We start from the raw sequence: 72,089 nt of genomic DNA, 5'->3' as shown, positions 1-72,089 counted from the left end.
TTTAGGAGTAGCTTTTGTGTGTAGCCTGCGTTGTACTCGCCCAGGTTAAGGAAGCTGACCTCTGTAAAATGCGTCATGCACAAGCACATGTTTGAGTTGTACTGCTCAGGAACAGCTTTATAAAAGCAACAGTAACCACTGATTCCTAATTTCATCCGTTTTTGGAAGGCTAAACAAAGGGTTTTGCTTTCGCATTGAAACATACAGCATCTCCATGACATGCCTCGCCTTCTTTCTTTGTGCCTACCTTTAGGCGGCATTATGCCTCCGTGACATAGTTGGTTGAGGAAGTAAATTCTGAACTTCAAACAAGGCGTTTTGGACAGGTCTGGAACAGTGTTCTCTGATCGATAGAATAAATCCCTTTGGAGGAAAATATGAACTTTGGGTCTTTGCAGATCTTATACATGCACAGACAGATACCTTACACACCCAAACAGAAGGAAAGCTTTAAAAATCATGTTATGACCCCTTTAAGTGATTCTGCAGTAATGCACATTATTAAACAGTTATCCAAACTCTGTATCTTGTGCAATTTTCCAAATATGTTAAGTAAAATCATTTGCCCCTTACTTATGAAGTTACCAGTAATGAAGCTCATTTACACTAAATGCTTTAAGAAAAAGCTTAAATGATTATGTGCACTAAATAGGTGCCATATTTATCTTCAAACATACCTTGAAGAATCCAGAAGATCAGGGCTCCTGACATGGAAACACGGTATTCGTGACAATATCGCATTGTTGTGTTAGTTAACCCCTGTTTTGAGCTGCTGCAGCTCGACTGAGACTGTTGACTCAACACTAGATGAAGGCTGAGACACAAAAAACATTTCCTCACTCACTGTGTGTCTGTGTCTTAAAAAAGGTGCATGAAATGTGGTTTAGAGCTCTCTCACTTCTCAAGAACTGCGTCACTGATACCCGCTGTGGTCCTGCTAAAACACACACAGCTAATAAAATGGATAAACGATCCTCGTCCAGCCGACCCGCGGTGGAGTTCGCTCGCCGGCTACCTTGCTGCTTTCCTCCTCTAAGGAAGCGCCGCAGGAAGAGAGGGAATCGTGCAGGTGTTCGGGTCAGAATCAGACGGACAATCGCTTCCTCCAGACAATCGGTAGAGTTTCCCTTAAGCTTGGAAGGGCTCCACTCGACACGACGGTCATGGGATTACAGATATGCTTTTCATCTGCCTATTTTCCCGGACTTCCTACTTTCGTCTAATTGTTCTGCTCCTCCACGATTACGGATTCGTCAGAGAAGAGTGAACTGTTTAAATCTCCGACAACTGGAATTCGTTTCACCGGATCGGACCTCACTACCTCAGGCTCCTATGAAAATGGCCCTGGTTGTGCAACAAAACTTTCATTTTAAATGACTTTTCTACCAGACATAACCTGGATATTTGATTCCTGACGGAGACCTGGGTTAGTCCTGGTGAGTCAACCGTCTTCGAGGAACTCTGTCCACCGAACTGATGTTTTATTAGTACTCCAAGGCTTTCTGGTAAGGGCGGTGGGGTTGCTATGGTTTTTAAACAGTCACTGAACATTCAGAGAGTTTCTGTTGGGAGTTACTCGTCGTTTGAGGTGCAGTGTGTTGTGTTAGAGTCGACCTCTTCCACGCTATTCTGTGCCTTGATCTATAGGCCACCTAACCCTATTGTTGGGTAATTTCTGCTCTTCTTCTAGTCCTATTATTAGTGGTGTTCCTCAAGGTTCCATTTTGGGCCCACTTCTTTTTAATTTATATATGCAGCCATTGGGGAATATTATTAGGGCTCACAATGTCTCTTTTTATTTATATGCTGATGATACCCAGTTGTACATTCCTTTGAAAGCTGGTGACTCCATTCAGCCATTGTTGGACTGTCTGGATGACATTAAAAAATGGTTGACAAATAATTTCCTCCGACTTAATGAAGACAAAACTGAAATAATTGTTTTTGGCCCCCTGAGATTGAGAGATGGTCTCATTAACGAGCTCCATAAACACTTTTCCTCAATTTCTTCCCAGGTTCGGAACCTTGGCTTCATTCTGGACTCATTCTGGAATTATGCTTAACCAAGCAGATAAATTTGGTCGTTAAGACTAGTTTTTATCAACTACGGATTATTTCAAAACTCAAAACATTTTTGTCTTTCCAGGATTTGGAGAAGGTTATTCATGCTTTTATTACTTCTGGCTTAGATTACTGTAATTCATTATACTTGGGTCTTCCTCAGTCATCTCTGGCTCGTCTTCAGATGGTTCAGAATGCAGCTGCAAGGCTGTTGACCAGGGCACAGATGTTTGATCGTGTCACCCAAATTTTAGCATCGCTTCGGTCAGCGTTGCTGAGTGAAACGTGCTATACAAATAAATTTTACTTACTTACTTACTATAAACATGCACTGCCCCCCCCCCAAAAAAAACAAAAAAACAAAAACAAAAACAAAAACAAAAAAAAAAAACTTACTGTGCCTTGCAAAAGTATTCTACCCCCTTAAAAGTCATTAGATTCGTCGGGATTGCAAATGACATTTACTGTACAAAGAATCCACTGGCAAGTATTTTTTTATTGCAAACCATTATGCTCTTAAAGTAAAATTTCAAAGCTAAAATATTATTTATCAGCAGATCTGGTAGAAGGAGAACATGGAGACACAGCTGGGCAGTTTTGGGGTAAGGAGATTGTGTTAAGGGCCCACGTGTGGTCCTCTACTGTGTGCAGTGTAGCTGTTCAGGATCAGACACTACATTGCATATCTCAATACTAAAACTGAAAAAAAAAAGAGGATTCAAAAATTACTAAATATACATCCCCTTACAGAAAACATAACCACATCAACAATTGCACACATTTTTAAAAATTAGTTTGCATGGAGTGTGTGGCTTTCAAGTCTCTGTGTAAGTGGTTATTATATATAAAACCAATAATGTATTATAATAAGTACTTTAATATAAACCTGTGATTTGAATTACAGCTGGCACGATTCATTTTAAGTACATTGAGATTGTGTATTCCAGAACAAATACATTTCAGTAGATGTTTAATTATTTCATAAGCTGATTCATTTCAGAAATACTAACCAGCAAATACTGCTTCCCTTACATATTTATAAACATAAACAAAATTAAACTTTTAATGCAAACTGGTATCTGCTAAATGTAATGATTCGTAAGACTCAGGAAATGTGTGAGGATCCATGTCCTGGAGCTTTATTAATAAATACAAGAGTCCAGTATACAAAATTAGAGTCAGAAACTGTCCAGAGGTCATTCACAACAGTCCAGAAACAGATATCAAGGCCAAATCCAGAGAATAGTTAGAGAATAAACATTTTACTTTAAAAGTACAAATGCTTCCCCTCTCCCTCCTGCTTTCTCTTTTTCTAAAATAAAATGTTCTCTCAGTCAGAGTGATATCCAAAAAATGTAATGAAGCATATTATATAAATATAAAGATACTCTGACATTAAAATACTCCTCTGTTCACAACACCTTGATCAGATTACACAAACCAGATTACATTTAGTCTATTACAACACATTATGATTTTAACTGCAGTAAACATAGTGGGGATTGTGTACAGGGACAGATAAACATGAATATGGTTTGGACAGTACTATCTCCTGATGAGAGGAATCACAGGGAGCAGAACATAACAGCATAACAGCTGTTATGGTAACTATTCATACATATATACATATGTACATACAAACATACATGTACACACACAAACGCACAAAAACAAATAAGTAACTGTAACCACACACTCACAATGCGTTTATTATTTTACTAGTTTACAAGGCTCAGAAAAAACTATTTTTCATTTTACAGTTTGTATCTTCCATGATACATTGCCCATTTAGGGTATATATTTTAATGAGATGAATGCTTTTTGGCATTGCTTTTTAAAAGTGTACAAACTGCTTTAAAACATTTTTTTAAACATTGGGCCTCTATCAGTCATTTAGTGAAGTTGGGTGTAAATGCATAAGCCAAACTGAACTAAACATTTCCACCGGATTTACAAAAGCTTCAGAAAACACTGATTTTCTTCATACTCGCACTCATACTGTATGTTGATGAATGCAATCACTCAAAAATTCCCAGGTGCATACACGGCATAGCTGATTTTGCATTTGGTGATGCTCACAAAACTCACTAAAAGGCAAAGCTCACAGAGCTACTATGATGAGAAAACAACAAGAAAAACTTTCTCAGAGGTAGAAGTGGAAGTTATTTTGAGTCATATATTTGCCAATAAAAATATATATTTATGAACAGAGTAACAGTAACTGAACAGCCAAAATCTGGAGCCAAATTACAGAAAAGGTAAATTCAGGTGAATGGTTTAACATGACATATATGGGCAGACGGCTCACTCAATCATTATGGCAAACAGAAGCCAGTTATGCTATGAGCTATAAAGTCTCTCTTCCTTTTATATGGCAGCATTTCCTCTTAATTGAATGACCAGGATTATTTGTCTTTATTTGTGGATTTATCTCACTTTGCTTTATAGTGATTAATATAAAAAACAACTATGTTTATAAAATATTCATTAAACTTGGGAGTGCAATTGAAATACATAAGCTATTTAAAATGTGACAGTGTAATATGTTTAATAAAAGTGCAGTAATTTATTGAAATTATATGATTTGAAGCTGATTTGAAGCTTTTGAAGCCGAGGTTTACATTAGTTAGGTTTTTAACTCGTGAATTAACACACACTCAGCAGCATGAGTAGATCATGAACATTTTTTTAATTTACAGCATTTTAATTAATACCAAATTTTATGTGTAAATGCTCCTTTGAACAATTTTCAATATAAATCTGTTTGTATCCAGCTTGACAAATGAGGTCCAATGTCGTGATCAAATCACTTTGTCAAACGTCAGACAACATTGATATTTGTAATGAAATTAATTAAATGCCAGTTTTGGAGTTTGCTTTCCCCCCCTTTCGGCCGCTCCTGTTAGGGGTCACACAGCAGATCACCCGTATGTTTTATACAGGATGCCCTTCCTGAATTTTCCAGGCTTGGGACTGGCACTGAGAGTGCACTGGCTCGTACAACACTCCAGTGACCGGCATTGGTTCCCCGAATCAAACCCAGGGTGCGGCAGTGAGAGCGCCACATGCTAGCCACTAGAACACCAGGGAACCTAAATGTTTGTATGGTACAAGACTCAAAGAACCTGAGACCTCATGACCTTGAGCCAGCCCACTCTTCAGTGTTTTCCACCGAAATTAAACCCACCCAATCATTGCACCTCCAAACAAATGTTTGTATCTCCCAGGATACATTACCCATTTAAGGGTTAAGGTCTGACTAAACACTGTTATATAAGAGAGAGTTGAGGGTTTAAATTGAATATATGTACGTATGCAATTAATGTTTAAATTTAGAATTAATTTTGTATAAAAAGTCATACTCACTTTGAATATAAACTGTAAACATCTGTGTTGGATACTGTCTTTCAGTTCCATCTACAACTACTGAGAATGTCCCAGAGTCTTGGGGTTGAAGATCTTGTATAGTTATTCCAACTTTATCATTATCCTCCTTTAACCGTCCAGTGAACTGGGAATTCTGGTGTGAGTACTGCCTCTGAGAATACCCAGCAAACTGTTTCTCATTGAACTTCCACCTAACTGATGACACTGATTGTTTTGAATAGTTCAGTGTTAGATCCAGGGAGCTTTCAGTAGCTCTGTACACCTTCACTGTGTTTGTATCAGCTAAAACAACAAGCACACCTGCAGCAGGGGAAAACATAACACATCAGCAATTAGTATGTCAGAAAGCTTTCTGTCTGCTTGTGTTAAACAAAAACAATTTGTCCGTATTCTACTAGCAGACACCAAACTGAAACTGCCATCCAAACAACTACAATAACAATGACTACTACAACACCAACCAATTACCTTAACCTTTGTATCTTTTAAATTTGCCTTAACCTGTTGGATGAGTCTTACTCATTTCCAAGTGTAAGTAACCATGTTATAATAAATGCACAGTGTTTTACTGGGCTTTTCCACTTTCTCAAGAAAATGTCTTCTTTATAGTTATGCTTCCTGTAACAGTCTTGGTGTTAATTCCACATTTCGAGACATGGTTTTGCTGCCTTTGTGTAGTTTGAATTATGATTGGCTGGTATGTGTGTACGCTTTATCAGTACGCCACTGTGTTTTGAGCTCCATTTAATGAGCACCACATCAACAGTAGGTTGCATGTTGTAGCGAAGGAAAATATGCAATTATTCCTTTCTGAAATCTATTAATTGGGTACTTTGTGCCAATATTTTATTTCTAAGTAAGAACTGACAATTATGAGTGGTCATGCTGCATACAAGGTAGCCAATTTAGAGTGGCAGCGAATATTTCCCCTTCCTTCCATACAGTAGCATGCCCACAAACGACTCCTCACACACTGATTATCCACATGTATTTGGTTTTTCATCAGGTATATGTTCTTATTCCTATTTTAAAATAATTTGCACTTGTTAATAAGTTGAACAGCCACATTTGATGAATGCCACACCAGGGTGGGTCTGTAACGGACTCCCCCACACTTTAAGTTTGAGTGTGTTTAGGGTTGTCCAAAATGTTTGCCATCTGTTTCTCTAGCTTCCGTTAAAAACAGTGAGGACCTGACTGCTCATTGGTTACAAATTCACACTTCATCTCAAGTATTCAGTATCTTTCCTCTTTCTCATTTGCATCAACACATTCACATAAAGATATATGGTAAGTACACATAAACATCAACTACAGACATAATCTCTGTGTTTTGTCAGTGTGAAAATCAGACTTTATGTCAATATGCACGCATTCAGGGAAGCACACAGTGATGAACGATGAGACATTCCTCAGCCATTCACAGGTCTTTTTCCAGATAAAAAAGTTTAGAGCTGACAGTTACACAAGAAATATTTTAAACAGCAGTGGTGTCTTTAAGCAGTTACTCAAGCTGTGTATCTTGTGCAATTTAGAAAAAAAAACGTCCAAATATGTTATGTAAAATCATTTGACCCTTATTTATGAAGTTACCAGTAATGAAGCTCATTTACTGCAAATTCTTAAAAAGAAAGCTTAATTGATAATGGCGACTAAGAATCTACCATATTTATCTCAATACAGACCTTGAAGAATCACCAACATCAGAGCTCCAGAGATGGAAACATGGTATCCATGACAGTCTTGCATTGTTGTATCAACAGTAGATGAAGGCTGAGACACCAAAAACACTTCCTGACTCACTGTGTGTCTGAGGTCTGTGCCTTAATCTATAAATGTTTGCTGTGGGCGGCTGTAAAGGCAAAAAAGTGCATCAATACAAATTCCTTCTCGTGTATAGAGTATTCTCTGAATGTGGTTTAGAGCTTTCTCACTTCTGAAGAACTGCGTCACTGATACCCACTGTGGTTCTGCTAAAACATGCACAGCTATTAAAATAGATAAACGTGCACTGTACCAAAAGTTACTTGTTTACTCTGTGCCTTGCAAAAGTATTCTACCCCCTTAAAAGTCATCAGATTCACCTGGATTACAAATTACATTCATAACGCCTGTAACGCCTCTTCCGTTCAAAGAATTCCATGTCTATCTTTTTTTTCTTATCACTCTCTTATAGCATGTCCCTTTACAGTCAGCCAGTAAACCCTTTCACCTGTACCTGTCTAATTGGACTCCTGATGCTCAGAGGGTTCTCCTTCACTCTCTGAGCCTGCCTCTGCCTCATCTAGAATGGAAGTACTAGAAATTTCATTTACTGTTATACAGCATATATCCATATTATCCTGAGACCCAGCTCATTTAGAATATTTATAGAAGGTTATTAGTTTGTTTTTATTCTGTATACTATTATTAATATGGTCATAAAATAGTTTAAATAAGTCTTTATTGGTCACATATACATTAAAGCACAGTGGAATTATTTTCTTTGCATACACAGCATGTTAGCAAGTTGGGGTCAGAGTGCAGGGTCAGCCATGATACCACGCCCCTGGAGCAGAGAGGGTTAAGAGCTGTACTCAAGGGCCCAATAGTGGCAGCTTGGCAGTGCTGGAGCTTGAACTTCCGACATTCTGATCAGTAACCCAAAGGTGTGTGAGTGTGTATGTGATTGTGCCCTGCGATGGATTGGCACCCTGTCCAGGGTGTACCCCACCTCGCCCGATGCTCCCTGGGATAGTCTCCAGGTCCCCCGTGACCCTGAAACGGATAAAGCGGTATAGAAGATGGATAGATGGATATACTTTACAGGAGTTACAGTGTGACAAACTGTTTGTTAAATATTCGATAATAATTATTTATCTGCTGGAGCTTTGATTCCAGCTCTGTAATGTTGCTCTGCCTTTAGCAGCCTCTCTTCAGGGGTGTAACCCCTTCTTTATCCACGAATAATTCTCCACTTGGAGCAGTTTGTCACTGTGTAACTGAACCTCAGTAAAAGAAGACGGCAGTGTTGTAATTTTGTATCTTCAGCGAATGGAGGCGAGACCAAGCAGACGGGGTTTACAGGAAATCATGTAGAAGTACTCATGTTTCACTGTCAGTTCTGCAAACGCCAGCTCACAGTCAGAGTGAGGGGGGAAAACGGATATACGCAGATATTTATTTTAACCAACTGGGCTGATACTGAAACACTAACATCCTCTGAAGCTGAGCAGGAAAACAAGGTGTGTAGATGTCTATATGAGTTCCGGTTTACCTGAACATGATATGAGCAGAGCATAAGGAAAGATAATGTACTTTGCATGGCACTTTAGCAGATAAACAATACAACAATAGATTAGTTGTTCCTACAAAGAGTGATAACGCCAATATTTTGTCAGATTTTCACATTTATTAATCATCCAACTCTTACATGCAATACAAAAAACTGCATGGAAACAGTGTGTTTAGAAGTACAGTTTAAACGTTTTTTTTTTTTTTTGATGGAGAAGAATCTGGGCTCAGCCCCATAATAATAATAATAATACAGCTAACGCCCCAGCATGTCTCTCTCTCTCTCTCTCTCTCTCTCTCTCTCTCTCTCCTTTTACGTGTGAAGGCATTGTCTACAAACTCCACCAAGAACAGCGAATTTGGTGTTATTTATATTAGATCAGATCAGCTCCATTAGTTGGATTAGACTTCCAAGAAAGCCGCTATTTCGTACAACTGTAAGCACTATTAGAAAAACGGGAGCAAAAACAAAACACCAGCAATACAAAAACAAACTACCAAATTACTACTTCAGCGGATCAAGCACTGACAGTAATGTGGATTGTAATGCAAAACTAAATCTCTGTAGTCGAGAGAGGGGGGTTGGAGACCACGGAGCGGATCTTTAATGGAGTGATAACAGAATGCTTTTAACAGGGATGGGAAATCCTCTCCTCTCCTCTCCATTCACACAGCGCTGTTCTGCATGCCAGAGGGGTACCTCAGCCTGAGAGGGAAACTGGGCAGTGGCTCAGGTCACGCAGCACATTCCTGCATCTCTGTCTGACAAACAGGGAAGTTAGTAGGTGTGTTCGACTTCAGCAGCGGCTGTGTGCTGCACAAGTCATGAAAAGTGAAGCCAAATCGCCCCCAGGTGGCTGGATGCAGTATAGGTCATAAACCCCGCCCTCTCCATGTAATCTAACGGGACGTGAGACAAACTAAACAATCGAATTACACTTCAAATAATTTTTTTCCAAAGAGGGTTTCTGTCATTTTAGGTAGGACTAGATTTTATCACGTTGATGTAAGTTGAAGTGTTCGTTTTTTAAAAAAAATAAGTTTGATTTTAGTTGATGCTATAATTTTTGATATAGTTTGATATAGTTGATGCTATAAAAACTGGGGGTGTGATGTCATGATTGACAGCTGTGATTGACAGCTTCTCTGAGTGAAGTAGTCACTGAGGCACCAACAGACTTTTTTCCCGGATCTTCAAGAGGAGATTGGCGCTTTAAGTTTCATTTCTACATTTCCATAACTGTTTATTTCACACAGACATGAGTTGAAAAAGTTCAGGGGCATGTGCTTGCGATTGATTCTGCGATGAGTTCAGGGGCATGCACTGCTTCAAGTCAGATACCGATTGGTCTGCGCAGCAACATGAAGTCAAACACACCTATAAAAGAACGTTTTTAGACATTTGACCTTGCTGTGACCTTGACCCTGTTTTTCGATCAGACTTTATAAATAAAAGTGTATTGCTGTTTTTAATGTTTTTTTGTTTAGTTTTTTTTTTTACAGAAAGATGTAAATTTTTTGGTGGAAATGCAGTTTTATTTTAAAGCTCCATAAATCAGTGTTTAGGTCAGGCTACAGGAGCAAACCATTAATGAAAAAAAAGTGCATACATAATGCCTATTCATATCATGCTAATGAACATGGTCTTTGTCCTGCAAGCAGACTTGCCAGTGTTGTGCTTTTTACATTACATATTGTCTTTTATGTCTTGCAGCCTTTATGCTTCAAGTATTATACTCATTTTGGGGCTCTGTCACATCTCGTTCGTGTGTGGTATTTCTGATCACGTCACATTCACTTCGTGTAAGCCGAGGGCAGTTTCCAGTTGATCTGAGGATCCTAAACTGGAGCATTGTGACCGGTTGCATTTTGAAACTTTACTCTTCATCCTACTGAAAAACGATGTTTGAGAGTGTGTCCATTCGAGTAATGTGTTTGATGGTGTTTTTCCATCAAGGTAGGTGCAACTTTATAAATAATATTCTTTTAAATGAATCTTTATGTAGCTACTAACTGAGTAGTTTAATTAAAAAAATTTTACTTTCACATATTCTAGTTTCATTACACATGAAGTGAAGTATTTCAAGCCTTTTTTGTTTTTAGTTTTAATCTTGATGATTACGGCGTATAGCTCATGGAAATCATAAATCCAGTATCTCAAAATATTAGAATAAAGAACTTATTGAATGAATGAAATTTACTGAATGAAAATAACTTCTGCTTCAGTGAAATGCTTTTTTGCCTCATCTCGTGCTTTCAGCTTTGCCTTTTATGATTTTTTTAATACAATAACTGTTGCTTATTTTATTATTAATTGCGGTTAACTATTTCTGTGTGTGTGTGTGTTATGAATAGAGGCGTATTTCCTTATTGTTTCGCATATTAATCCTACGTATGGGAACTTTTTTTATTTTATTTTTTTGGTTATTTCATTTGCTATGAACGAAAGAGATCTGTATTTTATTACATTTACACCTTTGGCTTCCATGTTGTGTATATATGTTGCTCCCGCTAATGCACCAGTGTGACCCCTTTTTGGAGGCCTGGTCCATGCAAAAAGCACTCTTGTAGCCATTCTCATGTTAGGGAATAGATATCTCCACAAATTATTTTTGGGGTCATTTGACCTTAATATCTCCTCTATATTTTTCTTTACAGTAAATAGGTTTATATGAGAGATTTTATGATTGATTAAAGTTTACAGTTTTGGACATGAGTCGTATTCAGCTGGTGCCTTACATTACCTATATAGGCTTAGGTTACAAACGGTAGCTCAGTCAGTCATGGCTCAAAGCTCTGAAATATTTTCCTGACCTGGGTAACTTGTGAAAATCATATGAATACAATTGAACATTTTTTATATTAATTAATAATGCTGTACTTTCCACTTTGAAAGTAAACTGCCATTTCTGATGACATGTTGTATACTGAAGTGAATTAGGCTTAAAAACGGTCAGAAGAACAGTCATTTAAATTCTTCTGAGGGACTACTAGCATTTGAGTTTTCTTTTGGGTTAGCCTGGGTTTTATCCAGATCCACACACTGCCCAATTTCTGGCCTCACCACTGGTCTGGAGTGTTCATGCTTTCCAATAGTCACAGGGCTTTTTAAAATTTCCCAGCACAGGAAATCTTTCAGAACAGAGGAGTTTACGCTTTCCAGTTTCTCTAAATTGACAGGCTGTGTTTTGTTTGTTTGTTTGTTTGTCCTTACAGAGAGAGAAAACCACAATGTTAAATCTAGCTATATACTGTTAAAATGCTTGATATTTCTTCATTAATAAATTAAACACTGTAATCATTGACCAATCACTGTGATCTAAAACACTCCAGTGTATTATTCCTTATGTGATCTGGAGTGAATAACAGCACGGAATCTCTTAATGCCTAATATTGCTTTAGGCATTAAGACACTTTAGACACTTGTAGAGATCTTGGTCCACTACTCCCAGAAAAAAAAAAAAAATATATAGCTTAATAATTGAAAAGTCCCTTTTCAATTCACGCCACAGGTTTAAATATGGAGACTGAGATGATCATTGCAAAACACTGGGCCTTATCATGCTGGATACGAACAAATTTATTCACAAATTGTTCATAGGAGTGTATCCTGTTAGTTTAGAAAAAATGTTTGTATCTTATCAGAGCTCCTGAATTTGTGTAAATTTACATATAAGGAAACTGACTGGCTTCAAATTGAATAGTTTGCAGGATTTACTGGTGTTTTTAAATATACTGATTTATTTTGCCAATTTTAAATAGCTTATTTATTTCAATTAGACACATGAATTTAAAAACATGTGAAACCTAGTTATTTAATGTAATTAAAGAAATATTAAATATGCAAAATATACAGAATGCAATCAACATAACTCCATAAATTAAGACAAATAAGACCAGTCATTCAGTTAAGTGAAAAAAAGTAGAAAGTGAGGGCAGGCTGGTAGCAGTAAGCCAATGCATTTAGCACACACCATGTTTAGGAGGGACTGGATATAAAACGTATTTATTTTTTTGACGATGAAAGCTGGCTTATTTATCACTGACCAAATGATCTTTGTATGTGTCTGTGCTTGGATTTCTTGTTACTGACACATTTTAAACATGTTACCAGAGAGGATGCATGGGTGAGTGAGATATTCTCATTGACTACGGCAGAGGCACATAAAACAATGAGCCTAAATACAGTTTCCCTGTGTGATGTGCTCCGTAGTGTACGGTGTAGATCTCTATTTTCTGCTCTTTTCATGTCAAACCATTTTATTTTCAATTCAGTTAATTCACACCTAATTAACTTTTTCTTTAATTTGTCTCCAGATATTTATTTTTAAGTGCTGTTATGCTGCTACATAATATATTTAACTTTAAATATACTTTTATTGCCATAACCTTCAGTGAAAAACTTCTGCTTCAGTGAAATGCTTTGTTGCCTCATCTCATTCTTTCATATGGCAGTAAACTTTGCTTTTTATGTTTTTTTTTGTTTTTTTTTTAATACAATAATTGCTGCTCAGTTTTATGAGGGATGACAATAATTCTGGAGCGCTCTGTACACTTGAATAAGTCATTTTATAATTTGTAATTGGTCAGGATAACTTATTGGATCAGTTGTTGAGGTTTTTTTTTTTTCCCCTTCCAGGAATTGGAGGTGAGGACACGAGGCATGTCACGGGTTACATTGGCGAGTCTGTTGTCTTGCCATCAGATGCTGATCCCTCATGGTCTCTTAGTACAATTCGTTGGTCTATCTATGGAAACGTCACATTTATTGCAGGCTTTCAGAGCAAAAAATTGAATGTTGACCGTTTTCCCTTATTTCGTGGACGCCTTGAGCTGAATACGTCTTCAGGCCATTTAACAATTAAAAATGTATTATCCAGAGATGCTTTAAAATACAGAGTGGACCTGGTAGGCGGAATACCCACTCAAAGGAAGAACAGTTTTGTTCAGCTTTCTGTTCAGGGTGAGTAATTCATTGTTATGTAATGATGGGAACTTCATATATTTACAAAAAAAAATAAAAATCACATGGACCGATATTTCATTAACTGTTAAATTGATGATAGATTATTGGTTTTGGAAACCTATAATTCTATTTTTCTCAGTAACAAAGATTTAATATTGGTTATTGAGATTTCATTATAAATAGTGTTTTTTTTAAATTTCAGAACGACTTGATAAACCAAGCATACGTCTGCTGCACAGTTCCCTGGATTCAGGGTATTGTGTGATCTCTCTTGGCTGTTTATCAATGAACAGTAAAGTTTCTCTTTCTTGGAAGCCTGAGCATGGCTTCAGTGAACCCTTCTGGAGCAGCGATCAGGGAGACTCTGGTGAATCAGTGCTGTGGACATCTTTCACACCCAACCGGGTAGTAACCTTCTCCTGTACTGCTGATGATGACCGTCGTCAAGAATCATCCAGCAAGAGTGTGACATGTACAGGTATGTTTACCATGTTTATCAAAGGTTTATAAACGCATTTAGCGATAATCCATTCATACTATTATGAATAACTTAAAAATAACTGAGTAGGATAAATGGGTTGTGTTTACTATTGTTGTTGATTGTTAATATATGACTTATTTATAACACATCAAACATTCCCTGTGAAACAACAACTAAAATCTTAATTTTATCAAAGTTATTATTGGACTGATTCAGGGGAATGCCTGGTCTGGGCATTCAGGGCTGTAGCCTCGAAGATTTTTTCTTTAGCCCCGGATAAGTCTCCACTGGGGAATGGTTTTTCCTCAACTGCATATGTGTTACTTTTTTAGAGCCAGAACCAAGAAGAAACAACACTCAGCCTGGAAGTACTCAAGATGTACTCCATGGTAGAATCACTGTAGGATTGATAGGAGCAATGTTTGGAGGAATTCTTGGATGTTTGGGGACAATCATCTACCAGAAACGCAAAGGTGAGAGATTTACAGCATCATACTTTGAAGTGGTTTAAAAACTGATGTGTATAGCAGGACCAGAATGACCATCAGGAGATTCTTCTTGTTTTTGCCTGCAGTGAATCCAAGGGGCTAAAATCCTGCAGTTCCTAGAAATTAAGTTTGGTTCCACTGGTCTTGCAACAGTATTAGTAATCATTTGCCTAAACTGAAAAAATGAAAGTAAAAAGAATTTGTACAGAATAATGGACAAGAAGGAGACCAGTTTTGCAGAGAGGGAAAGGGCACAAAAAAGAAACCCTCAGAGAGGATGCTGTATAATGCAGCAAAATTAGTTTTTAAAAGTACAGGTCAGTCTAATATGCAAAGACATGATGAATATTATCTAATTAGGCTGTATTAACCGCAATATTAACAACTAGTAAGTAAAACTGTAACTAGCTGCATACTTGACATTATGCATACAGTTCATTTTGGAAAATCAGGAGAGAATTTTTAGATTGTCTGTAAGAAACCTCACTATAAAAATGAAGCCCTTTCATAAACAGTAAGCAGTGTCATATCAGCCTAGGACTATCTAGCTAGCAGCTCTAACTTAATGTAAACTGAAGGTAGTAGCTAACATTGGTAGTCTGTGACTAGTTAACTAGTTACTATTTAGCTAGCTGCGACAGAAGGTAGGCTTACATTTCACAATCATCCAAGAGCAGTGAGTAAAATTAGTGAGTGAGGGCAGACCAAAAGGGAACAAAGTTTTAATTTGATGTCTAGCATTTGTCACAATCTCAATATGCATTTGTTAAGATGGTGATCTTGCACTAATTAAATCATTTAGGTTAGTATTGTAGCTACATCTTTGTGGGTCATTTAGAAAATCACTCTTAATATACCCAACCATTTTAATATACCCACTCAGCCCAGTGGTAGTTCTGGTTCAGAGATCTCCCACGAGTGTCCTCCAGGGAGTGAAAACACGGGTATAGGGGGAAAATAAGTTTTATACTGTATATGCTTTAGGCATGCTTTCATAAGGTGAAACCTCATCTTTCATTTAAGGTTTATATCCTCTAAATAAAAAAGCTGTAAGGAAATGTGCCTGTATGAAACTTAGAATTTCAAATGTATAATCCCACAAATTGCAGTAAGGTTAAAATGTTGTCCTTTTCCAATAAGGTGGAGACAATCAACCTGTTGGCGACAATCCTTCTGATGCAAAAACACTCAAAGGGCAGTAGAGAAAATTAAATGACATGTATAAAAATGGCAAGAGTTTGTTTGTGGGTTACAGTTGTTGTCAGTGTAATCATTTCTACAGCAAGCCATGTTGAGCTTAAATGTCTTTATGCAGTAAATGACTCTAAGAATCCTAGAGAAAGGGACAGAAAGAGAGACAATAAGGAAAGTAAAACTCAAGAACAAGGTAAGAGAGGGACCACGCCAATAGTCCCTTCAGACCAAGCATGCCAATAGAGTCTTTTTAATTATCTTGCTTGAATGTAGCCTAATATTTGTAATTACAAATTCATATATAACTACATGAATGATCAGACGAACAGGGGCTCCTAATAACTTGTTAGGTGACTGTAAATTACAGTAAGGGTCAACATTTGTTCTCAATGTGTTAGGAGGGTATGGGCTGGTCTTGGTTGGTGTCAGACCTCTGGCCTGAACTTTTCTTCCATTCCAGCCCTGGTGTACAGCCTTATTTACTGTATGAGGGATTAATAAAAGAGTCTTATCTTAAAAATGGTAGCCTATACGAAATAGAAATATATTGTTTCGTTGATAACTTGGATATTTCAGATTATTACTATTTATAGTTGTATGTATTTTTGTATGTACTTCTGGCAAAAAATTATGGAATCACCACACTTGGAAGATGTTCACTTAGCTTATTATTATTATTATTATTATTATTATTATTATTATTATTATTATTATTATTATTATTATTATTATTTTTACTTCGTAGCAAATAAAAATCAGATTTGAGGCAACAAAATTTTTGTTTAATAGCTGGAAATTTTGGCTTCGTAAAACATTTTAATTAATGGCATATTGTTTCCCAGATCAAGTAGAGGAAAAAATTAGGGAATCACTGTGTTGACGACACATTTATGTAATCATCTTGTAATTTGCATTTCTAAAACAAATACTAGCACAAGTCTAAAAATGCTAATAAGTTTTCAGTTTAGAGTCCTTAAAGACCTTTAACCTTTTGACTTTTTGAAAGGAAACATGACCCAACAAGAGAATTGTCAATGGAAACAATGGAAAGGATTATGAAACTCCTTCATGAAGGAAATCCAACACGGAGTATGGTAAAAGATGTTGGTTGTTCCCAGTCAGCTAACAAAAAAGTGTGTAAAAATTTGCTGCAAGTATAACCAAAATATGAAGGTTATAAAAGGAAAACTTGCAGGTAGATCAAGGAAGACGGGAAATGTCAGGATCGAAAACTCAAAGCAATATGCCAAAATTCACTACAAAACAAATGGGCAGAAACAGGAGTAAACGTTTGACAGAACTGTAAGAAATCAGCTGAATATGAAATGGGGAATTATGTATAGAAAAACCAAACTAAAACCAGCACTAACACCTAAACAGAAGAAACCAAGGTTACAGTGGGCTAAAGAGAAGCAATCATGGAGTGTGGATGATTGGATGAAATTGATTTTCATTGATGAATCACGAATCTGCGTTGGCCAAGGACATGATGCTGGAACTTCTGTCTGGTGGCATTCTCTTGAAACATATAAAGATGTCTGCCTGAAGAAAATTAATTTCCCCACTCGTTTATGATATGGGGTTACATGTCCGGTAAAGGACCGGCGGGACCTCAAGTTAGTGCACAGGTGTATATAAAGATTTTGGACACTTTTTTTTTTTTTTTTTCCTCATTCCATTGATAGAATCTAGGTTTGGGGAAGTAATTTTTCAGGATGATAAAATGATGGAGAGTTAAAGCTTTTCTTCAGGAAAGGCAGAGCAACTCAATGTAATGGCCAGCAGACAGTCCGGATCTCAGTCCGATTGAAAATTAGTGGTGGACATTTAAAAACTGGTCCGTGACCTGGCTCCATCCTGCAACTCTGATCTGTGAACCACTATTCGAGATAGTTGGAACCAGCTTTATGGAGAATATTGTTTTTATTAGTGTAGTCCATGCTTCAAAGAATTCAGGAGCAACAAAGTACTAATTGTGATGTGTTTGTTGATTCCATAATTTTTTACTCTATTTTATATGGAAAAAAATATGCCATTAATTAAATAAAAAGTTGTTTTGTGTGATTTGTTTATATGCTAAGAAGTTAAAAAAAATATCTAGGTGAGCATCCTCTGAGTGTGGTTCCACAGTGTGATGAATTTTTGCCAGGGGCTGTAAATATAAAAAATAATAACTAACTACTTTTTTCCCTCCCTGCTCCTGGTAGTCTGTAACAAAGGATTTAAATGAAAAGATATTGGTCAGTACAGAAAAATTCAGGGTGCTGGTATTAAGACTTTACATCATTCAACAGAAATTGTCAAGCAGCTATAGTTAGTGCAGGGAAGGGGCATATTGCAGTGCAAAATCAAGAGAGCAAGGGCTATACCCATCCTGAAGAAATCCACACTGGATCCCTCAGACATCAGCAACTACCGAACAGTGTCACCTCTCTTTTCTTTCCAAAATCCTCTAACACTGTCTGTAGTCAATATTCTCTCTCTCTCTCTCTCTCTCTCTCTCTCTCTCTCTCTCTCTCTCTCTCTCTCTCTCTCAGAACAACTTTCAAGATCCTGAACCAGGTTCTTCAGTTTTACCAACTGATTTACTGAAACTTCATCCCAGAAAATCTGAACTGCTTTTCATCCCCGCATCAGTATCTTGCAATCTCCCTGGACAACTCTCTGATCTCACAACATCAGAAGGATTCAACCGTTATATCCACACAGGCCACTCAAGTGCTTGTTCAGTCTCCTGTCATTTCGATACTGGACTACTATTGCAATTCGCTGGTGGCAGATCTGCTTGTAAGCTCCACTGAACCTCTGCAACTGATCCAGAATGCAGCTGCACAACTTGTTTTCAAGCTTCCTAAGTTCTCCCACACCACCCCATTGCACCTGCTTGAAGTGGAACTCCGTGAAAATAGACTCAATCGTTTGTGCTCAGTTTGTACTGTTTTATCTCACTAAAAGTTTACTTTGTGCTGCTTCCGTTTTTAAAATATTAGACATTGAATTATAGGCGCCATTCTCCTCTGTGTGAGCACCCTTTTAGAGGCGAATTGCTGAAGACTTTTTCAAGACAAATCATATCATTTTGTTCAATAAACAGTTCTCTTTACTTTTCATTGATTCACAAGATCATCTGCTACACTTCACTGCCACCACTAGATGTGACACTTCTGTTCATGATGCTCTTGTGGAAATTAGTGTTGTTAGTGTAGGAAAAGTCAACATAGTTACTAAATCAAAATTCTGGCCAGTGTAAGTACAGTGTTTTAACACTGTCAGTTAGAATATTGTTAGTTAACTTCAATCATAATGGTACACCATTCAAGAGAGCTAAGATTGTCAATGTTTATTGAACTGAAAACTCTTTGCTCATACTAGTATGGTTAATGTAGATATGAAATGCTAATTACAGCGGTACATGGTACCCATGTTAGTTTTTTTGAATATGTTGTGCATCTAGGAGTCAACATTACCATATTGGTCCTAATGTAAGATATAATATCCTTATATATTATTACTAGATTATATTTTCCTTGTATTCTGGCAAATACAGTAATACATGAAGTTTATACTGTATATGACATTTTTTGAGTCAGGATTATTTCAGTGGGTGGCGTCTGGCATGTTTTGCTTATGCCAGATGCCCAAGAAATCAGCAGTCGACAGGGATTCCATTTTCAGTCCTCTGTTCTTGAAAAGAGGCCATAGTCCAAAATGGCAACATAGCTACTCTTAATCAGAGCATCTGGACAGAGCTTAGTGAGCAGCTAGAAAACAAGATCACTGCAAAGGCTCTATATACTTCTGTTAAATTGAACAGACACAACATCTGAACTGCTTTAGGGTTTATTTATGAAAGTGATCATGAAACAAGTGGCAGTAGTGATGACACTGATTTTGAGCCAGCGTCCCTTTCCCCCAGACCAAAAGATTTCTGGACTTTTGAATTTTCTTTGTGTGAATTTCCCTCCAATCTGATGCTCCAAGGAGAGAGATTTACTTTAAGGGTGTAGTAGGGTGTGTCGTGGTTAAAACGTCACCCTTATTAACTACATGGCCAATGGGCTCTATCGCTACCATAGTATATAAGTGGTTGTTTAGGCCTCCCAGAAGGTGTCACGGTCGAAAACAGCCCCTTCCTTTCATTGCTATGGACTACAGAGTGTGACGTTGGGCTACCGAGATTGTGTGCAGGTGTGATGTGCTGCTCACTCTCAGTGCGGTGTGCTGTCAACGCTCCCAACTGTGTAGCATGGTAGTTTAACGTAGCTCCGGTCGGTGCGCCAGCTGTTGCCGTCACAACTATTAAAGATGCTATCACGATTTTCGTATGTGCCATCGTGAGTATCAAGTCATCGTATCACAGGTCCTCGATTTTGCATGCGTTAAGGCGGGCTGAGTGAGATGTGGTTATCTCAGTATAGCTCCTCCCCCTCACTCGTGGAGCCACGTTGCTGCTTTGGGGCTGCTTGAGTCTGCTTTGTGCTTTGATTTTGTTTTATTTTGTTCTGCTTTGTTTTGTTATTTTGCTTTGTGTTGGTTACTGTCACTAAGATCAGTTTTCTTTAATTCCACTGTTGTAACTGTCTTTATCAGTTATGTTGTACTGCTATGTGTCCATAGACAGTCTGAAGCCCGTACCTAAACCACTATTAAAAAAAACAACAACAATCCTAACTACAAAATCATTTAAAAACTAATTCTCAGTTCATTTGTCCACAGATTATGCCCACCAACTACAGTAAAACTCTTTATAAATCTTCATAATTATATCTTCTTAGAATTTGCAGTAACCAAATAGCTTGCATAGGCAGCATGTACTTCATTAACAGCCATATTTATTTTTTTGAGAAAGACCTTAGGGTTTCCTGAGTCAAATCTGATCATTTTCCTGCAGATAGAAAATGATAAGAGCAGACAGTTACATGAGAAATATGCTGAACATCAGTGGTGTACAGTTAGTGTACTGACAAATGCCAAATTTCTTATGAGAGTCCAGGACAATTTTGAAATATATACTGAAAAATATATTCAGTGGTTGAGTAAATATGACAAAGAAAAATCAGTGATTTGAAAAGCAAATGATTAGATAAATACTTTAATTTCTGTACTAAATTAGTTAATGTAAATATTCGGCTGTGTATTTTATGCATTTCAGAACATCTCCAAATGCCATGTAAAATTGTTTGCTCTGACCTATGAGGTTAGCAGTAAGGAAGCTCGTTTACTGTTAATCACTGAAAAAGCTTAATTTGCCAAGTGCATTAAAAATGTCCAATATTAATCTCTGTACATACCCAGTAGAAGCGCAAACAACAGCACACCAGAGATGGAAACAGTATATCCATGAAAGTCCTGCATTGCTGTATTAGTGAATGACTAAAGTAGACGAAAGCTGAGGCTCAAAAAACACTTCCTCATTCAGTGTGTGTCTGAGGTCTCTTAATCTATAAATGTTTGCTGTATGTGGCTGTAAAGACAAAATAAATGCACCTACAGCGTTATCGGAAAGTTCTCTATGTGTATCCTCTGAAAGTGGTTTAAAGCCTTTAAAGCCTCACTGTGGTTCTGCTACACATGCAGCTTAAAGCTGATCAAGTGCACCAACACAAGGGGGCATGTTGATATTGTTTACTTGTGGTCAGCTGCTAAAAAGCTAGAAGAGGAAAGAACTTTCACACAGACTATGGCTTTTTTGCCTTTTCAAAGAATTGAACATGTTTAGTAAAGTCATTAACAGTGCATCAGACTTTAGTTGCTGTATGCACAGTCATAGGAAAAAGGAAGTGCACCCTCCTTTAATTTTATGTTTTTATATAGAATAAAATTACCTCAGGTGACAATAAATAAAAAAAAAAACACAACAGATTTCAAAATGTACTGATATTTTAAAAAATCAAAAGTAAACCAACATTCATAAACCATGTGGGAAAAATAAGTACATCACACAATTCAGTAACATGTAGAACCACCTTTAGCAACAATAACTTGAAGAAAATGTTTTCTGTAGGAGTTTATCAGTCTCTTACATCATTTTGGAAAAATTTTGACTGATAAACCCCTACAGAATTTTTTTTCTTCAAGTTATTGTTGATAAAGGTGATTCTACATGTTACTGACTTATAGGGTGTACTTATTTTCACACCTAGTTTCTGAATATTGGTTTATTTTTTGGGGGAAAAAATGACTACATCCTGAAATCTGTTGTGTTTTTTTTGTCACCTGATGTTAGTTGTTTGTTGGTGAGGACAACACAATTGTGGACATCCCACAGCTGCTCCATTGGATTGAGATATGGTGAATTTGGAGGCTGAGTCAACTCCTTGAACTGTTTGTCATGTTCCTCAAACATTTCCTGAACATTTTTGCAGTGTAGCAGGGAGCATTACCCCGCTGAAATAGTTCACTGCTATTAGGAATCCCCTTGCTATGAAGGGTTGTACTTGGTCCGCAACAATGTTTAGGTAGGTGGTAAGTGTCAAAGTAACTTCACATGAATGCCAGGACCCAAAGTTTCCCAGCAGAACATTGCCCAGAGTATCACACTTCCTCCACCAGCTTGCGTTCTTCCCATAGTGCATCCTGGTGCCATGTTTTCCCCAAGTGAGTGACGCACACGCATCCAGTTGATCCACATGATGAGAAAGAAAATATGATTAATCAGACCACGTTCCTTCTTCCATTGCTCCATGGTCCGATTTTGATGCTCATATGTTCACTATAGTCACTTTTGGCGGTGGACAGGGGGCAACATGGGCACTCAGACCGGTCTGCAGCTACACAGCCCCATACGCAGCAAGCTGTGATGCACTGTGTGTTCTGACACCTTTCTATCATAGCCAGCATTAACATTTTCAGCCATTTGTACAACAGTAGCTCTCCTGTGGGATCGGACCAAACTTCGCTCCCCATACACATCATGACCTCAACTGTGTATAGGTGCAGGTACTCAATAGTTTTATTTAATGATGTAAACAAAGATGCTATCCAAAAACATAAAATATCCAATATCCAATAACACAAACTACATCAAAACCACGTGTGTGTGTGTGTGTGTGTGTGTGTGTGTGTGTGTGTGTGTGTGTGTGTGTGTGTGTGAGTGTGAGAGAGAGAGAGAGAAAGAGAGAGAGAGAGAGAGAAAGAGAGAGAGAGACAGTTAAAAAAAACATTTTTAAAGTTATAGGATATTTTCATAGTATAGCCTATGAATGGGATCTTATAGAGGGCGGATGGTGACTTAGTGGTTAGCATGTTTGCCTCACACCTCCAGGGTTGGGGGTTCGATTCCCACCTCGATTCCCCTGTGTGTGTGGAGTTTGCATGTTCTCCCTGTGCTGCGGGGATTCATGCCAATCCAAAGACATGCTGATTGGCATGTCTAAAGTGAATGTGTGTGTGATTGTGCCCTGCGATGGATTGGCACCCTGTCCAGGGTGCACCCCTCCCTGGGATAGGGTTCCCCGTGACCCTGAAAAGGAGTAAGCGGTAGAGGATGGATGGCTGGATGGACTTCCCCAGACATTTTTTTGCAAACCTTTAGTACTCATGTTTTCTCAAAGTGACATCTACAAATGTAATAAAGCAGTTTATGTAAATGTACAGATACTCTGATTTGTTCACAAGTACTTGATCAGATTACATGAACCAGATTACATTTATTATACAGTATTACAACACATTATAATATTAGCTGCAGTGAACATGGCAGGGTTTGTGTACAGGGACAGATAAACATGAATATGTGTGACCTCCAGTTACAGTCAGATAACAGTACAGCAAATTAAACAGTGAGAGTTAAAATAAAATGCAGAATACTGCAGTAGTGATAGATCTGGCAATCGATTGATGGCGAAATACAATGAAGAAATAGAAGAATCTGGTGAAATACAGGGGGCTGGAAGAGGACCCAGAGAGACCCAGTTTTCCACGCTGTCATAACAGTGTTGTGATCTCTAATCTGGAAGAAAAGCTCCAACGTTGATCCAACTCAGAAGAGCGCAAACAGAAATATAGTAAAAAATATTCTGTGCCCCTGAGCTTTGAGTGTAAATGAAAATATTATTATAAAAATGAAAACTATACAACTATAAACTTTGTAGCAGAATCAAATTTGTTTGCCCCTGAGTAGTTCAGTGTTCAACCTATTTCTTACAGAGTGAGCAAAGTGCTTATTCCTCAATTACTTTCATGGCATACTGGCTGTTATGATGACCTGTGAAATAAAATAATAGTGAACAAATAAATAAACAAATAAGTAACACAAGAAGTGAAACAGTATTTTACTGTGTACTATTTATTATGTTTATGTAGTTTTTACCTCGAGCTCTGTAACATTTTACACCCAGGATGATGGTCACCAGCAGATACGGAGAGGCCGCCACTAGACTACTGATCAAATTAAGAACTGACAATTGAGTTTCTGCATGTGAGACAAAACACACACACACCCCCACACACACACACCCACCCACACACACACACACACACACACACACACACACACACACACACACACACACCTGATGCAGTGCATAGACATTTTTGTAAAGTTTGTGTAGTTACAGGAAAAGGGTAATTATACCTGTTCTGGGATGTTCAGTGCTACAGCTCAGTGTCTCTGTAGCAGAACTGGAGCTGACGTTGTTAGCTGCAGTGCAGTTCAGTGTAACAGCTCCTTCTGCTGGTGAGAGACTGAACTGCAGCTGAGCTCCACTCCCAGTCTTATAGCCGCTCCACAGGTAGGAGACACTCTCAGCTCCGAGCGCTGCACACCTCACTTCAACATCACAGCTGTTTGTGGACAATCTCCACGCCTGATTCTTCTCAATCTGTACAGCTGTTATGGGGTCTGAATGAGTGTGTAAAAACAGTTAAAAAAAAAAAAAGTTAACATCCATCAATCCATCCATTCAAAAGTGGAGTCCATGGACCAACATGGGCCTCTGCATGTTTTTTTTTTTTTGGTTATTTGTTACAGTGGTGGAAATCACAGCACACAATTGATAAAATTATTATATGTATTATTGAGTTCTTATAGTTAAGACTGGTCCAACCTTTTATAACTGCAAAAACAAGCAGCGTATAAGTAATGTCTACTTAGAAATGAACATAAATTGTTCTGTTAACAGAAAGTTCAAGATTAAAAAGCCATATTGTTCCAATAAATATTTAAATATGTATGTTTCAATGATGAGCCTAATGTATGAACACTTAGATTATGTTCGGGGTCAGTCTGTATGTCTGTCTGTCTATTTCTAGCTCTCTTTTACTGAAAATATACAGTAAAGCACAAATCCATTTATCACCTGAGCAGGTAAAGCAATTCTGTGACTGTTGGAGAAAGAAACCTACTGTCTGAAACGTCCTGTTTCTCTGCTTAAATTTTTCATTTCTATATTTATTCCTGAAGTACAATTACACTGGATTCTTCCACAAATGTATACTTACTTTCAATATAAACTTTAATATCCTGTGTAGGATACTGTCCTTCAGGTCCAACTGCAACAACTGAGAATGTTCCAGAGTCTTGGGGTTGAAGATCTTTTAAAGTTACTCCAATTTTATCATTGAAACCTTTTAATCTTCCACTAAATTGAGATGCCCGAAATATGTAATTACGGCTTGGAGTGTAGTCAGCAAACATTTTGCCATTAAAGTTCCAATTAACAAATAACACTGAATTCTTTGGATATGTTAGTGTTAGATCCAGGGAGCTCCCACCTTTAAGCACCATCTCTGTATTTGTATCAGCTAAAACATTGCACACACCTGCAGCAGGGGAAAACATAACCAATATAAGGCTGCATGTAAACAAAATGGTATCTCTTTGCACAAACTGAAAGGGACCCAAGCAGTTCAGAGACCAACACCAAACCAAAGCCTTCATCTAAACAACTATAACAATGACAATGATTATTACAAAACCATTTTTAATTAATTCTGTTATTGTATAGACCTTAAAAACAAAAGCAAAAAACTGAAGAATGCTGCATGTATACGTGTTCAACCCCTTCAGACCAGGGCTGTGCACAGACATTGTGTTGGGCAGTGGCCTGAACCAAAAAAAAAAAAGAAAAAAAAAAGAAGAAGAAGAAGAAAAAACAGCATTATCTTTTTATTTGGTACTGTTGGGAAATTTTCTATTCTTTATTCCCTCAGATATGTATAAGTATGTTTAGGTTATAGTTTGATTTCTGTCTCATGTACTTTACAGAATCTGTCTGATGGGTACGTGCCAGTTTAACATGTCACCAATGGAACCTTCCTCTTTTCTGTGTTAGGCAAATCATACCATCAGACCATATATGTTCAACAACTGCTGTATATTCTTTTATTGCCTAAGATGTTTTTCATGTATGTGGCCAGACAGTTCAACTGCCATATTATTTCCACACAGCAGTACGCCTATGCACGGCTATTTGTACCTATAAAAGCTTCTGTCATTCAATGAGTAAATCAGACGTCTCTTTGAACTGCCCTGGTTGCCAGTGTGTTCATTTAGACTCGCCGGCGCCGTATACGCTCCGTGATAACCCACATGCGCTAGTTTTTCTTTAGAGTAAATGAAACAGAGGCAAGAAAGGCTGACGGAGGAAAAGTGAAGATAAAGCTGTTATTTGCTTTATCCTTGCTGGTACCATGTCACATCTCTGGCTCAGTTCCAAGACCTTCACTTTGACTTTTTTTTAGCGGACGCTGAGATGATGTCATCATCTTTGTTACGCCTCGCCGGCAGATGGCACTGCGGAGCGGCTTCGACGTGGACACGTGACTCTTGTTTTGGTTTCGTTCTCTTCCTGTTTAGACATTGGCTGATGTGCGAGGGTGTAGTTTGATTTGAGCCAGGTGGCTATGCTTTAGTTTAATTATGTTGGGTATTTAAACCCCTTGTGTGGCTGCGCACTTCGTGCAGTATTAATCTAAGGTCTCCGGAGTTTCTGGAGCATGTATGTGTAGCATGCTAGCGGTCGTAGCTAGGTGTCCAGTATTTAAGTATGGTCAGTATAGACCGCGCTTCCTGTGTTTGTTTTGTTTGTTTATCAATAAAGACGGCTCTAATGCGCTTACTTCCAGCTAACTGTCCTGTGTCGTTACAATCTTAATATAGAGAATGAATAACAAAACTTGTACAATCTTACTGTAAATAGTTAGCTCAGTGCTCAATTCGAGTAATGTTGTAACGCCTCCTTCATTCAAAGAATTCCATGTCTATCTTTTTTTTCTTATCACTCTCTTATAGCATGTCCCTTTACAGTCAGCCAGTAAACCCTCTCACCTGTACCTGTCTGATTTGACTCCTGATGCACAGTGAGCTGTCCTTCACTCTGAGTCTGCTTCATCTAGAATAGAAGGACCACAAATTTCATTTACTGTTATACAGCATATATCTGTATTATCCTGAGACACAGCTCGTTTAGAATATTTATAGTAGGCTATCAGTTTGTTTTTATTCTGTGTGTGTGTGTGTGTGTGTGTGTGTGTGTGTGTGTGTGTATATATATATATATATATATATATATATATATATATATATATATATATATATATAGTGATAAAATATTCTATATAGCCTTTGCTATATTATAATGAGTCTTTATTGGTCACATGTACATTAAAGCACAGTGAAATTGTTTCCTTCGCATACACAGCATGTTAGGAACAGCCATGATACAGCGCTCCCTGGAGCAGAGAGGGTTAAGGGCCTTGCTCAAGGGTCCAACAGTGGCAGCTTGGCATTGCTGGGGCTTGGATCCCTGACCTTCTGATCAGTAAACCAGAGACTTAACCACTGCTAGTTATAGATTACTATACAGCAGCAGTCCCCACCCTTTTTTGCGCCACAGACTGGTTTAATATCAGACAATATTTTCACGGACCGGCATGTAAGGTGTGGCGGACAAATACAACAAAATAAAATGATATGACCGGCATAAAAACTGGGGTATTATATATATATATATATATATATATATATATATATATATATATATATATATATATATATATATATATATATATAATAAGCGTGAATCCATTGTGAAATCACAACTTTATTAGCAGCGTCCTCGTAACATCACGCCAACAACATAACATGAGTAACATCCTGTCTGCCCCCTAACGCTCTCTGGTCACTATGGTAACATTTCAACATGCCTTCAAAATAAGATACAAAACAAAAACAAATATAAAGTGCATGAAACCTACAACTCATAACGGGAGTTATCAGTGGGAGCCCTGAGCCTGTTTCACTGTAACGATATGTCCCATCTACTGCTAATGGGAGACAATAACACCCGGAGTGTGTTGCTTATGTCTAGTCTACACCATAATTTTGTTTTGGTTGCTGTCACTGCCGAAAACCCTGCTTCACACAGATCGGATGATAGCAATACGGTTAGCCACCATGTATGATGCTCTCAGTGCACTCGCATTTGTTCATGTGGTGGCCCTGTGGTGGGTTCACACTTTTTCCTTTCAAAATACTCAAATGGCTTGTCTTTTACAGTAATACGGGTGCTTGGTCTCCAAGTGGGGAAGCAGTTTTGAATTCTTTATTGCCTCATTAGAGAGCCGGTTGCCACATATTATGCAGAGCAGGCTTGGTGCGTGGAAATCACCTGTCGCGATAAAACCGTATTTCAAGTAGGACTCCTGGTATTGTCTGTTAAATGCAGATTTCTTTTTCTTTGAAGTCGTAGGCTCTTCTTCTGTCTCCTAACTGGGCCTTTTCCCCTTTGAAAATAAACTTTCCAGAGACGTTTGTTTTTTACTCATTTTGCTAGCCTGTGGGTTTATTTTTAGCAGTAACATATCAAATGGCCGAGACAAGCGTCTTGACATGCGTCAAGAGTGAGTCATAGATGGATGTAATGGAGAGCTAAGGGGCTGAGTGTTTCCTTCTTCTGGATTCCTGCACATGTAGGGATAGAAGGGAATGAAATTGTGGATGTACTGGCAAAAAGATCGATAAAACATGAAACAGTTGATATTAAAGTACCATTAAGTAGAGCAGAGTTCAAAACCATTAAAAAAGGACATGCTTTTAAATATGGCAGGAATACTGGGACACAGCTGACACCGGACGACACCTATATACTATACAAAAACAAGTAGGCATGAGTGTGAGGCAGGGCAGAAACCCAAAGGAAGAGATGATAATTACGCGTCTTAGAATAGGTCATGCTGGCTTAAATCTAGCATTAAACAGAACAGGAAACCACCCCACTGGACTCTGAACACTCTGCAGTACACAAGAGATGGTAAAACACATTCTGTTAGACTGCAAAATGTACGAGAAGGAAAGAACTGAGCTAGAGATGCAGACTGGAAAAAAAAATTACACTAGAGAACAAGAGAACTTGCTGGGGAAAACATCTGGGAAAATGCACCGCCCCCTAATAAACTATCTAAAAAATACTGAGATAAGTGAGAGACTTTAGTAATCTAGTAGGAATATCTAGTATATAGTTATTTATCTATTTATTTTCTTTTATTTATGTATTATTGTTTTGGTATTATTATTATTCTTAGTTTTTTATTTTATTATATTTAAAAAAAAGTAATTATTTTTTTTCCTGCCAATCTACTGCCCACACTCCAGTCCAGTAGGTGGCGGTAATGCACCTTTAGTGCTTTGACAAGAAGAAGAATAAGAGGCCGTAACTGAGAGAATCTGGTCATTTTTCAAAATAAAACATTGTTCAGACTCGGATAATAAATAAAACGGAAATAATATGTTATTTTGGTCCGCGGCCCGGGGGTTGGGGACCCCTGCTTTACAGGAGTTACAGTGTGACAAACTGTTTGTTAAATATTTTATAATAATTATTTACTGTTATACAGCATATATCCATATTATCCTGGGACACAGCTCATTTAGAATATTTATAGTAGCTTATTAGTTTGTCTTTATTCTATATACTAGTATTAATATGGTCATAAAATATTTTAAATAGCATATGCTATATGATAACGAGTCTTTATTAGTCACATATACATAAAAGCACAGTGGAATTATTTTCTTTGCATACACAGCATGTTAGCAAGTTGGGGTCAGAGTGCAGGGTCAGCCATGATACCGCGCCCCTGGAGCAGAGAGGGTTAAGAGCTGTACTCAGGGGCCCATTAGTGGCAGCTTGGCAGTGCTGGAGCTTGAACTTCCGACGTTCTGATCAGTAACCCAAAGGTGTGTGAGTGTGTATGTGATTATGCCCTGCGATGGATTGGCACCCTGTCCAGGGTGTCCCCCACCTCGCCCGATGCTCCCTGGGATAGTCTCCAGGTCCCCCGTGACCCTGAAAAGTATAAAGCGGTATAGAAGATGGATAGATGGATATACTTTACAGGAGTTACAGTGTGACAAACTTTTGTTAAATATTCGATAAGAATTATTTATCTGCTGGAGCTTTGATTCCAGCTCTGTAATGTTGCTCTGTCTTTAGCAGCCTCTCTTCAGGGTCATAACCCGTTCTTTACCCCCGAATAATCCTCCACTTGGAGCGGACAGTAAAAGAAGATGGCGGTGTTGTAATGTTGTATCTTCAGTGAATGGAGGCGAGACGGATCAGACAGGGTTTACAGGAAAACACCTGGAAGTACTCGTGTTTCACTGTCAGTTCTACCAAACACCAGCTCACAGTCAGAGTGAGGGGGAAAACGGATATTCACTATTTATTTATTTATTTTAACCAACTGGGTTGAAACTGAAACACTAACGTGTTCTGAAGCTGAGCAGGACAACAAGGTGTGTAGATGTCTATATGAGTTCCGGTTTACCTGAACATGATATGAGCAGAGCTTAAGGAAAGATAATGTACTTTGCATGGCACTTTAGCAGATAAACCAATACAATAGATTAGTTGTTCCTACAAAGAGTGATAACGCCAAGAGTTTGTCAGATTTTCACATTTCTTAATCATCTAAACCTTGCAATTCAAAAAACTGCATGGAAACAGTGTGTTTAGAAGTTCAGTTTAAACGTTTTTTGATGGAGAAGGACAGCATTTGCCCTTGCTTCTCTCTCTCTCTCTCTCATTTTACGTGTGAAGGCATTGTCTACAAACTACCAAGAACAGCGAATTTGGTGTTATTTATATTAGATCAGATCAGCTCCATTAGTTTGATTAGACTTCCAAGAATGCTGCTATTTCGTACAACTGTAAGCACTATTAGAAAAACAGGAGCAAAAACAAAACACCAGCAATACAAAAACAAACTACCAAATTACTACTTCAGCGGATCAAGCACTGACTGTAATGTGGACTGTAATGCAAAACTAAATCTCTGTAGTCGAGAGAGGGGGGTTGGAGACCACGGAGCGAATCTTTAATGGAGTGATGACAGAATGCTTTTAACAGGGATGGGAAATCCTCTCCTCTCCTCTCCATTCACACAGTGGTGTTCTGCATGCCAGAGGGGTACCTCAGCCTGAGAGGGAAACTGGGCAGTGGCTCAGGTCACGCAGCACATTCCTGCATCTCTGTCTGACAAACAGGGAAGTTAGTAGGTGTGTTCGACTTCAGCAGCAGCTGTGTGCTGCACAAGTCCTGAAAAGTGAAGCCAAATCGACCCCAGGTGGCTGGATGCAGTATAGGTCATAAACCCCGACCACTCCATGTAACCAATCGGCGAGAGTTGCGAGAAGGTCCTCGCTGCAGCCTGCAGAATGGACGGGGCTGCACTTTTGGCAGGGCTACATGTGTCTCATTGGTTAGTGGCAATGTAATAACATCGATGCCTCAGTATGTTTTCATTGGACTCTATACACGGTCGCTTCCGTTTTTTGCTTGCCATTTCAGTGGGTGCTGTCAGCATGGCTTTTCACACTTACTGCTTCCAAGATCTTCCATGGAATTTCAATCGCCTATATATATATATATATATATATATATATATATATATATATATATATATATATATATATGCACTGTCAATCACTTTACTCAACATGTTCATTTCTTTGAAAATGCAAAAAAGCCATAGTCTGTGTCAGAGTTCTTTCCTCCGCTGGCCTTTTAGCAACTGACCACAAGTAAACAATATCAACATGCCCCCTTGCTTTGGTGCCCTTTATCAGCTTTAAGCAGCATTTTAATTTTTTATTAATATAACCTACAATTTAATTTTAAAATGTTTTAGGTTTTTTTATGTTTAACAATTTAATATAACATTTAATATTAAAGCCCAGAAGCTTCCCTATCCCCCACTTTTTCATAAAATTAAACACTCATGTTTTCTCAAAGTGACATCTACAAATGTAATGAAGCAGTTTATGAAAATGTAAAGATACTCTGACTTTGTTCACAAGTACTTGATCAGATTACATGAACCAGATTACATTTATTATACAGTATTACAACACATTATAATATTAGCTGCAGTGAACATGGCAGGGTTTGTGTACAGGGACAGATAAACATGAATATGTGTGACCTCCAGTTACAGTCAGATAACAGTACAGCAAAGTAAACAGTGAGAGTTAAAATAAAATGCAGAATACTGCAGTAGTGATAGATCTGGCAATCAAGTGATGGCAAAATACGATGAAGAAATAGAAGAATCTGGTGAAATACAGGGGGCTGGAAGAGGACCCAGAGAGACTGAAGTGGAAGAAGAGCAATCCGAGTTTCCCAGCAGTCATAGCAGTGTTGTGATCTCTAATCTGGAAGAAAAGCTCCAACGTTGATCCAACTCAAAAGAGTGCAAACATAAATACAGTAAAAATATTCTGTGCCCCTGAGCTTTGAGAGTAAATGAAAATATTTTTTATAAAAATGAAAACTATACAACTATAAACTTTGTAGCAGAATCAGATTTATTTGCCCCTGAGTAGTGCAGTGTTCAACCTATTTCTTACAGAGCGGGCAAAGTGCTTATTCCTCAATTACTGTCATGGCATACTGACTGTTATGATGACCTGTGAAATAAAATAATATTGAACAAATAAATAAACAAATAAATAACAAGAAGTGAAATAGTATGTTACTGTGAACTATTCATTATTTTTATGCAGTTTTTACCTCGAGCTCTGTAACATTTTACACCCAGGATGATGGTCACCAGCAGAAATGAAGAGGCCGCCACTAGACTACTGATCAGTTTAAGAACTGACATTTGAGTTTCTATATTTGAGACAAAGCACACACACACACACACACACACACACACACACACACACACACACACACACACACACACACACACCTGATGGAGTGCACAGACATTTTTGTAAAGTTCGTGTAGTTACGGGAAAAGTGTAATTATACCTGTTCTGGGATGTTCAGCGCTACAGCTCAGTGTCTCTGTAGCAGAACTGGAACTGACGTTGTTAGCTGCAGTGCAGTTCAGTGTAACAGCTCCTTCTGCTGGTGAGAGACTGAACTGCAGCTGAGCTCCACTCCCAGTCTTATAGCCGCTCCACAGGAAGGAAACACTCTCAGCTCCGAGCGCTACACACTTCACTTCAACATCACAGCTGTTTGTGGACAATCTCCACGTCTGGTTCTTATCAATCTGCACAGCTGTTATGGGAACTACACACACACACACACACACACACACACACACACACACACACACACACACACACACAAAAGGAACCCATGAAACTGCAACTGCAAAGATTTATAGTAACAATACATTCACAAAGCTATAACTTCGCAGTGCTCAGACTAAAACACTTTTTTAAAATATATGGACTATAAGAATGTTAAAAAATTCACAATAAATATATTTATGTAATTAATCTTCATAAGTTTATAATTATTCCCAATACTTTGATAAAATTAATCACACCTACTTTGAATATAAACTTTAAATGTCTGTGCTGGAAGCTGTGTTTCAGTGTCTTCTGCATACACCGAGAATGTCCCAGATTCTTGAGGTTGAAGATCTTGTACAGTTACTCCAACTCTGTCATTGTCCTCCTTTAATCTTCCACTGAACTGGGATTCCAGAAGTGTGTAACTTTGGTCTGTACTGTATTCAGCAAAAGTTTTCCCATTGAAGATCCACTGAACCGATAACACTGATTCAATTGGGTATTGAACACGAAGATCCAGGGAGCTCCCAGCTTTGAGCACCATCACTGTGTCAGCCAAAACACCACACACACCTGCAGCAGAGGGAAACATAACAAATAGCAGTACACATCAGAAACCTGCTGGTCTTAGGCTTGTTTGTCATTGATTTTTCCCTGATCATGATTTTCTATTTCCAGTTTAAGCAGAGTAGGAGCATAGTAATATAACGAGCTAGGGTTGTAACTGTACCATAAATATATTTTACGATACTATACCAGGTCACAATACCAAGTAGTATCACGATACCATGCAATGATGTTTTAATTCATAATTCATCTACAAAATGAACCAAAATTACAGAAATACATAGATATAAATGAAAACAGACAAACCAGATTTTCCTCTGAATTCTTTATTAATGAGAATGAATAACTGGCTATTGGAAAATTTTAAGAACAATGATACAACTGGCAAGCAACTAATTCAACATGCCAGATATTTCACTATTGTTTCCTAGAGCAATGAAATCATATAAATGGAAATTGTCCTCTGAGTACTAAGGATGAACACAACATTATGAATAAATTACTGAATTTTTAAATTAACTCCTTTATGATCAAACACAGCTAATTTTACAGGGTTCGTACAGATCCTTCATAATGAAATTTCAGGAATTTCAAACATATTATATTTTTGTTGTTGTTTTTAAGGACTATAAAAAAGATATTGTCATGTTGTCAGACAACGGGAAGGAGTATGAAATAGTGATTGATTTCCAAGCTGCTGCTCTGCACTGCTAAAATCTTGATTTATAATCACGACGTCCTCTGACAAGATCGCCATACACATAAGTTAAAGACAACAGCTGTGCTATGATTTCGTCTATATCTAAAATGATCACTCAGAGAGAAATTTAGGAGTTAATGATTGTGCTGCTCCTCACTGAACAGAGTAACTGCAGAGAGAGGTGTATCTGGGGGGAATGCAGGACCTCACGCGCACGGGGGAGTAATGGCCACTCTCTTTTACAGAAAGTAGCTAAAGTTTGCCCAAAAAAGTCGTTATATGTGTCGCTAGGTGCCTTTTTGAGGAAAAGAGGCTAAAGGTGACTGAAAAGTCTCTGTTACAGTGAGTGAGTAAATATCTGGAGGAAAAGGGGTGGGGGGATGTCATATTTTAAGTGAAAGGACTGTATTCGTGTTCTATTGAAAATAAACACTTTAAAGTTATTTAGAGATTTCGTATTTTTTTTTACTTTTTATAATTCAAGCACTTTCTAAGCACTATTAAATGGCTAATTTCAAGGATTTCCTCTACTTACATGTCAAAAAGCCAATTCAAGCACTTCAAGCACCTTGTGTGAATCTTGATTTTAGTGTTTAGACACAGTGGTTAGAATAACATTACCTCGCTTACTAGCAAATAAAGATTAAGGTAAAGAATTTAGGTTAAATGACGTGTCACTGACATTTGTGTATTCTGCATTAGCAGTGAGATGTGTCAGAACATCTCCAAATGCCATGTAAAATCGTTTGCTCTGACCTATGAAGTTAGCAGTAAGGAAGCTCATTTACTGTGAATCATTAAAAAAGCTTAATTTGCCAAGTGCATTAAAAAATGTCCAATATTTATCTCTGTACATACCCTGTAGAAGCGCAAACAACAGCACACCAGAGATGGAAACAGTATATCCATGAAAGTCCTGCATTGCTGTATTAGTGAATAACTAAAGTAGACGAAAGCTGAGGCTCAAAAAACACTTCCTCACTCAGTGTGTGTCTGAGGTCTCTTAATCTATAAATGTTTGCTGTATGTGGCTGTAAAGACAAAATAAAAGCACCTACAGTGTTGTAGGAAAGTTCTCTATGTGTATTCTCTGAAAGTGGGTTAAAGCTTTTCTCTTCCATGTCACTGACGCCTCACTGTGGTTCTGCTACACACGCAGCTTAAAGCTGATCAAGTGCACCAACACAAGGGGGCATGTTGATGTTGTTTACTTGTGGTCAGTTGCTAAAAAGCTAGAAGACGAAAGAACTCTCACACAGACTATGGCTTTTTTTCCTTTTCAAAGAACTGAACATGTTTAGTAAAGTCATTAACAGTGCATCAGACTTTAGTTGCTGTATGCACAGTCATAGGAAAAAGAAAGTACACCCTTCTTTAATTTCATGTTTTTATATAGAATAAAATAACCACAGGTGACAATAAAAAAACAAAACACAACAGATTTCAATATGTAGTGATTTTTTTTTAATCAGAAGTAAACCAACATTCAGAAACCAGGTGGGAAAAATAAGTACATCCTATAATTCAGTAACATGTAGAACCACCTTTAGCAACAATAACTTGAAGAAAATGTTTTCTGTAGGAGTTTATCAGTCTCTTACACCATTTTGGAGAAATTTTGACTGATAAACCCCTACAGAAAACATTTTCTTTAAGTTATTGTTGTTTAAGGTTGTTCTACATGTTACTGACTTATAGGGTGTACTTATTTTCACACCTAGTTTCCAAATGTCTGTTTACTTTTTTGGGGGTAAAAAATGAGTACATACTGAAATCTGTTTATTTGGTCACCTAAGGTTATTTGATTGTTGGTGAGAACAACACATTTGTGTATGTGTGTATATATGTGTGTGTGTGTGTGTGTGTGTGTGTGTGTGTGTGTGTGTGTGTGTTTTTATATATATATATATATATATATATATATATATATATATATATATATATATATATATTTATATATATGCAAACACACATCCCACAGCTGCTCCATTGGATTGAGATAGGGTGAATTTGAAGGTCAAGTCAACTCTTTGTCATGTTCCTCAAACCATTCCTGAACAATTTTTGCAGTGTAGCAGGGCACATTATCCTGCTGAAATAGTTCACTGCTATTAGGAATTTGCCATGAAGGTGTGTACTTTGTCTGCAACAATGTTTAGGTAGGTGGTACGTGTCAAAGCAACATCCACATGAATGTCAGGACCCAAAGTTTCCCAGCAGAACATGCCCAGAGCATTGCACTGCCTCTGCAGGCTTGTGTTCTTTCCATAGTGCATCCTGGTGCCATGTTTTCCCCAAGTAAGTGATGCACACGCACCCGGCCATCGATGTGATGACAAAGAAAATGTGATTAATCAGACCACCTTCTTTCTTCCATTGTTCATGGTCCAGATTTGATGCTCATATGTTCACTGTAATCGGTTTTCGCGGTGGACAGGGGGCAGCATGGGCACTCAGACCGGTCTGCAGCTACACAGCCCCATACGCAGTAAGCTGTGATGCACTGTGTGTTCTGACACCTTTATATCATAGCCAGCATTAACATTTTCATAATAATAAAGCAGTTTATGAAAATGTAAAGATACTCTGACTTTGTTCACAAGTAATTGATCAGATTACATGAACCAGATTACATTTATTATACAGTATTATAACACATTATAATATTAGCTGCAGTGAACATGGCAGGGATTGTGTACAGGGACAGATAAGCATGAATATGTGTGACCTCCAGTTACAGTCAGATAACAGTACAGCAAAGTAAACAGTGAGAGTTAAAATAAAATGCAGAATACTGCAGTGGTGATACATCTGCAATCGAGTGATGGCAAAATACGATGAAGACTCCCAGTCTTACAATGAGGGAAAAAAGTATTTGAGCTCCTGCTGATTTTGTACTTTTGCCCACTGACAAAGAAATGATCAGTCTATAATTTTAATGTTAGATTTATTTGAACAGTGAGAGACAGAATAACAACAAGAAAATCCAGAAAAACGCATGTAAAAAAATGTTATAAATTGATTTGAATTTTAATGAGGGAAATAAGTATTTGACCCCCTCTCAATCAGAAAGATTTCTGGCACCCAGGTGTCTTTTGTACAGGTAACGAGCTGAGATTAGGAGCACACTCTGAAAGGGAGTGCTCCTAATCTCAGCTTGTTACCTATAAAAAACACCTGTCCACAGAAGCAAGCAATCAATCAGACTACAAACTCTCCACCATGGCCAGACCAAAGAGCTCTCCAAGGATGTCAGGGACAAGATTGTAGACCTACACAAGTCTGGAATGGGCTACAAGACCATTGCCAAGCAGCTTGGTGAGAAGGTGACAACAGTTGGTTGCCCTCTGCCTGGGGCTCCATGCAAGATCTCACCTCGTGGAGTTGCAGTGATCATGAGAACAGTGAGGAATCAGCCCAGAACTACACGGGAGGATCTTGTCAGTGATCTCGAGGCAGCTGGGACCATAGTCACCAAGAAAACAATTGGTAACACACTACGCCATGAAGGACTGAAATCCTGCAGCACCTGCAAGGTCCCCCTGCTCAAGAAAGCACATATACATGCCCGTCTGAAGACTGCCAATGAACATCTGAATGATTCAGAGGACAACTGGGTGAAAGTGTTGTGGTCAGATGAGACCAAAATGGAGTTTTTTGGCATCAACTCAACTAGTCGAGTTTGGAGGAGGAGGAGGAACGCTGCCTATGACCCCAAGAAAACCATCCCCACCGTCAAACATGGAGGTGGAAACATTATGCTTTGGGGGTGTTTTTCTGCTAAGGGGACAGGACAACTTCGCTGCATCAAAGGGACGATGGACGGGGCCATGTACCGTCAAATCTTGGGTGAGAACCTCCTTCCCTTGAAAATGGAAAAGGGCATTGAAAATGGGTCGTGGATGGGTATTCCAGCATGACAATGATCCAAAACACACGGCCAAGGCAACAAAGGAGTGGCTCAAGAAGAAGCACATTAAGGTCCTGGAGTGACCTAGGCAGTCTCCAGACCTTAATCCCATAGAAAATCTGTGGAGGGAGCTGAAGGTTCGAGTTGCCAAATGTCAGCCTCGAAACCTTAATGACTTGGAGAAGATCTGCAAAGAGGAGTGGGACAAAATCCCTCCTGAGATGTGTGCAAACCTGGTGGACAACTACAAGAAACGTCTGACCTCTGTGATTGCCAACAAAGGTTTTGCTACCAAGTACTAAGTCATGTTTTGCAGAGGGGTCAAATACTTATTTCCCTCATTAAAATGCAAATCAATTTATAACATTTTTGACATGCGTTTTTCTGGATTTTCTTGTTGTTATTCTGTCTCTCACTGTTCAAATAAATCTACCATTAAAATTATAGACTGATCATTTCTTTGTCAGTGGGCAAACGTACAAAATCAGCAGGGGATCAAATACTTTTTTCCCTCACTGTATAGCTGCTCCACAGGTAGGAAACACTCTCAGCTATGAGCGCTGCACACTTCACATTAACATCACAGCTCTTTGTGGACAATCTCCACATCTGATTCTTCTCAATCTGTACAGCTGTTATAGGGTCTGAATGAGTGTGTAAAAACAGTTTAAAAAAAAGTTAACATCCATCAATACATCCATTCAAAAGTGGAGTCTATGGCCCAACAGAGGTCTCAGGTGTTTTTTTGCCTCAACTTAAAAATGAACATAAATTGTTCTGTTAGCAGAAAGTTCAAGATTAAAAAGCCATATTGCTCCAATAAATATTTAAATATTCATGTCTGTTTCAATTATGAACCTAATATTTGAATACTTAGATTATGTTCAGGGGGGTTTGGGGGGTTTAAATCAATCAATCAATCAATCAAAAAGTCAGTCTGTTTATATCTCTTTTATTGAAAATATACAGTAAAACACAAAGCCCTTCAATACCTGCACCAGTAAAGTACTTCTGTGACTGTAGGAGAAAGAAACCTTCCACAGCTGAAGAAAGACTACTGTCTAAAACGCCCTGTTTCTCTGCTTAAAATTTAATTTCTATATTTATTCCTGAAGTAAAATTACTCACTGGATTCTTCACCAAATATATACTCACTTTGAATATAAACTTTAATATCCTGTGTAGGATACTGTCCTTCAGGTCCAACTGCAACAACTGAGAATGTTCCAGAGTCTTGGGGTTGAAGATCTTTTAAAGTTACTCCAATTTTATCATTGAAACCTTTTAATCTTCTACTAAATTGAGACACCCGAAATGTGTAATTACGGCTTGAAGTGTAGTCAGCAAACATTTTGCCATTAAAGTTCAAATTAACAAATAACACTCAATTCTTTGGATATGTCAGTGTTAGATCCAGGGAGCTCCCATCTTTAAGCACCATCTCTGTATTTGTATCAACTGAAACAGTGCACACACCTGCAGCAGGGGAAAATACAATCAAAATCAGGCTACATGTAAACAAAAAGTATGTCTGCACAAACTGAAAGGGACCCAAGCAGTTCAGAAGCCAACACCAAACCAAAGCCTTCATCTAAACAACTATAACAATGACAAATATGATTACAAGCCTCTCTTCACACCAGGGGCATAACTCCTTCTTTATCCCCGAATAATCCTCCACTTGAAGAGGTTTGTCACTGTGTAACTGAACCTCAGTAAAAGAAGACGACGGTGTTTTAATTTTGTATCTTCAGTGAATGGAGGCGAGACCAAGCAGACAGGATTTACAAGAAAACATGTGGAAGTACTCATGTTTCACTGTCAGTTCTGCCTAACGCCAGCTCACAGTCAGAGTGAGGGGGAAAATGGATAAACGCAGATATTTATTTTAACCAACTGGGTTGATACTGAAACACTAACATCCTCTGAAGCTGAGCAGGAAAACAAGGTGTGTAGATGTCTATATGAGTTCCGGTTTACCTGAACATGATATGAGCAGAGCATAAGGAAAGATAATGTACTTTGCATGGCACTTTAGCAGATAAACAATACAACAATAGATTAGTTGTTCCTACAAAGAGTGATAACGCCAATATTTTGTCAGATTTTCACATTTATTAATCATCCAACTCTTACATGCAATACAAAAAACTGCATGGAAACAGTGTGTTTAGAAGTACAGTTCAAACGTTTTTTTTGATGGAGAAGAATCTGGGCTCAGCCCCATAATAATAATAATAATACAGCTAACGCCCTAGCATGTCTCTCTCTCTCTCTCTCTCTCTCTCTCCCTCTCTCTCTCTCTCCCTCTCTCTCTCTCTCTCTCCTTTTACGTGTGAAGGCATTGTCTACAAACTCTACCAAGAACAGCGAATTTGGTGTTATTTATATTAGATCAGATCAGCTCCATTAGTTTGATTAGACTTCCAAGAATGCTGCTATTTCGTACAACTGTAAGCACTATTAGAAAAACAGGAGCAAAACAAAACACCAGCAATACAAAAACAAACTACCAAATTACTACTTCAGCGGATCAAGCACTGACAGTAATGTGGATTGTAATGCAAAACTAAATCTCTCTAGTCGAGAGAGGGGGGTTGGAGACCACGGAGCGGATCTTTAATGGAGTGATTACAGAATGATTTTATCAGGCATGGGAAATCCTCTCCTTTCCTGTCCATTCACACAGCGCTGTTCTGCATGCCAGAGGGGTACCTCAGCCTGAGAGGGAAACTGGGCAGTGGCTCAGGTCACGCAGCACATTCCTGCATCTCTGTCTGACAAACAGGGAAGTTAGTAGGTGTGTTCGACTTCAGCAGCGGCTGTGTGCTGCACAAGTCCTGAAAAGTGAAGCCAAATCGCCCCCAGGTGGCTGGATGGAGTATAGGTCATAAACCCCGCCCTCTCCATGTAATCTAACGGGACGTGAGACAAACTAAACAATCAAATTACACTTCAAATAATTTTTTTCCAAAGAGGGTTTCTGTCATTTTAGGTAGGACTAGATTTTATCACGTTGATGTAAGTTGAAGTGTTCGTTTTTTTAAAAAAAAAAAGTTTGATTTTAGTTATTTATTTGATGCTATAAAAACTGGGGGTGTGATGTCATGATTGACAGCTGTGATTGACAGCTTCTCTGAGTGAAGTAGTCACTGAGGCACCAACAGACTTTTTTCCCGGATCTTCAAGAGGAGATTGGCGCTTTAAGTTTCATTTCTACATTTCCATAACTGTTTATTTCACACAGACATGAGTTGAAAAAGTTCAGGGGCATGTGCTTGCGATTGATTCTGCGATGAGTTCAGGGGCATGCACTGCTTCAAGTCAGATACCGATTGGTCTGCGCAGCAACATGAAGTCAAACACACCTATAAAAGAACGTTTTTAGACATTTGACCTTGCTGTGACCTTGACCCTGTTTTTCGATCAGACTTTATAAATAAAAGTCTATTGCTGTTTTTAATGTTTTTTTGTTTAGTTTTTTTTTTTTACAGAAAGATGTAAATTTTTTGGTGGAAATGCAGTTTTATTTTAAAGCTCCATAAATCAGTGTTTAGGTCAGGCTACAGGAGCAAACCATTAATGAAAAAAAAGTGCATACATAATGCCTATTCATATCATGCTAATGAACATGGTCTTTGTCCTGCAAGCAGACTTGCCAGTGTTGTGCTTTTTACATTACATATTGTCTTTTATGTCTTGCAGCATTTATGCTTCAAGTATTATACTCATTTTGGGGCTCTGTCACATCTCGTTCGTGTGTGGTATTTCTGATCACGTCACATTCACTTCGTGTAAGCCGAGGGCAGTTTCCAGTTGATCTGAGGATCCTAAACTGGAGCATTGTGACCGGTTGCATTTTGAAACTTTACTCTTCATCCTACTGAAAAACGATGTTTGAGAGTGTGTCCATTCGAGTAATGTGTTTGATGGTGTTTTTCCATCAAGGTAGGTGCAACTTTATAAATAATATTCTTTTAAATGAATCTTTATGTAGCTACTAACTGAGTAGTTTAATTAAAAAAAATTTACTTTCACATATTCTAGTTTCATTACACATGAAGTGAAGTATTTCAAGCCTTTTTTGTTTTTAGTTTTAATCTTGATGATTACGGCGTATAGCTCATGGAAATCATAAATCCAGTATCTCAAAATATTAGAATAAAGAACTTATTGAATGAATGAAATTTACTGAATGAAAATAACTTCTGCTTCAGTGAAATGCTTTTTTGCCTCATCTCGTGCTTTCAGCTTTGCCTTTTATGATTTTTTTAATACAATAACTGTTGCTTATTTTATTATTAATTGCGGTTAACTATTTCTGTGTGTGTGTGTGTTATGAATAGAGGCGTATTTCCTTATTGTTTCGCATATTAATCCTACGTATGGGAACTTTTTTTATTTTATTTTTTTGGTTATTTCGTTTGCTATGAACGAAAGAGATCTGTATTTTATTACATTTACACCTTTGGCTTCCATGTTGTGTATATATGTTGCTCCCGCTAATGCACCAGTGTGACCCCTTTTTGGAGGCCTGGTCCATGCAAAAAGCACTCTTGTAGCCATTCTCATGTTAGGGAATAGATATCTCCACAAATTATTTTTGGGGTCATTTGACCTTAATATCTCCTCTATATTTTTCTTTACAGTAAATAGGTTTATATGAGAGATTTTATGATTGATTGATTAAAGTTTACAGTTTTGGACATGAGTCGTATTCAGCTGGTGCCTTACATTACCTATATAGGCTTAGGTTACAAACGGTAGCTCAGTCAGTCATGGCTCAAAGCTCTGAAATATTTTCCTGACCTGGGTAACTTGTGAAAATCATATGAATACAATTGAACATTTTTTATATTAATTAATAATGCTGTACTTTCCACTTTGAAAGTAAACTGCCATTTCTGATGACATGTTGTATACTGAAGTGAATTAGGCTTAAAAACGGTCAGAAGAACAGTCATTTAAATTCTTCTGAGGGACTACTAGCATTTGAGTTTTCTTTTGGGTTAGCCTGGGTTTTATCCAGATCCACACACTGCCCAATTTCTGGCCTCACCACTGGTCTGGAGTGTTCATGCTTTCCAATAGTCACAGGGCTTTTTAAAATTTCCCAGCACAGGAAATCTTTCAGAACAGAGGAGTTTACGCTTTCCAGTTTCTCTAAATTGACAGGCTGTGTTTTGTTTGTTTGTTTGTTTGTCCTTACAGAGAGAGAAAACCACAATGTTAAATCTAGCTATATACTGTTAAAATGCTTGATATTTCTTCATTAATAAATTAAACACTGTAATCATTGACCAATCACTGTGATCTAAAACACTCCAGTGTATTATTCCTTATGTGATCTGGAGTGAATAACAGCACGGAATCTCTTAATGCCTAATATTGCTTTAGGCATTAAGACACTTTAGACACTTGTAGAGATCTTGGTCCACTACTCCCAGAAAAAAAATTAAAATATATAGCTTAATAATTGAAAAGTCCCTTTTCAATTCACGCCACAGGTTTAAATATGGAGACTGAGATGATCATTGCAAAACACTGGGCCTTATCATGCTGGATACGAACAAATTTATTCACAAATTGTTCATAGGAGTATATCCTGTTAGTTTAGAAAAAATGTTTGTATCTTATCAGAGCTCCTGAATTTGTGTAAATTTACATATAAGGAAACTGACTGGCTTCAAATTGAATAGTTTGCAGGATTTACTGGTGTTTTTAAATATACTGATTTATTTTGCCAATTTTAAATAGCTTATTTATTTCAATTAGACACATGAATTTAAAAACATGTGAAACCTAGTTATTTAATGTAATTAAAGAAATATTAAATATGCAAAATATACAGAATGCAATCAACATAACTCCATAAATTAAGACAAATAAGACCAGTCATTCAGTTAAGTGAAAAAAAGTAGAAAGTGAGGGCAGGCTGGTAGCAGTAAGCCAATGCATTTAGCACACACCATGTTTAGGAGGGACTGGATATAAAATGTATTTATTTTTTTGACGATGAAAGCTGGCTTATTTATCACTGACCAAATGATCTTTGTATGTGTCTGTGCTTGGATTTCTTGTTACTGACACATTTTAAACATGTTACCAGAGAGGATGCATGGGTGAGTGAGATATTCTCATTGACTACGGCAGAGGCACATAAAACAATGAGCCTAAATACAGTTTCCCTGTGTGATGTGCTCCGTAGTGTACGGTGTAGATCTCTATTTTCTGCTCTTTTCATGTCAAACCATTTTATTTTCAATTCAGTTAATTCACACCTAATTAACTTTTTCTTTAATTTGTCTCCAGATATTTATTTTTAAGTGCTGTTATGCTGCTACATAATATATTTAACTTTAAATATACTTTTATTGCCATAACCTTCGGTGAAAAACTTCTGTTTCAGTGAAATGCTTTGTTGCCTCATCTCATTCTTTCATATGGCAGTAAACTTTGCTTTTTATGTTTTTTTTTTTTTGTTTTTTTTAATACAATAATTGCTGCTCAGTTTTATGAGGGATGACAATAATTCTGGAGCGCTCTGTACACTTGAATAAGTCATTTTATAATTTGTAATTGGTCAGGATAACTTATTGGATCAGTTGTTGAGGTTTTTTTTTTTTCCCCCTTCCAGGAGTCTGTTGTCTTGCCATCAGATGCTGATCCCTCATGGTCTCTTAGTACAATTCGTTGGACTATCTATGAAAACCTAACAAATATTGCAGTCTTTCAGAGCAAAAAATTGAATGTTGACCGTTTTCCCTTATTTCGTGGATGCCTTGAGCTGAATACGTCTTCAGGCCATTTAACAATTAAAAATGTATTATCCAGAGATGCTTTAAAATACAGAGTGGAGCTGGTAGGCGGAATACCCACTCAAAGGAAGAACAGTTTTGTTCAGCTTTCTGTTCAGGGTGAGTAATTCATTGTTATGTAATGATGGGAACTTCATATATTTACAAAAAAAAAAAAAAATCACATGGACCGATATTTCATTAACTGTTAAATTGATGATAGATTATTGGTTTTGGAAACCTATAATTCTATTTTTCTCAGTAACAAAAAGATTTAATATTGGTTATTGAGATTTCATTTTAAATAGTTTTTTTTTGTTTAATTTCAGAAAGAGTCGATAAACCAAGCATACGTCTGCTGCACAGTTCCCTGGATTCAGGGTATTGTGTGATCTCTCTTGGCTGTTTATCAATGAACAGTGAAGTTTCTCTTTCTTGGGAACCTGAGCATGGCTTCAGTGAACCCTTCTGGAGCAGTGATCAGGGAGACTCTGGTGAATCAGTGCTGTGGACATCTTTCACACCCAACCGGGTAGTAACCTTCTCCTGTACTGCTGCTGATGACCGTCGCCAAGAATCATCCAGCAAGAGTGTGACATGTACAGGTATGTTTACCATGTTTATCAAAGGTTTATAAACGCATTTAGCGATAATCCATTCATACTATTATGAATAACTTAAAAATAACTGAATAGGATAAATGGGTTGTGTTTACTATTGTTGTTGATTGTTAATATATGATTTATTTATAACACATCAAACATTCCCTGTGAAACAACAACTAAAATCTTAATTTTATCAAAGTTATTATTGGACTGATTCAGGGGAATGCCTGGTCTGGGCATTCAGGGTTGTAGCCTCGAAGATTTTTTCTTTAGCCCCAGATAAGTCTCCACTGGGGAATGGTTTTTCCTCAACTGCATATGTGTTACTTTTTTAGAGCCAGAACCAAGAAGAAACAGCACTCAGCCTGGAAGTACTCAAGATGTACTCCATGGTAGAATCACTGTAGGATTGATAGGAGCAATGTTTGGAGGAATTCTTGGATGTTTGGGGACAATCATCTACCAGAAATGCAAAGGTGAGAGATTTACAGCATCATACTTTGAAGTGATTTAAAAACTGATGTGTATAGCAGGACCAGAATGACCATCAGGAGATTCTTCTTGTTTTTGCCTGCAGTGAATCCAAGGGGCTAAAATCCTGCAGTTCCTAGAAATTAAGTTTGGTCCCACTGGTCTTGCAACAGTATTAGTAATCATTTGCCTAAACTGAAAAAATGAAAGTAAAAAGAATTTGTACAGAATAATGGACAAGAAGGAGACCAGTGTAGCAGAGTGGGAAAGGGCACAAAAAAGAAACCCTCAGAGAGGATGCTGTATAATGCAGCAAAATTAGTTTTTAAAAGTACAGGTCAGTCTAATATGCAAAGACATGATGAATATTATCTAATTAGGCTGTATTAACCGCAATATTAACAACTAGTAAGTAAAACTGTAACTAGCTGCATACTTGACATTATGCATACAGTTCATTTTGGAAAATCAGGAGAGAATTTTTAGATTGTCTGTAAGAAACCTCACTATAAAAATGAAGCCCTTTCATAAACAGTAAGCAGTGTCATATCAGCCTAGGACTATCTAGCTAGCAGCTCTAACTTAATGTAAACTGAAGGTAGTAGCTAACATTGGTAGTCTGTGACTAGTTAACTAGTTACTATTTAGCTAGCTGTGACAGAAGGTAGGCTTACATTTCACAATCATCCAAGAGCAGTGAGTAAAATTAGTGAGTGAGGGCAGACCAAAAGGGAACAAAGTTTTAATTTGATGTCTAGCATTTGTCACAATCTCAATATGCATTTGTTAAGATGGTGATCTTGCACTAATTAAATCATTTAGGTTAGTATTGTAGCTACATCTTTGTGGGTCATTTAGAAAATCACTCTTAATATACCCAACCATTTTAATATACCCACTCAGCCCAGTGGTAGTTCTGGTTCAGAGATCTCCCACGAGTGTCATCCAGGGAGTGAAAACACGGGTATAGGGGGAAAATAAGTTTTATACTGTATATGCTTTAGGCATGCTTTCATAAGGTGAAACCTCATCTTTCAATTATTTAAGGTTTATATCCTCTAAATAAAAAAGCTGTAAGGAAATGTGCCTGTATGAAACTTAGAATTTCAAATTTATAATCCCACAAATTGCAGTAAGGTTAAAATGTTGCCCTTTTCCAATAAGGTGGAGACAATCAACCTGACAATCCTTCTGATGCAAAAACACTCAAAGGGCAGTAGAGAAAATTAAATGACATGTATAAAAATGGCAAGAGTTTGTTTGTGGGTTACAGTTGTTGTCAGTGTAATCATTTCTACAGCAAGCCATGTTGAGCTTAAATGTCTTTATGCAGTAAATGACTCTAAGAATCCTAGAGAAAGGGACAGAAAGAGAGACAATAAGGAAAGTAAAACTCAAGAACAAGGTAAGAGAGGGACCACGCCAATAGTCCCTTCAGACCAAGCATGCCAATAGAGTCTTTTTAATTATCTTGCTTGAATGTAGCCTAATATTTGTAATTACAAATTCATATATAACTACATGAATGATCAGACGAACAGGGGCTCCTAATAACTTGTTAGGTGACTGTAAATTACAGTAAGGGTCAACATTTGTTCTCAATGTGTTAGGAGGGTATGGGCTGGTCTTGGTTGGTGTCAGACCTCTGGCCTGAACTTTTCTTCCATTCCAGCCCTGGTGTACAGCCTTATTTACTGTATGAGGGATTAATAAAAGAGTCTTATCTTAAAAATGGTAGCCTATATGAAATAGAAATATATTGTTTCGTTGATAACTTGGATATTTCAGATTATTACTATTTATAGTTGTATGTATTTTAATACAACTTCTGGCAAAAAATTATGGAATCACCACACTTGGAAGATGTTCACTTAGCTTTTAATTATTATTATTATTATTATTATTATTATTATTATTATTATTATTATTATTATTATTATTATTTTTACTTCGTAGCAAATAAAAATCAGATTTGAGGCAACAAAATTTTTGTTTAATAGCTGGAAATTTTGGCTTCGTAAAACATTTTAATTAATGGCATATTGTTTCCCAGATCAAGTAGAGGAAAAAATTAGGGAATCACTGTGTTGACGACACATTTATGTAATCACCTTGTAATTTGCATTTCTAAAACAAATACTAGCACAAGTCTAAAAATGCTAATAAGTTTTCAGTTTAGAGTCCTTAAAGACCTTTAACCTTTTGACTTTTTGAAAGGAAACATGACCCAACAAGAGAATTGTCAATTGAAACAATGGAAAGGATTATGAAACTCCTTCATGAAGGAAATCCAACACGGAGTATGGTAAGAGATGTTGGTTGTTCCCAGTCAGCTAACAAAAAAGTGTGTAAAAATTTGCTGCAAGTATAACCAAAATATGAAGGTTATAAAAGGAAAACATGCAGGTAGATCAAGGAAGACGGGAAATGTCAGGATCGAAAACTCAAAGCAATATGCCAAAATTCACTACAAAACAAATGGGCAGAAACAGGAGTAAACGTTTGACAGAACTGTAAGAAATCAGCTGAATATGAAATGGGGAATTATGTATAGAAAAACCAAACTAAAACCAGCACTAACACCTAAACAGAAGAAACCAAGGTTACAGTGGGCTAAAGAGAAGCAATCATGGAGTGTGGATGATTGGATGAAATTGATTTTCATTGATGAATCACGAATCTGCGTTGGCCAAGGACATGATGCTGGAACTTCTGTCTGGTGCCGTTCTCTTGAAACATATAAAGATGTCTGCCTGAAGAAAATTAATTTCCCCACTTGTTTATGATATGGGGTTACATGTCCGGTAAAGGACCGGCGGGACCTCAAGTCAGTGCACAGGTGTATATAAAGTTTTTGGACACTTTTTTTTTTTTCCTCATTCCATTGATAGAATCTAGGTTTGGGGAAGTAATTTTTCAGGATGATAAAATGATGGAGAGTTAAAGCTTTTCTTCAGGAAAGGCAGAGCAACTCAATGTAATGGCCAGCAGACAGTCCGGATCTCAGTCCGAGTGAAAATTAGTGGTGGACATTTAAAAACTGGTCCGTGACCTGGCTCCATCCTGCAACTCTGATCTGTGAACCACTATTCGAGATAGTTGGAACCAGCTTTATGGAGAATATTGTTTTTATTAGTGTAATCCATGCCTCAAAGAATTCAGGAGCAACAAAGTACTAATTGTGATGTGTTTGTTGATTCCATAATTTTTTACTCTATTTTATATGGAAAAAAATATGCCATTAATTAAATAAAAAGTTGTTTTGTGTGATTTGTTTATATGCTAAGAAGTTAAAAAAAATATCTAGGTGAGCATCCTCTGAGTGTGGTTCCACAGTGTGATGAATTTTTGCCAGGGGCTGTAAATATAAAAATAATAACTAACTACTTTTTTCCCTCCCTGCTCCTGGTAGTCTGTAGCAAAGGATTTAAATGAAAAGATATTGGTCAGTACAGAAAAATTCAGGGTGCTGGTATTAAGACTTTACATCATTCAACAGAAATTGTCAAGCAGCTATAGTTAGTGCAGGGAAGGGGCATATTGCAGTGCAAAATCAAGAGAGCAAGGGCTATACCCATCCTGAAGAAATCCACACTGGATCCCTCAGACATCAGCAACTACCGAACAGTGTCACCTCTCTTTTCTTTCCAAAATCCTCTAACACACTGTCTGTAGTCAATATTCTCTCTCTATCTCTCTCTCTCTCTCTCTCTCTCTCTCTCTCTCTCTCTCTCTCTCTCTCAGAACAACTTTCAAGATCCTGAACCAGGTTCTTCAGTTTTACCAACTGATTTACTGAAACTTCATCCCAGAAAATCTGAACTGCTTTTCATCCCCGCATCAGTATCTTGCAATCTCCCTGGACAACTCTCTGATCTCACAACATCAGAAGGATTCAACCGTTATATCCACACAGGCCACTCAAGTGCTTGTTCAGTCTCCTGTCATTTCGATACTGGACTACTATTGCAACTCGCTGGTGGCAGATCTGCTTGTAAGCTCCACTGAACCTCTGCAACTGATCCAGAATGCAGCTGCACAACTTGTTTTCAAGCTTCCTAAGTTCTCCCACACCACCCCATATAAACCAACTCCGTGAAAATAGACTCAATCGTTTGTGCTCAGTTTGTACTGTTTTGTCTCACTAAAAGTTTACTTTGTGCTGCTTCCGTTTTTAAAATATTAGACATTGAATTATAGGCGCCATTCTCCTCTGTGTGAGCACCCTTTTAGAGGCGAATTGCTGAAGACTTTTTCAAGACAAATCATATCATTTTGTTCAATAAACAGTTCTCTTTACTTTTCATTGATTCACAAGATCATCTACACTTCACTGCCACCACTAGATGTGACACTTCTGTTCATGATGCTCTTGTGGAAATTAGTGTTGTTAGTATAGGAAAAGTCAACATAGTTACTAAATCAAAATTCTGGCCAGTGTAAGTACAGTGTTTTAACACTGTCAGTTAGAATATTGTTAGTTAACTTCAATCATAATGGTACACCATTCAAGAGAGCTAAGATTGTCAATGTTTATTGAACTGAAAACTCTTTGCTCATACTAGTATGGTTAATGTAGATATGAAATGCTAATTACAGCGGTACATGGTACCCATGTTAGTTTTTTTGAATATGTTGTGCATCTAGGAGTCAACATTACCATATTGGTCCTAATGTAAGATATAATATCCTTATATATTATTACTAGATTATATTTTCCTTGTATTCTGGCAAATACAGTAATACATGAAGTTTATACTGTATATGACATTTTTTGAGTCAGGATTATTTCAGTGGGTGGCGTCTGGCATGTTTTGCTTATGCCAGATGCCCAAGAAATCAGCAGTCGACAGGGATTCCATTTTCAGTCCTCTGTTCTTGAAAAGAGGCCATAGTCCAAAATGGCAACATAGCTACTCTTAATCAGAGCATCTGGACAGAGCTTAGTGAGCAGCTAGAAAACAAGATCACTGCAAAGGCTCTATATACTTCTGTTAAATTTAACAGACACAACATCTGAACTGCTTTAGGGTTTATTTATGAAAGTGATCATGAAACAAGTGGCAGTAGTGATGACACTGATTTTGAGCCAGCGTCCCTTTCCCCCAGACCAAAAGATTTCTGGACTTTTGAATTTTCTTTGTGTGAATTTCCCTCCAATCTGATGCTCCAAGGAGAGAGATTCACTTTAAGGGTGTAGTAGGGTGTGTCGTGGTTAAAACGTCACCCTTATTAACTACATGGCCAATGGGCTCTATCGCTACCATAGTATATAAGTGGTTGTTTAGGCCTCCCAGAAGGTGTCATGGTCGAAAACAGCCCCTTCCTTTCATTGCTATGGACTACAGAGTGTGACGTTGGGCTACCGAGATTGTGTGCAGGTGTGATGTGCTGCTCACTCTCAGTGCGGTGTGCCGTCAACGCTCCCAACTGTGTAGCATGGTAGTTTAACGTAGCTCCGGTCGGTGCGCCAGCTGTTGCCATCACAACTATTAAAGACGCTATCACGATTTTCGTATGTGCCATCGTGAGTATCAAGTCATCGTATCACAGGTCCTCGATTTTGCATGCGTTAAGGCGGGCTGAGTGAGATGTGGTTATCTCAGTATTGCTCCTCCCCCTCACTCGTGGAGCCACGTTGCTGCTTTGGGGCTGCTTGAGTCTGCTTTGTGCTTTGATTTTGTTTTATTTTGTTCTGCTTTGTTTTGTTATTTTGCTTTGTGTTGGTTACTGTCACTAAGATCAGTTTTCTTTAATTCCACTGTTGTAACCGTCTTTATCAGTTATGTTGTACTGCTATGTGTCCATAGACAGTCTGAAGCCCGTACCTAAACCACTATTAAAAAAAAAACAACAATCCTAACTACAAAATCATTTAAAAACTAATTCTCAGTTCATTTGTCCACAGACTATGCCCACCAACTACAGTAAAACTCTTTATAAATCTTCATAATTATATCTTCTTAGAATTTGCAGTAACCAAATAGCTTGCACAGGCAGCATGTACTTCATTAACAGCCATATTTATTTTTTTGAGAAAGACCTTAGGGTTTCCTGAGTCAAATCTGATCATTTTCCTGCAGATAGAAAATGATAAGAGCAGACAGTTACATGAGAAATATGCTGAACATCAGTGGTGTACAGTTAGTGTACTGACAAATGCCAAATTTCTTATGAGAGTACAGGACAATTTTGAAATATACACTGAAAAATATATTCAGTGGTTGAGTAAATATGACAAAAACAAATCTGTGATTTGAAAAGCAAATGATTAGATAAATACTTTAATTTCTGTACTAAATTAATTAATGTAAATATTCGGCTGTGTATTTGATGCATTTCAGAACATCTCCAAATGTCATGTAAAATCGTTTGCTTTGACCTATGAGGTTAGCAGTAAGGAAGCTTGTTTACTGTTAATCATTGAAAAAGCTTAATTTGCCAAGTGCATTAAAAATGTCCAATATTTATCTCTGTACATAGCCAGTAGAAGCGCAAACAACAGCACACCAGAAATGGAAACAGTATATCCATGAAAGTCCTGCATTGCTGTATTAGTAAATGACTAAAGTAGATGAAAGCTGAGGCTCAAAAAACATTTCCTCATTCAGTGTGTGTCTGAGGTCTCTTAATCTATAAATGTTTGCTGTATGTGGCTGTAAAGACAAAATAAATGCACCTACAGCGTTGTAGGAAAGTTCTCTATGTGTATTCCCTGAAAGTGGTTTAAAGCCTTTCTCTTCCGTGTCACTGACGCCTCACTGTGGTTCTGCTACACATGCAGCTTAAAGCTGATCAAGTGCACCATCACAAGGGGACATGTTGATATTGTTTACTTGTGGTCAGCTGCTAAAAGGCTAGAAGAGGAAAGAACTCTCACACAGACTATGGCTTTTTTGCCTTTTCAAAGAATTGAACATGTTTAGTAAAGTCATTAACAGTGCATCAGACTTTAATTCAATTCAATTCAATTTTATTTGTATAGCGCTTTTTACAATAGACATTGTCTCAAAGCAGCTTTACAGAAATATCAACACGGTATACAGATATTAAAGGTGTGAATTTATCCCAACTGAGCAAGCCACTGAGTGGCGACGGTGGCAAGGAAAAACTCCCTAAGATGTTTTAAGAGGAAGAAACCTTGAGAGGAACCCGACTCAGAAGGGAACCCATCCTCATCTGGGTAACAACAGATATTGTGAAAAAGTTCATTATGGATTTATATGAAGTCTGTATGGTGTTAAGAGCAGCCGTAGTCCCAGCAGTCTGGAATTAAAGAAGATTTGAGCTCCATCCAGAGGCTGAAAGGATCAGGATCTCTAGTATCTCCATAAATTCGTGTGGGGCTCGGCGAAAGGAGAGAGGGAGAAAGTAGAACAGAATCTAGTCAGGGTAGGCTTGAGTAAACAAATACGTTTTAAGCTTAGACTTAAACACTGAGACTGTGTCTGAGTCCCGAACACTAATAGGAAGACTGTTCCATAACTGTGGGGCCCTATAAGAGAAAGCTCTTCCCCCTGCTGTAGCCTTCACTATTCAAGGTACCGTCAGATAGCCTGCATCTTTTGATCTAAGTAGGCGTGGCGGATCATATAAAACCAAAAGGTCGCTTAGATATTGTGGCGCGAGACCGTTTAGTGCTTTATAGGTTAATAAGAGTATTTTATAATTAATGCGAGATTTTACTGGGAGCCAATGCAGTGTGGATAATATCGGTGTGATATGGTCGTATCTTCTAGTTCTAGTTAGGACTCTAGCAGCTGCATTCTGGACTAATTGGAGCTTATTTATATTCCTACTGGAACATCCAGACAGTATGGCATTACAGTAATCTAATCTAGAGGTGACGAATGCATGAACTAGTATTTCCGCATCATGTAGTGACAATATGTTTCTTATTTTAGAAATATTTCTGAGATGAAAGAAGGCTATCCTAGTAATATTATCTACATGAGCATCAAATGATAGGCTGGAGTCAATAATCACTCCAAGGTCTTTAACTGCTGCACATGATGAAACAGAAAGACCATCCAGAGTAACCATGTGATCAGAAAGGATACTTCTAGCTACACGTGGGCCTAATAAAAGTATTTCTGTTTTATCAGAATTAAGCAGAAGGAAGTTAATTAACATCCAATGTCTAATGTCCTTTACACAATCCTCAACTTTACTAAGCTTATGTCTGTCCTCTGGCTTCGCTGAAACATACAACTGTGTATCATCAGCATAACAGTGGAAGCTAATTCCATGTTTACGAATAATTTGACCTAGGGGTAGCATATATAAAGTAAAGAGCAGTGGGCCTAAAACAGAACCCTGTGGAACTCCAAAAGTAACCTCAGTACGCATGGAGAATTCACCATTTACATCTACGAACTGATAACGATCGGTCAGATAAGACCTGAGCCAGGAGAGGACTGTTCCCTTAATACCAACAACATTTTCTAATCTATCAAGGAGAATAGTATGATCTATAGTATCAAAAGCTGCAGTAAGGTCGAGTAACACAAGCAGCGAGACACAACCCTGATCGTAAGTCAGTAGAAGGTCATTTACTACTTTAACTAACACTGTCTCTGTGCTATGATGAGGTCTAAATCCTGACTGATACATTTCATGAATGTTATTCCTATCTAAGTACGAGCATAACTGCTTTGCTACAACCTTTTCTAAAATCTTAGAGATGAAGGGGAGATTTGATATTGCTCTATAGCTGGACAATTGACACGGGACAAGATCCGGTTTTTTAATCAAGGGTTTAATAACTGCTAATTTAAGTGATTTAGGTACATAGCCACTGCTTAGGGAAGAATTGATTATATTTAGAAGTGGCTCAATTACTACTGGACCAATCTGTTTAAACAAACATGTAGGTACGGGATCTAGTATGCAAGTTGATGAATTTGCTGAAGAGATTAATGTAGCTAGTTCGGTCTCTCTAAGCGGAGCAAAACACTTTAAACATTGATCTGATATTGCTACACTGTCATGTAATGGGTTTGTTACAGTACTGTCCAGTTTTAATTTAATGGCCTGTATTTCACGTCTAATATTTTCAACCTTATCATTGAAAAATTTCATGAAATCTTCACTGCTATGTAATGATTGAGTGTTTCTCTCTGTAGTGGTTTTATTCCTAGTTAATTTTGCTACTGTGGATCTAGAATTGTTTTTGTTGTCTCCTATTAAGGTGGAGAAATAGATTTTTCTAGCATCGCCAAGAGATTTCCTATATTTCAGTAGGCTCTCCTTCCATGCTATTTGAAATATCACCAGTTTGGTTTGACGCCATTTACGTTCTAATTGCCGAGTTGTCTGTTTTAAGGTTCGCGTTTGATCGTTATACCAGGGTGCTAATTTTTTTTCTCTAATTATTTTCCTTTTGAGTGGAGCCACTCTATCTAGCGTGTAGCGGAGTGTTGACTCCAAGCTTTCAGTCGCCTGATCGAGTTCTGTGTGATCTGACGGTGATCCAAATCTAATTGATGTTTCTGCGAGGTTATTTATGAAGCTTGGTGCAGTAGCTGAAGTGTAGGTACGTTTTACACGGTAGCGAGACGAGGTGGAAATATTATGATCAATACGTATTATGAACGAGATAAGATAATGGTCTGAGACAACTTCAGACTGCGGAAAAATGATAATATTTTCTATACTTAGTCCGTATGTTAGTATGAGGTCAAGAGTGTGACCACCATTATGAGTAGGCCCGATTACGTTCTGATTAATCCCTACTGAATCTAAGATGGACACAACCGCTATTCTTAGAGGGTCTTCCAGGTTATCAAAATGAATATTAAAGTCTCCGACGATTAATGCTTTATCTACAGACACAACCAGGTTTGAGACAAAGTCTGCAAATTCACTAAGAAATTCAGTATATGGCCCTGGGGGTCTGTAAATAGTAATTAGAGGAATTGACTTATTTTTTGTGGCTACATAACTTATACTGGTATAAAGAATTTCAAAAGAATTAAATTTATGCTTAGGTTTTTGTGTGACGACTAGATTTTGACTATGGATGAGTCCAACACCTCCTCCTCTACCAGCTGAACGAGGCTGATGTACATAACTGTATCCAGGAGGACTGGCTTCATTTAATGCTATGTACTCATTTGGTTTAATCCAAGTTTCCGTTAAACACATTAAATTACATTCCTGATCAGTAATGATGTCGTTAACAATAAGAGCCTTAGACGCAAGAGATCTAATGTTTAATAGTCCTAGCCTCAGATCAAAAGTGCTGGCTGTGCATTCAATATGATTTAATTTTATGTTAATTAGGTTACGAAGATCGACTTTCCGAGATTTTCTATATATTTGAATAGCTCGGGGAACAGACACAGTCTCTATAGTATGTATTACCTTTTCCGAATTTTTAGTTGAACATTGATTATACTGAATGTTGTTATTGGAAGATGTACTTACGATAGGCAGTCACTTGGAGTGTAGCGCCTTGGAAATGTTGTCTGAAAGCAGTTCCGCTCCAAGGCTGCTGGGGTGCAGGCCATCAGGACGAAACAACCTAGGACGCTCCCAGAACAGATTCCAGTTATTGACAAACACCAGATTCTGCTCATTACACCAAGAGACTAACCAATCATTTAATGCTAGAAGTCCACTGAACTTTTCTGCTCCACGTCTGTATGTGGGAAGAGGTCCAGAGACGATGATCTTCGCGGTAGGTGATCTGCCTCGTACCGTCTCGATCAGGCTGGAGAAGTCCCTCTTCAGCACCTCCGTCTGCCGCAGCCTGGTGTCGTTCGTCCCCGCGTGCAGCACAACCGCTCCAATGCGCTCGTCTTTCTTCAGGATCCCGGATACCTGCGCAGCGACATCAAGGACACAAGCACCAGAAAAACAGTGTGTGCGCACCTTACCTTTAGATGAGGCTACACGGACGTTCCGCACAATGGAGTCCCCGACGATCACAGTGTTGGGTCTGGTCTGGCGGAGAGGGGAGAAGCGGTTCCTGGTTGGAATCTCGAACACTGGAGGTGGAGAAGGAGGCCCGAGGTGTGTTGGCGCTGGCGTTACGGAGACCACGGCTGGGAAAGTCCTAGGTGCACGGTCCCTGCACAGAGAAACACACGGCGTAGAGGGGCTGGGAGTGGAAATACCACGCTGTGTGCTTACCTTGGATATGTGAGCAGAGGCACAAGATGTTTCCAGCGCAGTTTGTCGCTCCAGCAGCTGGGCCTGCTTGTCGAGTAGGCCGCGGATCTGCTTCTCCACATCCTCCAGTTCCAGCCGCACCATGTGAAGCTCAAGCGAGTCCTCATCTGCACTCAAAACCGGAGAGACAGCAGACATATTTGTTTGTTTGTTTTTTTTTTAAAAAACAGAACAGCGGTAAGTGAGAAATGTGAAACGTAAACAAGGCTAGCGGTAGGTGATGCTAGCGGGCTACAAGCTAGTCGCGGATGTTTTGTAAAAAAAAAACAAAATAGAATACAGATCAAATTTGCGACAGCGCAACGTTACGATTGTTTTATTTAACGTGGTGTCAGTTATATTTGTATAACGTAAGGTAAATAATTTTAAAGTATAGAGATTAGAAGAAATTAATGTAAATTAATGTATAGCCTTAACTTTAGTTGCTGTATGCACAGTCATAGGAAAAAGGAAGTACACCCTCCTTTAATTTCATGTTTTTATATAGAATAAAATTACCTCAGGTGACAATAAAAAAAAAAAACACAACAGATTTCAAAATGTACTGATATTTTAAAAAATCAAAAGTAAACCAACATTCATAAACCATGTGGGAAAAATAAGTACATCACACAATTCAGTAACATGTAGAACCACCTTTAGCAACAATAACTTGAAGAAAATGTTTTCTGTAGGAGTTTATCTCCTTTTTTTTGTCTCATACATCATTTTTGAGAAATTTTGACTGACATCATTTTTCTCTTACATCATTTTTGAGAAATTTTGACTGATAAACCCCTACAGAAATTTTTTTCTTCAAGTTATTGTTGATAAAGGTGATTCTACATGTTACTGACTTATGGGGTGTACTTATTTTCACACCTAGTTTCTGAATATCGGTTTATTTTTTTGGGGAAAAAATGACTACATCCTGAAATCTGTTGTGCTTTTTTTTTTTTTGTCACCTGATGTTAGTTGTTTGTTGGTGAGGACAACACAATTGTGGACATCCCACAGCTGCTCCATTGGATTGAGATATGGTGAATTTGGAGGCCGAGTCAACTCCTTGAACTGTTTGTCATATTCCTCAAACAATTCCTGAACATTTTTGCAGTGTAGCAGGGAGCATTACCCCGCTGAAATAGTTCACTGCTATTAGGAATCCCCTTGCTATGAAGGGTTGTACTTGGTCCGCAACAATGTTTAGTTAGGTGGTAAGTGTCAAAGTAACTTCACATGAATGCCAGGACCCAAAGTTTCCCAGCAGAACATTGCCCAGAGTATCACACTTCCTCCACCAGCTTGCGTTCTTCCCATAGTGCATCCTGGTGCCATGTTTTCCCCAAGTAAGTGACGCACACGCATACAGCTGTCCACATGATGAGAAAGAAAATATGATTAATCAGACCACCTTCCTTCTTCCATTGCTCCATGGTCCAGTTTTGATGCTCATATGTTCACTATAGTCACTTTTGGCAGTGGACAGGGGGCAACATGGGCACTCAGACCGGTCTGCAGCTACTCAAACCCATACGCAGCAAGCTGTGATGCACTGTGTGTTCTGACACCTTTCTATCATAGCCAGCATTAACATTTTCAGCCATTTGTACAGCAGTAGCTCTCCTGTGGGATCGGACCAAACTTCGCTCCCCATACACATCATGACCTCAACTGTGTATAGGTGCAGGTACTCAATAGTTTTATTTAATGATGTAAACAAAGATGCTATCCAAAAACATAAAATATCCAATATACAATAACACAAACTACATCAAAACCACGTGTGTGTGTGTGTGTGAGAGAGAGAAAGAGAGAGAAAGAGAGAGAAAGAGAGAGAGACAGTTAAAAAACATTTTTAAAGTTATAGGATATTTTCATAGTATAGCCTATGAATGGGATCTTATAGAGGGCGGACGGTGACTTAGTGGTTAGCATGTTTGCCTCACACCTCCAGGGTTGGGGGTTCGATTCCCACCTCGATTCCCCTGTGTGTGTGGAGTTTGCATGTTCTCCCTGTGCTGCGGGGATTCATGCCAATCCAAAGACATGCTGATTGGCATGTCTAAAGTGAATGTGTGTGTGATTGTGCCCTGCGATGGATTGGCACCCTGTCCAGGGTGCACCCCTCCCTGGGATAGGGTTCCCCGTGACCCTGAAAAGGAGTAAGCGGTAGAGGATGGATGGCTGGATGGACTTCCCCAGACATTTTTTTGCAAACCTTTAGTACTCATGTTTTCTCAAAGTGACATCTACAAATGTAATAAAGCAGTTTATGTAAATGTACAGATACTCTGACTTTGTTCACAAGTACTTGATCAGATTACATGAACCAGATTACATTTAGTATACAGTATTACAACACATTATAATATTAGATGCAGTGAACATGGCAGGGATTGTGTACAGGGACAGATAAACACGAATATGTGTGACCTCCAGTTACAGTCAGATAACAGTTCAGCAAAGTAGACAGTGTGAGTTAAAATAAAATGCAGAATACTGCAGTGGTGATAGATCTGGTAATTGAATGATGGCAAAATACGATGAAGAAATAGAAGAATCTGGTGAAATACAGGGGGCTGGAAGAGGACCCAGAGAGACTGAAGTGGAAGAAGAGCAATCCGAGTTTCCCGGCAGACATAACAGTGTTGTGATCTCTAATCTTGGAGAAAAGCTCCAACGTTGATCCAACTAAGAAGAGTGCAAACAGAAATACAGTAAAAATATTCTGTCCCCCTGAGCTTTGAGTGTAAATGAAAATATTATAAAAATGAAAACTGTAAAACTATAAACTTTGTAGCAGAATCAGATTTGTTTGCCACTGAGTAGTTCAGTGTTCAACCTATTTCTTACAGGGAGAGCAAAGTGCTCATTCCTCAATTACTTTCATGGCATACTGACTGTTATGATGACCTGTGAAATAAAATAATATTGAATAAATAAATAAACAAATAAGTAACAAGAAGTGAAACAGTATTTTACTGTGGACTATTCATTATGTTTATGTAGTTTTTACCTCGAGCTCTGTAACATTTTACACCCAGGATGATGGTCACCAGCAGATACGGAGAGGCCGCCACTAGACTACTGATCAGTTTAAGCACTGACATTTGAGTTTCTGCATGTGAAACAAAGCCCACACACACACACACACACACACACACACACACACACACACACACCTGATGCAGTGCACAGACATTTTTGTAAAGTTTGTGTAGTTACAGGAAAAGTGTGATTTTACCTGTTTGATGCTACAGCTCAGTGTCTCTGTAGCAGAACTGGAGCTGACGTTGTTAGCTGCAGTGCAGTTCAGTGTCACAGCTCCTTCTGCTGGTGAAAGACTGAACTGCAGATGAGCTCCACTCCCAGTCTTATAGCCGCTCCACAGGTAGGAGACACTCTCAGCTCCGAGCGCTACACACTTCACATCAACATCACAGCTGTTTGTGGACAATCTCCACGCCTGATTCTTCTCAATCTGCACAGCTGTTATGGGAACTATGCATACACACACACACACACACACACACACACACACACACACACACAAAGAAGGATGCCATGAAACTGCAACTGCAGTGATTTATAGTTACAATACATTCACAAAGCTATAAATTCGCAATGCTAAATACTAAAACACTTATTTAAATTATATGGACGAGGAGAGACTACAATAAATATATTCATGTACAGTGAGGGAAAAAAGTATTTGATCCCCTGCTGATTTTGTATGTTTGCCCACTGACAAAGAAATGATCAGTCTATAATTTTAATGGTAGATTTATTTGAACAGTGAGAGACAGAATAACAACAAGAAAATACAGAAAAACGCATGTCAAAAATGTTATAAATTGATTTGCATTTTAATGAGGGAAATAAGTATTTGACCCCCTCTCAATCAGAAAGATTTCTGGCTCCCAGGTGTCTTTTATACAGGTAACGAGCTGAGATTAGGAGCACACTCTTAAAGGGAGTGCTCCTAATCTCAGCTCGTTACCTGTATAAAAGACACCTGTCCACATAAGCAATCGATCAATCAGATTCCAAACTCTCCACCATGGCCAAGACCAAAGAGCTCTCCAAGGATGTCAGGGACAAGATTTTAGACCTACACAAGTCTGGAATGGGCTACAAGACCATTGCCAAGCAGCTTGGTGAGAAGGTGACAACAGTTGGTGCAATTATTCGCAAATGGAAGAAACACAAAAGAACTGTCAATCTCCCTCGGCCTGGGGCTCCATGCAAGATCTCACCTCGTGGAGTTGCAGTGATCATGAGAACAGTGAGGAATCAGCCCAGAACTACACGGGAGGATCTTGTCAATGATCTCAAGGCAGCTGGGACCATAGTCACCAAGAAAACAATTGGTAACACACTACGCCGTGAAGGACTGAAATCCTGCAGTGCCCGCAAGGTCCCCCTGCTCAGGAAAGCACATATACATGCCCGTCTGAAGTTTCCCAATGAACATCTGAATGATTCAGAGGACAACTGGGTGAAAGTGTTGTGGCCAGATGAGACCAAAATGGAGCTCTTTGGCATCAACTCAACTCGCCATGTTTGGAGGAGGAGGAATGCTGCCTATGACCCCTGGAACACCATCCCCACCGTCAAACATGGAGGTGGAAACATTATGCTTTGAGGTTTTTTTTCTGCTAAGGGGACAGGACAACTTCACTGCATCAAAGGGACGATGGACGGGGCCATGTACCGTAAAATCTTGGGTGAGAACCTCCTTCCCTCAGCCAGGGCATTGAAAATGGGTCGTGGATGGGTATTCCAGCATGACAATGACCCAAAACACACGGCCAAGGCAACAAAGGAGTGGCTCGAGAAGAAGCACATTAAGGTCCTGGAGTGGCCTAGCCAGTCTCCAGAACTTAATCCCATAGAAAATCTGTGGAGGGAGCTGAAGATCCGAGTTGCCAAACGTCAGCCTCGAAACCTTAATGACTTGGAGAAGATCTGCAAAGAGGAGTGGGACAAAATCCCTCCTGAGATGTGTGCAAACCTGGTGGCCAACTACAAGAAACGTCTGACCTCTGTGATTGCCAACAAGGGTTTTTAAACCAAGTACTAAGTCATGTTTTGCAGAGGGGTCAAATACTTATTTCCCTCATTAAAATGCAAATCAATTTATAACATTTTTGACATGCGTTTTTCTGGATTTTCTTGTTGTTATTCTGTCTCTCACTGTTCAAATAAATCTACCATTAAAATTATAGACTGATCATTTCTTTGTCAGTGGGCAAACGTACAAAACCAGCAGGGGATCAAATACTTTTTCCCTCACTGTAATTAATGTTCAGATATTTATAATTATTCCCAATACATTAATCAAATTAATCACACCTACTTTGAATATAAACTTTAAATGTCTGTGTTGGAAGCTGTGTTTCAGTGTCTTCTGCGGACACTGAGAATGTCCCAGAGTCTTGGGGTTGAAGATCTTGTACAGTTACTCCAACTCTGTCATTGTCCTCCTTTAATCTTCCACTGAACCGGGATTCCAGAAGAGTGTAACTTTGGTCTTTACTGTATTCAGCAAAAATTTTCCCATTGAAGACCCACTGAACCAATAACACTGATTCAGTTGGGTATTGAACAGGAAGATCCAGGTAGCTCCCAAGTTTGAGTACCATCACTGTGTCAGCCAAAACGCCACACACACCTGTAGCAGAGGAAAACATAACAAATAGCAGTACACATCAGAAACCTGCTGATGTTAGGCTTGTTTGTCATTGATTTTTCCCTGATCATGACTTTCTATTTCCAGTTTAAGCAGAGTAGGAGCGTGGTAATATAACAAGCTAGGATTGTCACTGTACCATAAATATATCTTACGATACTGTACCAGCTCACAGTACCAAGTAGTATCACAATACCAAGTAGTATCACGATACCATGCAATGTTGTGTTAATTCATAATTCATGTACAAAATGAACCAAATTTACAGAAATACATAGATATAAATGAAAACAGACAAACCAGATTTTCCTCTGAATTCTTTATTAATGAGAATGAATTTTAAGAATTTTAAGGCTATTGGAAAATTTTAAGAACAATGATACAACTGGCAAGCAACTAATTCAACGTGCCACGTATTTCATCTATTGTTTCCTAGAGCAATGGAATCATGTAAATGGAAATTGTCCTCTGAGTAATAAGAATGAACAGAACATTATGAATAAATAACTGAATTTGGAAATGAACTCCTTTAAGATCAAACACGGCTAATTTTATAGGGTTCGTACAGATGCTTCATAATGAAATTCCAGGACTTTCAAACATATTATATTTTTGTTGTTGTTTTTAAGGACAAGAGATATTGTCATGTCATAAAATGAGAACAAGTATGAAATAGTGATTTTGATTTCCCAGCTGCTGCTCTGCACTGCTAAAATTTTGATTTATAATCACGACGTCTTCTGACAAGCTCACCATTCACATAATGTGCTGTGATTTCGTCTATATCTAAAATGATCACTCAGAGAGAAAGTTAGAAGTTAATGATTGTGCTGCTCCTCACTGAACAGAGTAGCTGCAGAGAAAGGTGTATCTGAGGGGAATGCAGGACCTCACGCTCACGGGGGAGTACTGGCCACTCTCTTTTACAGAAAGTAGCTAAATTTTGCCCAAACAGTCGTTATATGTGTTGCTAGGTGCCTTTTTGAGGAAAAGTGGTTAAAGGGGCCTGAGAAGGGGCCTGAGAAGTCTCTGTTTCAGTGAGTGAGTGAATATTGGGAGGAAGGGGAGGGGCTGCAGCAGGGAGTCATATTTTATGTGAAAGGACTGTATTCATGTTCTATCGAAAATAAACACTTTAAAGTTATTTAGAGATTTCTTATTTGTTGACTTTATAATTCAAGCACTTTCTAAGCAGTGTTGGATATAAAATGGCTAATTTCAAGGTTTTCACTTACTTACATTTCAAAAAGCCAAATTCAAGCACTTAAAGCACCTTGTATGAACTCTGGCTCAAAACCCAGATATTCTGGTTTGAAACACAGTATAAAATGTCTGTGCTGATATTGTTCAGGGTTCATTTTGATTAGGATGAACCTGAATTGCTTCATGTACTTTGTCACTGTCATGCTGGAATAAAGTTATTCTTCTTTGAGATATTTGACATCCTCATAATTTTTTCTTACAGGCACTACCACACTGATGATACTACCATTCAAAAAAATACAGTTATGAGCTGTGCAGTGAGGAACCAATCACTAAAACTCAGCTGGATGGTGGATTTTTAAAGGAGTCACATAATGACTTTTAAATGTTTTTTAAAAGTTAATTATTTTGTTTATTGGGTGTAATAAAACAGGTCACATGCTTTAATGTTCAAAAAATGCATTATTTGTCAAATAATGTACATTATTGGAGTACATCTATTTCCAGACTGCCTGAAACGCTCAGATTTCTCCAAAGCCTCTGCTTCTGAAAAGCCCAGAGTGCTCTGATTGGTCAGCTGACCCATTGTGTAGTGATTGGTTAAAAGCCTCACACATGTGTTGGAAATGTAACACCCCTTGGGCATTAGCTTCAGCTTCCAAATCTTCTAAAGCAATTCTAAGCTTCTAAGCAGCATGTCATCGGTTTTACCGTATCAGTTCCAGCCCAATTCAGAAAATGCAGAGGATCAAGTGGAACCAACTTTGCAAACATGACTTGAGCAGGATTCTTGTGATTTGATTGATATAAACTGTTTCAAGACACAATCACAACAGCAGCTACAATCAACGTCTCTGTCAGACCACCAACATACAAAAACAGCTAAAAACTGAGGCAACTGAGGCAACTTAGCAAACTTTAGCTAGCATGCTAGCAGAGGTCTACAACTGAGCCACAACACAAAACTCTGCATTGGAACAGTCAATAGCAGATACTTCCTAAAATAATCAAACACACTTACAGTTTCTGATTAAGAAGCACAAGATTGTCTGAGCAAAGTGGGAATCGCTCCACTTTTTAGGAGTAGCTTTTGTGTGTAGCCTGCGTTGTACTCGCCCAGGTTAAGGAAGCTGACCTCTGTAAAATGCGTCATGCACAAGCACATGTTTGAGTTGTACTGCTCAGGAACAGCTTTATAAAAGCAACAGTAACCACTGATTCCTAATTTCATCCGTTTTCGGAAGGCTAAACAAAGGGTTTTGCTTTCGCACTGAAACACACAGCATCTCCATGACATGCCTCGCCTTCTTTCTTTGTGCCTACCTTTAGGCGGCATTATGCCTCCGTGACATAGTTGGTTGAGGAAGTAAATTCTGAACTTCAAACAAGGCGTTTTGGACAGGTCTGGAACAGTGTTCTCTGTTCGATAGAATAAATCCCTTTGGAGGAAAATATGAACTTTGGGTCTTTGCAGATCTTATACATGCACAGACAGATACCTTACACACCCAAACAGAAGGAAAGCATTAAAAATCATGTTATGACCCCTTTAAGTGATTCTGCAGTAATGCACATTATTAAACAGTTATCCAAACTCTGTATCTTGTGCAATTTTCCAAATATGTTAAGTAAAATCATTTGCCCCTTACTTATGAAGTTACCAGTAATGAAGCTCATTTACACTAAATGCTTTAAGAAAAAGCTTAAATGATTATGTGCACTAAATAGGTGCCATATTTATCTTCAAACATACCTTGAAGAATCCAGAACATCAGGGCTCCTGACATGGAAACACGGTATTCGTGACAATATCGCATTGTTGTGTTAGTTAACCCCTGTTTTGAGCTGCTGCAGCTCGACTGAGACGGTTGACTCAACACTAGATGAAGGCTGAGACACAAAAAACATTTCCTCACTCACTGTGTGTCTGTGTCTTAAAAAAGGTGCATGAAATGTGGTTTAGAGCTCTCTCACTTCTCAAGAACTGCGTCACTGATACCCGCTGTGGTCCTGCTAAAACACACACAGCTAATAAAATGGATAAACGATCCTCGTCCAGCCGACCCGCGGTGGAGTTCGCTCGCCGGCTCCCTTGCTGCTTTCCTCCTCTAAGGAAGCGCCGCAGGAAGAGAGGGAATCGTGCAGGTGTTCGGGTCAGAATCAGACGGACAATCGCTTCCTCCAGACAATCGATTGAGTTTCCCTTAAGCTTGGAAGGGCTCCACTCGACACGACGCTCATGGGATTACAGATATGTTTTTCATCTGCCTATTTTCCCGGACTTCCTACTTTCGTCTAATTGTTCTGCTCCTCCATGATTACGGATTCGTCAGAGAAGAGTGAACTGTTTAAATCTCCGACAACTGGAATTCGTTTCACCGGATCGGACCTCGCTACCTCAGGCTCCTATGAAAATGGCCCTGGTTGTGCAACAAAACTTTCATTTTAAATGACTTTTCTACCAGACATAACCTGGATATTTGATTCCTGACGGAGACCTGGGTTAGTCCTGGTGAGTCCACCATCTTCGAGGAACTCTGTCCACCGAACTGATGTTTTATTAGTACTCCAAGGCTTTCTGGTAAGGGCGGTGGGGTTGCTATGGTTTTTAAACAGTCACTGAACATTCAGAGAGTTTCTGTTGGGAGTTACTCGTCATTTGAGGTGCAGTGTGTTGTGTTAGAGTCGACCTCTTCCACGCTATTCTGTGCCTTGATCTATAGGCCACCTAACCCGTTGGGTAATTTCTGCTCTTCTTCTAGTCCTATTATTAGTGGTGTTCCTCAAGGCTCCATTTTGGGCCCACTTCATTTTAATTTATATATGCAGCCATTGGGGAATATTATTAGGGCTCACAATGTCTCTTTTTATTTATATGCTGATGATACCCAGTTGTACATTCCTTCGAAAGCTGGCGACTCCATTCAGCCATTGTTTGACTGTCTGGATGACATTAAAAAATGGTTGACAAATAATTTCCTCGACTTAATGAAGACAAAACTGAAATAATTGTTTTTGGCCCCCTGAGATTGAGAGATGGTCTCATTAACGAGCTCCATAAACACTTTCCCTCAATTTCTTCCCAGGTTCGGAACCTTGGCTTCATTCTGGACTCAGAATTATGCTTAACCAAGCAGATAAATTCGGTCGTTAAGACTAGTTTTTATCAACTTATTCTGATTCTGATATTCTGATATCAACTTATATAACTGATTATTTCAAAACTCAAAACATTTTTGTCTTTCCAGGATTTGGAGAAGGTTATTCATGCTTTTATTACTTCTGGCTTAGATTACTGTAATTCATTATACTTGGGTCTTCCTCAGTCATCTCTGGCTCGTCTTCAGATGGTTCAGAATGCAGCTGCAAGGCTGTTGACCAGGGCACAGATGTTTGATCGTGTCACCCAAATTTTAGCATCGCTTCGGTCAGCGTTGCTGAGTGAAACGTGCTATACAAATAAATTTGACTTACTTACTTACTATAAACATGCACTGCCCCCCCCCCCCCCCCCCCCAAAAAAAAAAAAACAAACAAAAAAAAAAAACTTACTGTGCCTTGCAAAAGTATTCTACCCCCTTAAAAGTCATTAGATTCGTCGGGATTGCAAATGACATTTACTGTACAAAGAATCCACTGGCAAGTATTTTTTTTTTATTGCAAACCATTATGCTCTTAAAGTAAAATTTCAAAGCTAAAATATTATTTATCAGCAGATCTGGTAGAAGGAGAACATGGAGACACAGCTGGGCAGTTTTGGGGTAAGGAGATTGTGTTAAGGGCCCACGTGTGGTCCTCTACTGTGTGCAGTGTAGCTGTTCAGGATCAGACACTACATTGCATATCTCAATACTAAAACTGAAAAAAAAGAGGATTCAAAAATGACTAAATATACATCCCCTTACAGAAAACATCACCACATCAACAATTGCACACATTTTTAAAAATTTGTTTGCATGGAGTGTGTGGCTTTCAAGTCTCTGTGTAAGTGGTTATTATATATAAAACCAATAATGTATTATAATAAGTACTTTAATATAAACCTGTGATTTGAATTACAGCTGGCACGATTCATTTTAAGTACATTGAGATTGTGTATTCCAGAACAAATACATTTCAGTAGATGTTTAATTATTTCATTAGCTGATTCATTTCAGAAATACTAACCAGCAAATACTGCTTTCCTTACATATTTATAAACATAAACAAAATTAAACTTTTAATGCAAACTGGTATCTGCTAAATGTAATGATTCGTAAGACTCAGGAAATGTGTGAGGATCCATGTCCTGGAGGTTTATTAATAAATACAAGAGTCCAGTATACAAAATTAGAGTCAGAAACTGTCCAGAGGTCATTCACAACAGTCCAGAAACAGATATCAAGGCCAAATCCAGAGAATAGTTAGAGAATAAACATTTTACTTTAAAAGTACAAATGCTTCCCCTCTCCCTCCTGCTTTCTCTTTTTCTAAAATAAAATGTTCTCTCAGTCAGAGTGATATCCAAAAATGTAATGAAGCATATTATATAAATATAAAGATACTCGGACATTAAAATACTCCTCTGTTCACAACTCCTTGATCAGATTACACAAACCAGATTACATTTAATCTATTACAACACATTATGATTTTAACTGCAGTAAACATAGTGGGGATTGTGTACAGGGACAGATAAACATGAATATGGTTTGGACAGTACTATCTCCTGATGAGAGGAATCACAGGGAGCAGAAGAAAACAAAAGAAAACAAAAATCCAGTGTGTCCTCCAGATACAGCCAGATAAACAAACAGATGGTGAGAATAGAAAAGGACCAGAATACTGCAGTTGTAATAGATTTGGCAGTCAAATGATGGCAACATACAAATGAAGAAATACAAGAATCTGGTGAAATACAAGGGGTTGGAAGAGGAACTGAAAGGTTGAAGATGAGTGAAAATTGAGTTTTCCAAGCAGTCATAAGGGCACACAGTGTTGTGACCCCTAACCTAGAAGAGAAGCTCCAACATTCAATCCAGAAAACTGCAAACATAAGAACAGTAATGCTGTACATTCTGTGCCCCTGAGATCTGAGTGTAAATAAAAAAAACATTTAAAAATAAAACTATGCAAGATATTTTAAACAGAGTAATTTTTTTTCAGCTTCAATAAACTGTAAATCTGTGACATGGGAACCACAGAGAGCCAAGTGTTTATTCCTCAATTACAGTTACAGCATACTGCCTGTTATGATGACCTGTAAAATAAATAAATAAATCAATAAATAAATTGCTAAGAAATAACAAGAATACAGCTAAGGTTTTATCTTGGACACCGACTATTTATTAGTATTATTATTTTATTACTACTACTTTTATTTACCCCGAGCTCTGTAACATTTTACACCCAGGATGATGGTCACCAACAGATACGGAGAGGCTGCCACTAGACTACTGATCAGTTTAAGCACTGACAACGGAGCTTCTACATGTGACACAGTACACACACACACACACACACACACACACACACACACACACACACACACACACACACACACACACACACACACACACACAGAGAGAGAGAGAGACACACACATTTGTGAAACTTGTTTGGTTAAATGTAGTTTGAGACTATGATGTTCACTCACGAGAAGGAAAAGGGTAATTATACCTGTTCTGGGATGTTCAGCGCTACAGCTCAGTGTCTCTGTAGCAGAACTGGAGCTGACGTTGTTAGCTGCAGTGCAGTTCAGTGTTATGGGGTCTGAATGAGTGTGTAAAAACTGTTAAAAAAAAAAAAAGTTAACATCCATCAATCCATCCATTCAAAAGTGGAGTCCATGGACCAACAGGGGCCTCTGCATGTTTTTTTTTTTTTTTTGGTTATTTGTTACAGTGGTGGAAATCACAGCACACAATTGATAAAATTATTATATGTATTATTGAGTTCTTATAGTTAAGACTGGTCCAACCTTTTATAACTGCAAAAACAAGCAGCGTATAAGTAATGTCTACTTAGAAATGAACATAAATTGTTCTGTTAGCAGAAAGTTCAAGATTAAAAAGCCATATTGTTCCAATAAATATTTAAATATGTATGTTTCAATGATGAGCCTAATGTATGAACACTTAGATTATGTTCGGGGTCAGTCTGTATGTCTGTCTGCCTATTTCTAGCTCTCTTTTACTGAAAATATACAGTAAAGCACAAATCCATTTATCACCTGAGCAGGTAAAGCAATTCTGTGACTGTTGGAGAAAGAAACCTTGCTTCCACAGCTGAAGAAAGACTGCTGTCTGAAACGTCCTGTTTCTCTGCTTAAATTTTTCATTTCTATATTTATTCCTGAAGTACAATTACAGTGGATTCTTACACAAATGTATACTTACTTTCAATATAAACTTTAATATCCTGTGTAGGATACTGTCCTTCAGGTCCAACTGCAACAACTGAGAATGTTCCAGAGTCGTGGGGTTGAAGATCTTTTAGAGTTACTCCAATTTTATCAATGAAACCTTTTAATCTTCCACTAAATTGAGATGCCCGAAATGTGTAATTCCGGCTTGGATAGTAGTCAGCAAAATTTGTGCCATTAAAGTTCCACTTAACAGTTGTCAGTGAATTCTTTGGATATGTCAGTGTTAGATCCAGGGAGCTCCCACCTTTAAGCACCATCTCTGTATTTGTATCAGCTAAAACAGTGCACACACCTGCAGCAGGGGAAAACATAACCAATATAAGGCTGCATGTGAACAAAATGGTATCTCTTTGCACAAACTGAAAGGGACCCAAGCAGTTCAGAGACCAACACCAAACCAAAGCCTTCATCTAAACAACTATAACAATGACAATGATTATTACAAAACCATTTTTAATTAATTCTGTTATTGTATAGTACAATATATAGCAGTATATTACAATTTAAGCAGTTATCCAAACTGTGCATCTTGTGCAATTCTCCAAATATATTGTGTAAAATCATTTGGCCCTTACTTATGAAGTTACCAGTAATGAAGCTCATTTACTGTAAATCCTTAAAAACAAAGCTTAATTGTTAATGTGCACTAAGAATCTACCATATTTATCTCACTACAGACCTTGAAGAATCACCAACATCAGAGCTCCAGAGATGGAAACACGGTATCCATGACAGTCTTGCATTGTTGTATCAACACTATATGAAGGCTGAGACACCAAAAACACTTCCTGACTCACTGTGTGTCTGAGGTCTGTGTCTTAATCTATAAATGTTTGCTGTGGGCGGCTGTAAAGGCAAAAAGGTAAAAAGGTGCATCAATACAAATTCCTTCTCGTGTATAGAGTATTCTCTGAATGTGGTTTAGAGCTTTCTCACTTCTAAAGAACTGCGTCACTGATACCCACTCTGGTCCTGCTAAAACATGCACAGCTATTAAAACAGATGAACGTGCACTGTCCACAAAATAACTTGTTTACTCTGTGCCTTGCAAAAGTGTTCTACCCGCTTAAAAGTCATCAGATTTACCTGGATTACAAATTACATTTATACAAAATGCTCTGGCCTGTATTTTTATTGCAAACCATTATGACATTAAAGTAAAATCTAAAAGCCAAAATGTATTATTTATCAGAAGACCTTA

At 38.2% G+C, this 72,089-nt stretch overlaps 4 protein-coding genes and 3 long non-coding RNA genes across 7 annotated transcripts; 1 reads left to right on the top strand and 6 right to left on the bottom strand.

Moving 5' to 3' along the window:
* The first annotated feature begins 8,539 nt into the window (after positions 1-8,539).
* LOC108261661 (uncharacterized) lies at positions 8,540-18,958 on the top strand. The gene is made up of 6 exons (XM_053681533.1): positions 8,540-8,672; positions 10,436-10,678; positions 13,361-13,684; positions 13,890-14,165; positions 14,501-14,641; positions 18,388-18,958. The coding sequence occupies exons 2-6, from the start codon at positions 10,624-10,626 to the stop codon at positions 18,405-18,407; spliced, it is 816 nt and encodes a 271-aa protein (XP_053537508.1). The 5' UTR covers positions 8,540-8,672; positions 10,436-10,623; the 3' UTR covers positions 18,408-18,958.
* LOC128633037 (uncharacterized) lies at positions 18,653-19,080 on the bottom strand. The gene is made up of 2 exons (XR_008396720.1): positions 18,943-19,080; positions 18,653-18,733 (listed from the first exon to the last, which is right to left on the bottom strand). It is a non-coding gene; the product is annotated as an uncharacterized LOC128633037 (long non-coding RNA).
* Positions 19,081-23,416: 4,336 nt separating this feature from the next.
* Positions 23,417-25,826, bottom strand: LOC108262171 (SLAM family member 8-like). The gene is made up of 4 exons (XM_053681528.1): positions 25,292-25,826; positions 24,426-24,692; positions 24,162-24,263; positions 23,417-24,056 (listed from the first exon to the last, which is right to left on the bottom strand). Exons 1-4 carry the CDS (start codon positions 25,728-25,730, stop codon positions 24,013-24,015), a joined length of 852 nt encoding a protein of 283 aa, XP_053537503.1. The 5' UTR covers positions 25,731-25,826; the 3' UTR covers positions 23,417-24,012.
* Positions 25,827-32,162: 6,336 nt separating this feature from the next.
* LOC108267285 (uncharacterized) lies at positions 32,163-35,778 on the bottom strand. Its single transcript, XM_053681536.1, has 6 exons — positions 35,509-35,778; positions 33,642-33,956; positions 33,109-33,375; positions 32,863-32,964; positions 32,700-32,759; positions 32,163-32,504 (listed from the first exon to the last, which is right to left on the bottom strand). Exons 1-5 carry the CDS (start codon positions 35,570-35,572, stop codon positions 32,716-32,718), a joined length of 792 nt encoding a protein of 263 aa, XP_053537511.1. The 5' UTR covers positions 35,573-35,778; the 3' UTR covers positions 32,163-32,504; positions 32,700-32,715.
* Positions 35,779-55,705: 19,927 nt separating this feature from the next.
* LOC128633032 (uncharacterized) lies at positions 55,706-58,007 on the bottom strand. Its single transcript, XM_053681525.1, has 2 exons — positions 57,061-58,007; positions 55,706-56,958 (listed from the first exon to the last, which is right to left on the bottom strand). Exons 1-2 carry the CDS (start codon positions 57,744-57,746, stop codon positions 56,871-56,873), a joined length of 774 nt encoding a protein of 257 aa, XP_053537500.1. The 5' UTR covers positions 57,747-58,007; the 3' UTR covers positions 55,706-56,870.
* Positions 58,008-59,843: 1,836 nt separating this feature from the next.
* LOC128633031 (uncharacterized) lies at positions 59,844-63,249 on the bottom strand. The gene is made up of 3 exons (XR_008396718.1): positions 62,947-63,249; positions 60,604-61,088; positions 59,844-60,500 (listed from the first exon to the last, which is right to left on the bottom strand). It is a non-coding gene; the product is annotated as an uncharacterized LOC128633031 (long non-coding RNA).
* Positions 63,250-68,751: 5,502 nt separating this feature from the next.
* Positions 68,752-71,742, bottom strand: LOC108262215 (uncharacterized). Its single transcript, XR_008396717.1, has 5 exons — positions 71,568-71,742; positions 70,860-71,180; positions 70,141-70,252; positions 69,847-69,948; positions 68,752-69,721 (listed from the first exon to the last, which is right to left on the bottom strand). It is a non-coding gene; the product is annotated as an uncharacterized LOC108262215 (long non-coding RNA).
* Positions 71,743-72,089: the final 347 nt, after the last annotated feature.

Source organism: Ictalurus punctatus, chromosome 7 (assembly GCF_001660625.3).
Source record: "Ictalurus punctatus breed USDA103 chromosome 7, Coco_2.0, whole genome shotgun sequence".
In the NCBI taxonomy this organism is placed as follows: domain Eukaryota; kingdom Metazoa; phylum Chordata; class Actinopteri; order Siluriformes; family Ictaluridae; genus Ictalurus; species Ictalurus punctatus.
This window is presented reverse-complemented; position numbering and strand designations above follow the sequence as displayed.

Bases quoted from the DNA above. Each gene is read 5' to 3' on its own strand.
- LOC108261661 (XM_053681533.1), top strand. From the start codon at position 10,624: ATGTTTGAGAGTGTGTCCATTCGAGTAATGTGTTTGATGGTGTTTTTC. The intron at 13,685-13,889 runs GTGAGTAATTCA...TTTAAATTTCAG, and splicing joins TGTTCAGCTTTCTGTTCAGG to AACGACTTGATAAACCAAGC. The intron at 14,166-14,500 runs GTATGTTTACCA...TTACTTTTTTAG, and splicing joins CAAGAGTGTGACATGTACAG to AGCCAGAACCAAGAAGAAAC.
- LOC108262171 (XM_053681528.1), bottom strand. From the start codon at position 25,730: ATGAAGGCTTTGGTTTGGTGTTGGTCTCTGAACTGCTTGGGTCCCTTT. The intron at 24,264-24,425 runs GTATAATTACCC...TCTCACATGCAG, and splicing joins CACTGAACATCCCAGAACAG to AAACTCAATTGTCAGTTCTT. The intron at 24,057-24,161 runs GTAAAAACTACA...TTTATTTCACAG, and splicing joins AAAATGTTACAGAGCTCGAG to GTCATCATAACAGCCAGTAT.
- LOC108267285 (XM_053681536.1), bottom strand. From the start codon at position 35,572: ATGCAGGACTTTCATGGATATACTGTTTCCATCTCTGGTGTGCTGTTG. The intron at 33,376-33,641 runs GTAGGTGTGATT...GTGTGTGTGTAG, and splicing joins ATTTAAAGTTTATATTCAAA to TTCCCATAACAGCTGTGCAG. The intron at 32,760-32,862 runs GTAAAAACTGCA...TTTATTTCACAG, and splicing joins AAAATGTTACAGAGCTCGAG to GTCATCATAACAGTCAGTAT.
- LOC128633032 (XM_053681525.1), bottom strand. From the start codon at position 57,746: ATGTCTGCTGTCTCTCCGGTTTTGAGTGCAGATGAGGACTCGCTTGAG. The intron at 56,959-57,060 runs GTTCAGTGGACT...GGAGCGTCCTAG, and splicing joins TACAGACGTGGAGCAGAAAA to GTTGTTTCGTCCTGATGGCC.